The sequence below is a fragment of the Lolium rigidum genome, chromosome 2 (genome assembly GCF_022539505.1).
Source record: "Lolium rigidum isolate FL_2022 chromosome 2, APGP_CSIRO_Lrig_0.1, whole genome shotgun sequence".
NCBI classification, from domain to species: domain Eukaryota; kingdom Viridiplantae; phylum Streptophyta; class Magnoliopsida; order Poales; family Poaceae; genus Lolium; species Lolium rigidum.
The window spans coordinates 281,749,211-281,821,299 of NC_061509.1; the positions used below are offsets into that span (position 1 = coordinate 281,749,211).

General features: G+C 43.4%; 2 protein-coding genes across 2 annotated transcripts; both read left to right on the top strand.

The window, feature by feature from the left end:
• The first annotated feature begins 11,377 nt into the window (after positions 1-11,377).
• LOC124693550 (translation initiation factor eIF-2B subunit epsilon-like) lies at positions 11,378-17,585 on the top strand. Its single transcript, XM_047227027.1, has 15 exons — positions 11,378-11,515; positions 11,596-11,835; positions 12,497-12,811; positions 12,941-13,048; positions 13,177-13,369; positions 13,673-13,935; positions 14,066-14,195; positions 14,311-14,384; positions 14,523-14,768; positions 14,844-14,917; positions 15,544-15,635; positions 15,958-16,040; positions 16,516-16,587; positions 16,738-16,863; positions 17,279-17,585. The coding sequence occupies exons 1-15, from the start codon at positions 11,378-11,380 to the stop codon at positions 17,324-17,326; spliced, it is 2,202 nt and encodes a 733-aa protein (XP_047082983.1). The 3' UTR covers positions 17,327-17,585.
• Positions 17,586-21,089: 3,504 nt separating this feature from the next.
• Positions 21,090-22,939, top strand: LOC124691045 (putative F-box protein PP2-B12). Its single transcript, XM_047224333.1, has 3 exons — positions 21,090-21,371; positions 21,496-21,617; positions 22,420-22,939. The coding sequence occupies exons 1-3, from the start codon at positions 21,090-21,092 to the stop codon at positions 22,937-22,939; spliced, it is 924 nt and encodes a 307-aa protein (XP_047080289.1).
• The last annotated feature ends 49,150 nt before the right edge of the window (positions 22,940-72,089 follow it).

Consider the following 72,089-nt stretch of genomic DNA (forward strand, 5'->3'; position numbering starts at 1 on the left):
ATCATGTATGTGCATTGTCATGCCCTCTCTATTTGTCAATTGCCCAACTATAATTTGTTCACCCAACATGCTATTTATCTTATGGGAGAGACACCTCTAGTGAACTGTGGACCCCGGTCCTATTCTTTTACATCGAATACAATCTCATTGCAATACTTGTTCTCTCTGTTTTCTGCAAACAATCATCATCCACACTATACATCTAATCCTTTGTTACAGCAAGCCGGTGAGATTGACAACCTCATCTGTTTCGTTGGGGCAAAGTACTTTGGTTGTGTTGTGCGGGTTCCACGTTGGCGCCGGAATCCCTGGTGTTGCGCCGCACTACATCTCGCCGCCATCAACCTTCAACATGCTTCTTGGCTCCTACTTGGTTCGATAAACCTTGGTTTCTTACTGAGGAAAAACTTGCTCGCTGTACGCATCACACCTTCCTCTTGGGGTTCCCAACGGTCGCGTGTTGTACGCGTATCAAGCACATTTTCTGGCGCCGTTGCTTAGGGAGATCAAGACACGCTGCAAGGGGAGTCTCCACATCCCAATCTCTTTACTTTGTTTTTGTCTTGCTTTATTTTATTTACTACTTTGTTTGCTGCACTAAATCAAAATACAAAAAAATTAGTTGCTAGCTTTACTTTATTTACTGTCTTGTTTGCAATCTCCATATTAAAAACGCAAAAAAATTAGTTACTTGCATTTACTTTATCTAGTTTGCTTTATTTACTATTGCTAAAATGGGTACTCCTGAAAATACTAAGTTGTGTGACTTCACAACCACAAATAATAATGATTTCTTATGCACACCTATTGCTCCACCTGCTACTACAGCAGAATTCTTTGAAATTAAACACTGCTTTACTAAATCTTGTTATGCGAGAGCAATTTTCTCAGTGTTAGTTCGATGATGCTGCTGCCCATCTTAATAATTTTGTTGAATTATGTGGAATGCAAAAGTATAATGATGTAGATGGTGAAATTATAAAATTAAAATTGTTTCCTTTCTCACTAAGAGGAAGAGCTAAAGATTGGTTGCTATCTCTGCCTAAGAATAGTATTGATTCATGGACTAAATGCAAGGATGCTTTTATTGGTAGATATTATCCCCCTGCTAAAATTATATCTTTGAGGAGTAGCATAATGAATTTTAAACAATTGGATAATGAGCATGTTGCACAAGCTTGGGAAAGAATGAAATCTTTGGTTAAAAATTGCCCAACCCATTGACTCGACTACTTGGATGATCATCCAAACCTTTTATGCAGGACTGAATTTTTCTTCGCGAAACCTATTGGATTCAGCTGCTGGAGGTACCTTTATGTCCATCACTCTTGGCGAAGCAACAAAGCTTCTTGATAATATAATGATTAATTACTCCGAATGGCACACGGAAAGAGCTCCACAAGGTAAGAAGGTAAATTGCGTCGAAGAAACCTCTTCCTTGAGTGATAAGATTGATGCTATTATGTCTATGCTTGTGAATGATAGGACTAATGTTGATCCTAATAATGTTCCGTTAGCTTCATTGGTTGCTCAAGAAGAACATGTTGATGTAAACTACATTAAAAATAATAATTTCAACAACAATGCTTACCGGAACAATTCTAGTAACAACTATAGGCCATATCCTTATAATAATGGCAACGGCTATGGTAATTCTTATGGGAATTCTTACAACAATAATAGGAACACACCCCCTGGACTTGAAGCCATACTTAAAGAATTTATTAGTACACAAACTGCTTTTAACAAATCTGTTGAAGAAAAGCTTGGGAAAATTGATATACTTGCTTCTAAAGTCGATAGTCTTGTCTGCGATGTTGATCTTTTGAAATCGAAAGTTATGCCTAATGAAAATCATAATAATAAAATTGTTACTACAGCAAATGCCATCCAAGTTAGAATTAATGAGAATATAAGATTGATGGCCGAATTGCGTGCTAGGTGGGAGAAAGAAGAAAATGAAAAAGAAGATAATATAGCTAAAGTTTGGACTATAACCACCACCAGTAATGCTAATGCTTCACATGTTGCTGCACCTCCTACTAATAATGGTAAAAGAATTGGTGTTGGCAATGTTTCCACTTCTAATGCAAAGCGCGAAAAACTGCACGAAGCTGCTAAAGTCGCTGAAGCCACTTTGTGATAAAGCTGCTTGAAATTTTTTCCAACATTGGGGATAATGATCCCATTGCTTTAGATCATAATGGTTTGGATTTTGATGATTGCCACATCTCTGAAGTTATAAAGTTCTTACAAAAACTTGCTAAGAGTCCTAATGCTAGTGCTATAAATTTGGCTTTCACGAAACATATTACAAATGCTCTCATAAAAGCTAGAGAAGAGAAACTAAATCGCGAAACTTCTATTCCTAGGAAACTAGAGGATGGTTGGGAGCCCATCATTAAGATGAAGGTCAATGACTTTGATTGTAATGCTTTATGTGATCTTGGTGCAAGTATTTCCGTTATGCCTAGAAAGATCTATAATATGCTTGACTTGCCACCATTGAAAAATTGTTATTTGGATGTTAATCTTGCTGATAAATCTACAAAGAAACCTTTGGGGGGAGTTGATAATGTTCGCATTACCGTTAACAATAACCTTGTCCCCGTTGATTTTGTTGTCTTGGATATTGAATGCAATGCATCTTGCCCCATTATATTGGGAAGACCTTTTCTTCGAACTGTTGGTGCTATCATTGATATGAAGGAAGGTAATATTAAATATCAATTTCCTCTCAAGAAAGGTATGGAACACTTCCCTAGAAAGAGAATGAAGTTACCTTTTGATTCTATCATTAGAACAAATTATGATGTTGATGCTTCGTCTCTTGATAATACTTGATATACACTTTCTGCGCCTAGCTGAAAGGCGTTAAAGAAAAGCGCTTATGGGAGACAACCCATGTTTTTACTACAGTATTTTTATTTTATATTTGAGTCTTGGAAGTTGTTATTACTGTAGCAACCTCTCCTTATCTTAGTTTTGTGCATTGTTGTGCCAAGTAAAGTCGTTGATAGTAAGGTTCATACTAGATTTGGATTACTGCGCAGAAACAGATTTCTTTGCTTGTCACGAATCTGGGCCTAATTCTCTGTAGGTAACTCAGAAAATTATGCCAATTTACGTGAGTGATCCTCGGATATGTACGCAACTTTCATTAAATTTGAGCATTTTCATTTGAGCAAGTCTGGTTCCTCTTATAAATTCGTCTTTACGAACTGTTCTGTTTTGACTGATTCTGCCTTTTATTTCGCATTGCCTCGTTTTGCTATGCTTGATGGATTTTTCGATTCCATTAACTTTCAGTAGCTTTGTGCAATGTCCAGAAGTGTTAAGAATGATTATGTCACCTCTGAACATGTAAATTTTGATTGTGCACTAACCCTCTAATGAGTTGTTTTGAGTTTGGTGTGGAGGAAGTTTTCAAGGATCAAGAGAGGAGGATGATACAATATGATCAAGGAGAGTGAAAGCTCTAAGCTTGGGGATGCCCCGGTGGTTCACCCCTGCATATATCAAGAAGACTCAAGCGTCTAAGCTTGGGGATTCCCAAGGCATCCCCTTCTTCATCGGCAACATTATCAGGTTCCTCTAGTGAAACTATATTTTTATTCCATCACATCTTATGTACTTTGCTTGGAGCGTCGGTTTGTTTTTATTTTTGTTTTGTTTGAATAAAATGGATCATAGCATTCATTGTGTGGGAGAGAGACACGCTCCGTTGTTGCATATGGACAAATATGTCCTTAGGCTTTACTCATAATATTCATGGCGAAGGTTGAATCTTCTTCGTTAAATTGTTATATGGTTGGAAACGGGAAATGATACATGTAGTAATTGCTAAAATGTCTTGGATAATGTGATACTTGGCAATTGTTGTGCTCATGATTAAGCTCTTGCATCATATACTTTACACCTATTAATGAATAAATACATAGAGCTTGCTAAAATTTGGTTTGCATAATTGGTCTCTCTAAGGTCTAGATAATTTCTAGTATAGAGTTTGAACAACAAGGAAGATGGTGTAGAGTCTTATAATGTTTATAATATGTCTTTTATGTGAGTTTTTCTGCACCGGATCATCCTTGTGTTTGTTTCAAATAGCCTTGCTAGCCTAAGCCTTGTATCGAGAGGGAATACTTCTCATGCATCCAAAATCCTTGAGCCAACCACTATGCCATTTGTGTCCACCATACCTACCTACTACATGTTATTTCTCCGCCATTCCAAAGCAAATTGCTTGAGTGCTACATTTAAATTTCTATCCTTCACCTTTGCAATATATAGCTCATGGGACAAATAGCCTAAAAACTATTGTGGTATTGAATATGTACTTATGCACTTTATCTCTTATTAAGTTGCTTGTTGTGTGATAACCATGTTCCTGGGGACGCCATCAACTACTATTTGTTGAATATCATGTGAGTTGCTATGCATGTCCGTCTTGTCTCGAAGTAAGGGAGATTTACCGCTAGAATGGTTAGAGCATGCATAATGTTAGAGAAGAACATTGGGCCACTAACTAAAGCCATGATCCATGGTGGAAGTTTCAGTTTTGGACAAATATCCTCAATCTCATATGAGAAAATTAATAATTGTTGAATGCTTATGCATAAAAGAGGAGTCCATTATCCGTTGTCTATGTTGTCCCGGTATGGATGTCTAAGTTGAGAATAATCAATAGCGAGAAATCCGATGCGAGCTTTCTCCTTAGACCTTTGTACAGGCGGCATAGAGGTACCCCTTTGTGACACTTGGTTAAAACATATGTATTGCAAAGATAATCCAGTAATCCGAGCTAATTAGGACAAGGTGCGGGCACTATTAGTATACTATGCATGAGGCTTGCAACTTGTAGGATATAATTTACATAACACATATGCTTTATTACTACCGTTGACAAAATTGTTTCTTGTTTTCAAAACCAAAGCTCTAGCACAAATATAGCAATCAATGCTTCCCTCTGCGAAGGGCCTTTCTTTTACTTTTATTGTTGAGTCAGTTCACCTATCTCTCTCCACCTCAAGAAGCAAACACTTGTGTGAACTGTGCATTGATTCCTACATACTTGCATATTGCACTTGTTATATTACTTTGCATTGACAATTATCCATGAGATATACATGTTACAAGTTGAAAGCAACCGCTGAAACTTAATCTTCCTTTGTGTTGCTTCAATACCTTTACTTTGAATTATTGCTTTATGAGTTAACTCTTATGCAAAACTTATTGATGCTTGTCTTGAAGTACTATTCTTGAAAAGTCTTTGCTATATGATTCATTTGTTTACTCATGTCATTTACATTGTTTGGATCGCTGCATTCATTACATATGCTTACAATAGTATGATCAAGGTTATGATGGCATGTCACTCCAGAAATTATCTTTGTTATCGTTTACCTGCTCGGGACGAGCAGGAACTAAGCTTGGGGATGCTGATACGTCTCCGACGTATCGATAATTTCTTATGTTCCATGCCACATTATTGATGATATCTACATGTTTTATGCATACTTTATGTCATATTTATGCATTTTCCGGCACTAACCTATTAACGAGATGCCGAAGAGCTAGTTGCTTGTTTTCTCGCTGTTTTTGGTTTCAGAAATCCTAGTAAGGAAATATTCTCGGAATTGGACGAAATCAACGCCCGGGGGCCTATTTTGCCACGAAGCTTCCCGGAAGACCGAAGGGAAGACGAAGTGGGGCCACGGGGAGCCGCCACACTAGGGCGGCACGGCCCAAGGGGGGCCCGCGCGGCCCTAGCGTGTGGGGCCCCCGTGATGCCTCCTGACCTGCCCTTCCGCCTACAAATAGTCTTCGTCGCGAAACCCCCAGTACCGAGAGCCACGATACGGAAAACCTTCCAGAGACGCCGCCGCCAATCCCATCTCGGGGGATTCAGGAGATCGCCTCCGGCACCCTGCCGGAGAGGGGAATCATCTCCCGGAGGACTCTTCACCGCCATGGTCACCTCCGGAGTGATGAGTGAGTAGTTCACTCCTGGACTATGGGTCCATAGCAGTAGCTAGATGGTTGTCTTCTCCTAATTATGCTTCATTGTCGGGTCTTGTGAGCTGCCTAACATGATCAAGATCATCTATCTGTAATGCTATATGTTGTGTTTGTTGGGATCCGATGGATAGAGAATACTATGCTATGTTGATTATCAATCTATTACCTATGTGTTGTTTATGATCTTGCATGCTCTCCGTTATTAGTAGAGGCTCCGGCCAAGTTTTACTCTTAACTCCAAGAGGGAGTATTTATGCTCGATAGTGGGTTCATGCCTCCATAAATGCGGGAACGAGTGACGAAAGTTCTAAGGTTGTGGATGTCTGTTGCCACTAGGGATAAAACATTGATGCTATGTCCGAGGATGTAGTTATTGATTACATTACGCACCATACTTAATGCAATTGTCTGTTGTTTGCAACTTAATACCGGAAGGGGTTCGGATGATAACCTCGAAGGTGGACTTTTTAGGCATAGATGCATGCTGGATAGCGGTCTATGTACTTTGTCGTAATGCCCAATTAAATCTCACAATATTCATCATATCATGTATGTGCATTGTCATGCCCTCTCTATTTGTCAATTGCCCAACTATAATTTGTTCACCCAACATGTTATTTATCTTATGGGAGAGACACCTCTAGTGAACTGTGGACCCCGGTCCTATTCTTTTACATCGATACAATCTACTGCAATACTTGTTCTACTGTTCTCTGCAAACAATCATCATCCACACTATACATCTAATCCTTTGTTACAGCAAGCCGGTGAGATTGACAACCTCACTGTTTCGTTGAGGCAAAGTACTTTGGTTGTGTTGTGCACGTTCCACGTTGGCGCCGGAATCCCTGGTGTTGCGCCGCACTACATCTCGCCGCCATCAACCTTCAACGTGCTTCTTGGCTCCTACTGGTTCGATAAACCTTGGTTTCTTACTGAGGGAAAACTTGCCGCTGTACGTATCACACCTTCCTCTTGGGGTTCCCAACGGTCGCGTGCTGTACGCGTATCAGAAATCCACTCAACACAGTAAAAGAGGCAATGTGAAATAAAAGGCAGAATCTGTCAAAACAGAACAGTCCGTAAAGACGAATTTTTTCGAGGCACTTAACATGCTCAGATGGAAAAGCTCCAGTTGAACGAAAGTTGCGTACATATCTGAGGATCAAGCATGAATTGTTTCAGCATTTTACGAGTTTCCTACAGAGAGATCAACTCAAATTCGTGACAGCTAAAAATCTGTTTCTGCGCATAAATCCAAATCTAGTATCAACTTTACTATCAAAGACTTTACTTGGCACAACAATGCAATAAAATAAAGATACAAAGGTATTGCTACAGTAGTAACAAGCACCTTGACTCAAATATAAAACAAAAATTGCAGAAGTAAAACAATGGGTTGTCTCCCATAAGCGCTTTTCTTTAATGCCTTTCAGCTAGGCGCAGAAAGTGTAAATCAAGTATTATCAAGAGAAGAAGCATCAACAGAGGAGTTTTGAGTTTTCTCAACTATGCATTGTATCTTATCTATGTAAGAAACTCCTCTTTCATTACTCTTAGGCTTACTATCCTCCTCAAACAAATTTTTAGGAACAATCCAATCAAAATTCTTTTCTAGTGCCTCATGCATTCCTATGAGTTTATAAGGTATTGGTATTTTAATCTCCCCCTCACAATTGGCTTCATTAGTGTATTTTAGCATATCTTTTTCCATCTTTTCAAGGGTATTTTAAAAATTGGTATAAAGGCTAAGTATCTTATGTTGAATAAAGACTTTCCTAGCTTCTCTAGCTACATCACCAAATTCTTTAAGAAGGGTTTCTAAAACAAAATCTTTCTTTTCTCCTTCTTCCATATCACAGAGTGTAAGAAACATATGTTGCATTATAGGATTAAGATTGACAAATCTAGCTTCCAACATGTGCACTAAAGAGGCAGTAGCAATTTCATAATTAGGAGCAAGTTCCACCAAGGATCTATCTTCAAAATCTTTAACCGTACTAACATGAGTGAAAAATTCTTCTATATTATCTCTTCCAATGATAGACCCATGCCCTACCGATATATCTTTCAAAGTAAACTTAGGGAGAAGCATGATGAAATAAACAAAGGTAAACTGATAAATAAAGTAAATGCAAGTAAATGAAATAAACAAAGGTAAACTGATATAAAGAAAGCAAACAAGACAGAAAATAAAATAAAGCAAGACAATAAACAAAGTAAAGAGATTGGGTGTGAGAGACTCCCCTTGCAGCGTGTCTTGATCTCCCCGGCAACGGCGCCGTAAAAATGCTTGATGGCGCGTGAAGCACACGTCCGTTGAGAACCCCAAGAGGAAGGTGTGATGCGTACGGCAGCAAGTTTTCCCTCGACAAGAAACCAACGTTATCGAACCAGTAGGAGATGAAGGCCACGTGAAGGTTGTTGGTGAAGGAGTGTAATGCGGCGCAACACCAGTGATTCCGGCGCCAACGTGGAACCTGCACAACACAATCAAAATACTTTGCCCCAACTTAACAGTGAGGTTGTCAATCTCACCGGCTTGCTGTAAACAAAGGATTAAACGTATGGTGTGGAGAATGATGTTTGCTTGCAAAGAACAACAGAGAACAATGATTGCAGTATGTTGTATTTCAGATGTAAAAGAATGGACCGGGGTCCACAGTTCACTAGCGATGTCTCTCCAATAAGATAAATAACATGTTGGGTGAACAAATTACAGTTGGGCAATTGACAAATAGAGATGGCATAACAATGCACATACATATCATGATTACTACTATGAGATTTACTTAGGGCATTACGATAAAGTACATAGACCGCTATCCAGCATGCATCTATGCCTAAAAAATCCACCTTCGGGTTAACATCCGCACCCTTCCAATATTAAGTTGCAAACAACAGACAATTGCATTAAGTATTGTGCGTAATGTAAACAATACAAATATCCTTAGACAAAGCATTGATGTTTTATCCCTAGTGGCAACAACACATCCACAACCTTACAACTTTCACGTCACCGTACTGCATTCAATGGAGGCATGAACCCACTATCGAGCATAAATACTCCCTCTTGGAGTCACAAGTATCAACTTGGCCGTAGCCTCTACTAGCAACGGAGAGCATGCAAGAACATAAATAACATATATGATAGATCAATAATCAACTTGACATAGTATTCCATATTCATCGGATCCCAACAAACACAACATGTAGCGCATTACAAATAGATGATCTTGATCATGATAGGCAGCTTACAAGATCTAAACATGATAGCACAAGAGGAGAAGACAACCATCTAGCTACTGCTATGGACCCATAGTCCAAGGATGAACTACTCACGCATCGGTCCGGAGGCGGGCATGGTGATGTAGAGCCCTCCGGTGATGATTCCCCTCCCCGGCAGGGTGCCGGAGGCGATCTTCGAACCCCGAGATGGGGTTGACGGCGGCGGCGTCTCGGTAACTTTTCTCGTATCGTGGCTCTTGGTACTAGGGTTTTCACGACGGAAGGATTATATAGGCGAAGGGGCGAGTCGGGGGACGCCCGAGGGCCCACCCCATATGGCGGCGCGGCCAGGCGGTGGGCCGCGCCCCCTATGGTGTGGCCGCCTCGTTGCCCCTCTTCGTCTCCTCTTTGGTGTTACGGAAGACTCCGTGGAAAATAAGACCGTGGGCTTTTGTTTCGTCCAATTCCGAGAATATTTCCTGTGTAGGATTTCGAAACCAAAAACAGCAGAAAACAGGAACTGACGCTTCGGCATCTTGTTAATAGGTTAGTACCGGAAAATGCATCAAAATAATGTAAAGTGTATATAAAACATGTGAGTATTGTCATAAAACTAGCATGGAACATAAGAAATTATAGATACGTTTGAGACGTATCAGTCTCCAGTGAGCAACGTCACAAAGGCCTAGCCCACTTACACTAAGGGATTTTCTCAAGGCGGAAATCGTACCTTTACAAGGTTCTTGGGGCACACATCCACAACTGAATCGGAGACTCCCAATAGTTGTAACAACAACAACAAACAAAAATAAATCAAGCACAAACAACTAGGGTTTCCAAATGGAACAGTAGCAAAGGGGCCCTCAAGAAAATGAGTGGAAAATGCAAATAGCTTTGGTGAAGATGTAGATCCGGGTCTTCTCCTTTAATTCTCCAAAGATCAAGGGCTTTGGATGGTTGGAGGAGGAGATCTAGTAATTATTGTGGGTCAACAATGGTGAGATCTTCTTTTTGGAACGTGCAACCTCTTCCATTGGGGAAGAGGGCTATTTATATGAGTATGTGCTTCAGATATGACCGTTGTGGACGTTTTTGTGTAATACTGTAAGTACGTGCCACAAGGGCCGGAAGTTCCGATTAGGTTGCTCCTTCCTGCTGACCTAATGCTGCTACCGTCGCAGGTGGAACAAGGACGGTAGTACTGGCGAGCGGTACTACCGACCAAGTTCCGGCCTTTCCGGAAGTAGGACTTGAAGTAGGGCGACAGTACCGGTCGTCGGTGCTACCAGCCAACTTCCTTCCGAGTCCTTTTCTGCGTGCTGTGCTGTTGCCGCTGACAGAGGAATCTGGGCGGTAGTTCCGCCAAAGACCGGCCGGAGCAAAAAACACAACAGCCTTCTTTTTTTTTGAGTGATCTATTCCAGCACGTAAATGTGTAGCATCTTTCTATATAACTGTATGCAACAACACACATAAACTTGTACCTGTATTGACTTCAAACACACAAAACTCATAAGAACGGAAAATGTTCTTTTAGTCAGAGACAAACCCGTGGTTCTAATTTTATGAATAAAGCTTATTATGGTCACATTTCGGTTATAAATGAGCTATTCTTATTTTATCTTGATGAGTCATTTATTAAATATTAAAAATACCGAAAGATAACCAAACTTAATAATGATATCATTTTGAATGACACTACTGTTTTAAATCATGTTGATATTATGTGTTTCATTCCGATGAATCACAAGGTCTTTAGATATTTGATTTTTTGGCGCATATATGTTATACCTCATGAGTAATAACTTTACGTTCCGATAAAATAGAATGTGCGTTAAATTATATAGAGTACCATACATTATGATGTAGTATTGGATTTTAGCAAGTAGTGGATATAACTATTTCGTAAAACTTTAGGCGGGCTGGACGGATGGCTTAATCTGGTATGAACTTTGCTAGACTAGGTCTAGGAGTAGAAAAGGGCCCAAACTCCAAAGCCCAGGTACGATCCACTGCGCCTCCCTCCTCACCTGCGGAACCACGGCGGCGACGACGGCGCCAGCGACCCAAACCTAAACCTTCCCCAGCCCCTCCCCAACCCGCCGCCGCCACCGCCACCGCCGCCGCAGCCATGTCCCAGAAGAAGTCGCGCGGCGGGGCCTCCGCCGGAGACGACGCCGACGAGCTCTCGCGCTCGCCCCTCCAGGCCGTGCTCCTCGCCGACAGCTTCACGCTCAAGTTCCGCCCCATCACCCTCGAGCGCCCCAAGGTACTGCATCCCGCCCCCCAAACCCCACCGCCCCCAATCCGCGCCCACGGGACCTGAATCGAACCGAGCTGCCTCCGCAGGTGCTGCTGCCGCTGGTGAACGTGCCGATGATCGACTACACGCTGTCGTGGCTGGAGACCTCGGGCGTGGAGGAGGTCTTCGTCTTCTGCTGCGCGCACGCGCAGCAGGTCAAGGAGCACCTGCAGGACGCCGGCTGGACCGGGAAGCCCGCGGCCCGCGAGATGGCCGTCAGAACCGTTGAGTCGCACGACGCCATCAGCGCAGGCGACGCGCTCCGCGTCATGTACGGCCGCGGCGTTGTGAGTCTCCGATCTCCACACTTTCCGTGACTTATGAAGCACTGCGGTATCAGTATTAGTTCTTGGTGTCCTTCTTACTGATTAACAATTTATCTTAGGGTAGACAATTGATTTAGACCTGGTGGTTAACATATGTGAAATTGGACAAAACTTTGGGTGTCATTCCAGTTTATTCAAGGAAAATAGATAATAACTGTACTACCTTGTGTCATAACAGTTAATTTCAGTGGCTTCCCATTGAGTACTGGTTGTCTCGATAGTCTGGATCTGGGAAAGAGTTACAATCAGCAAGAGACCGATGAAAAAAATGACCATATTATTTTCTAGTCAGAGGTAAACCTAGTGTTGGTTTTTGTGCCAAATGGCTATAACCAAAAAGTTGGTTTTAGGTTTTAACTATTAAATCATACTGAACGTATTAGGTTAGCGGAATCTTGATATTTTTCAAGCGTTTAGCTCTGTGATTGTGTTGCCTGCTTAGAATAGTATTGCGTGTCTGATTCTTTTTGCCCAAGTAGCTGTAGCTTGTGTCTCAATTATTACTACACATGTATAGTGCAGTCTTACTTTCTCGCTTCTTGTCCCATTCTCAAAGTTTCATGCACTACTGCCATTTCGTTTACGCTTTCAGTTGTTTGATGCTTCCATCCCTTTTATGTAGATAAATGGGGATTTTATCCTCATCAGTGGTGATACAATCAGCAACATGAGCTTGAAAGATGCTCTCCAGGAGCACAAGGACAGAAGGAAAAAGGACCCGCTTGCTGTTATGACTATGATTATAAAGCAGTCAAAACCTTCAGTACTGACGCAGCAGACACGTCTGGGGAATGATGAAATTGTTATGGCTATAGCTCCTGAGACCAAGGAGCTACTTTATTACGAGGATAGAGCTGATGCCTCACACCTGTGCGTGACAATTGATAAAGATATACTGGCCAGTAATCCTACTCTCCAGTTGCATAATAACATGGAGGTTTGCTTTCAAACTTGTTAATTCAACAATGGATACATGGTTTTCTCTAAGCTCAGGTTTTGCTATTTCATTGCAAGATCAGGAATAGATATTCTTCAATACTTCACATATTTTTCCTTTTTGGGACAGGATTGCTATATTGATATCTGCTCGCCGGAAGTCCTTAGTCTTTTTACCGACAACTTTGACTATCAACATCTCCGGCGTCATTTTGTGAAGGGTTTACTAGTTGACGATGTAAGTCCATTCACCACCTGTTGACCTATGTAAGACAAGAAACCATGATGCTTGTTCTTAGTGCAGTATCATCATTCTGCTATAATGTATCATTTCTTACAATCAAAATGGCTTGCCAATCTTTCCAGATTATGGGGTACAAAATTTATACTCATGAAATACACTCCAGCTATGCCGCAAGAGTAGATAATTTCAGGAGCTATGATACAGTGAGTAAAGATATAATACAAAGATGGACATACCCTATGGTGCCTGATGTGTTATCCTTTGGTAACTGCCATGAAATGAAACTACATCGGCAAGGAATTTACAAGGCAGCAGGTATGCTCATTGAAAGGATAATTCCACAAAGATTTATTTTTGCCCCCCTGATTCATTGTTCACTAGATGAAGTTATTGAATCATTATGTTTGATTTGGGATGAAGAGAGGTTGCAGATATTAGTTGCCAGTAATATTAAAATGCTTTCTAATGTTACATGGGCTGTTTTAAACTGTGATTTTTGTTTCTTGGGCATGATTTTTTACCTACCACTTAGTTGTGCAGGTATATTTCAATCCAGTAAATTGTATAACATCACCTTTCTACATATGAAAATTTTCACATAATTCACATCTTTTCCAGATGTAACATTGTCGCATTCTGCACATATTGGTGCGAATTCTGTTATTGGCAATGGTACAAATATCGGGGAGCAGTGCAAGGTATCAAATTCAGTCATTGGGGAAGGTTGCAGTATTGGGAAAAACGTTCTTATTCACGGGTCCTATATATGGGATAATGTCATAATTGAAGATGGATGCAAAGTGAGTAACTCCTTAGTCTGCGATGACGTTCATTTAAGGGCAGGTGCTGTTGTTGAGCCTGGCTGCATATTGTCATTTAAGGTATTTTGCTATATATAATATTTTGTTTCTATGCTATTTATTTTTCATTTAGGAACAGACTAAACCAGTTGTAACTTTCTACTGTGCAGTCTTGCTCATATGAATTACATTCTTATTTGTATTATTTCAGATTAAAGTTGGAAAGAATGTTGTTGTTCCCGCCTATTCAAAAGTTTCACTACTTGAAAAGCCTTCAAATGAAGATAGTGATGAGGAACTTGAGTATGCTGATACCAATTCTGCAGTTACAGATAGTCCACGTAAGTTTGTAGATCCTAAAGTTTCCATTACTTGTTTATGCAAGTCTTTTTTGTTTTCTTCGCATGGCGATGCAAATCTGTAACACTCATGTTTTACTTCGAACTTGGTTTGCAGCCTTTTCCAGCATGAGGAATAATGCCGACCACCCTACTGTCGAATCTGAAGATGAAGACTTGGGGGCATCTGAGGTATCACTCTAGTCTTAGCTGGTGCAGAGATTTCCTTTAATGTGTGCTTTGCCATTACTGTGTGGTTGTCAGGATTTCCAGGAACCCTGGTGATATATTTATCATGTCTTGATCTGTGCTGTTTATGATATTGCTTAGACTGGTACCTCTGGTGTCCTTGGTTACATATGGGCAAGTGGTGATACTGGAACTCAGGAGGAGTGGAGACAATCAATTGCTCCAATTCCTAAAGAAAAACTTCAAGAGTTGCAGCATGCTATTGCTGTTGATGACGCCGATGGATCAGAAGAAGACTTGAACAACCGTCTACGTGAAGCAGACCATGACAATGATTCCGAGATTAGTGTGGTTGAGGATGATGATTATACTAAGTTTGAGAAAGAGGTTAGTATAGCATAAAATTGGGATTTTCATACTGTTTTTATTTCCCCCCTTTGCTGATTGGTTTACCCTACTTAGGTCGAAGAGACATTCCAACGAGCACTTGATGGGGTTCATCAAGACAACTTGATACTAGAAATTAATGCGCTCAGGTGTAAACTCTTTTCTGTTCCACTGGAATATGTATGGATTTCGAGATATATACAATTAGAACACATATAAGTCAGTTTGTCCAGGACAACATTTACTTTGGTTCTCTCACTGTTCTCTTTTTCTTTTTCTTTTTCGGGCAGCAATGGAAACACAAGCAGATGAAAGGGCAGTTTAATGAAAAAAAGAATTGAAATATACATATCACTTTTTCCCCATATGTAACATATAACTAGCTGGAAAGTCATATTCTACTTACAATTTATTCTTCAGGAACATCACACCATCTCAAATGGCAAACAATATTTACTTTCAATGTTAATTAAGCATGTGAATTTGGATTAACATTCTGTTTCCTAACCACTAGTTTTGCTCATGTAGAGTATGAAAGATGTTTGCAGTGTCTTGTTCTAATTTATGGCTTGACCGTGATGAATTAGTTGTTCTCTTTGATTTTTCGTCATATGATTTTCTAGTTGTTTGGTCAAAGTTACATATGCAGGTGCCTGTCGTTTTTGATAAAAGCCATCTATTCAACATTCAAATCACCAACAGATTATGCCAGTTCTTTAGTTTTGTCTATCTTGTTATATTCAGCATGGCTGATTATGTTGTTTGCGATTTTCAGGTTGTCTTATAGCCTTCAGCATGCAGATTGTGCTGGAGCAGTTTTTTATTCGATCATGAGGAGTGCACTAGTGGCTGCACAATCTACTACTGGTATGATTTATAGGTCATAATTTATAGTTTTATGAACTTGAAACTGGGATTATGATTTGGTCATTAGCTATTTGCCTGTTTTAACTGTAATTGAAAAGACCCAGTTTAGTGAGGAGATTAGCTTGGATATTTGGTTTTGGTAGAGACTTTATCGGATTTGCACAAAATATTACATTTCGTCTATCGCAAACATGACCGAATCATTCTTACTGGAGAACTTATGTGTTGTAGAGTTTTTAATATAGGATGCTTCTCCCTATAGCTGTTAGATCCTGAACACTGGTAACATAAGCTTGTTTATCTTGCTTCCCTCTTTATACAGAGAGTCTTCTAAAGGCAACTGCAGATGCGCTTACCAAGTGGAGGGACCTTTTACGCAATTACACCAAGACGGTTGATGAGGAGGTATGGCTCAACGATATACTGGATGAATACCTTGAAGTCTGCATAAGTATCATATGCTGAAAATTTTGAACTTAGGTCTGCACAAATAGTTTCAGGTTTAATGATTTTAAAGTAGTGTTCTGTCCAATGTATCTGTTGTCAGGTTTAATCATGTCTACAGTTTTCTTCAATATTTTAGTCAGCGTGGGTTGCTTTCTTATCTATTTCGAGCATATGACAAATCCTAACTGAAATGACCCTGTATGTAATTGGTAGTATGGTAGTTGTGGTGATCCGAATACCAGATTTCTGTGTTGGAGCATGAGCACTCTGTCAGGGCCTCTGTTGCGAGTTTTAGGGCCAGTCTGAAAATTGGGTGCCCCACGGATTTTTACAAAAGAAACATGCATGAGTTATTCCTTATTATTGTGTGACTTAGTGTCTTTGTCATTTGATATTTGAAATGGCCTAAATGAATCATTTTGTGATGATGCAGATGGAAATACTTTTGAAGTTTGAGGAAATGTGTCAAGATATCACAAAAGAATTCTCTGCACTTTTTTCAAAGGTAAAGTACTATTTAATTGCAGACAGGTCATTTATATTTTTATTGACCATATATATCTGTTGTTTTCTTTGCATCGCTGGGTGGTGTGCACTATTTGGAAATTTATGATGCTGTTTTTGTTGGTTTCGATAATTTTGCTATTGATCGCAGATATTGCCTTATCTCTATGATAAGGAGCTAGTTAGCGAAGATGCAATTTTGAGATGGGCGGAAGAAAAAGCGAATGCCGATGAGTCTGATAAAGTTTTCGTTAAACAGTCTGATGCTTTTATTCAGGTATATCTGCTCCACTAAAGCTGAGTTTTCCCTTTTCATTTTGCATGACATTTACAGAACCAATATAAGTTATTGCATGATCACTGTACCAGTTTTCAGTCCACATATATTCATGGCGTATTAATGTCTTTCTATCTCTTTAGTTATTTTCTCTGATCTGAAATCTTCCGTCATAACCTAACCATTCTTCTTGAACTATTACACTTTACTCTTGTTGTTTATTGCTTTTAAATTTAGCTGATTGTCTTAAATCACTCTGTGACGACAGTAGTATTTTATCCACCAACCGTGTACCATCTATGGAGTTGACATGACAAAAACTCAACAATATGATATGATTATCAAAATCAACTTCCGATGAGATCTTCACTTGTCTTAAGTATACTAACTTCTCACCAATTCCTTTTCTTGGCAGTGGCTTAAGGAAGCTGAAGAAGAGGAGGATGAAGATGAAGAAGAGTAGATTTGTAGCCCATACTTGCACCCTTTTCCAACCTCAGAGGGGTGCCGCGTTCGTTGTCCAATTTGAGTGGTTTCCTGGCGAGTTTGCAGCCGGAAAGTTTTGGAAGCTCGATGTACATTACATAATCCCAGTTTTGTCCCTAACCAATCGGAGGAGGAAAAAACATTTGCCCATGAGGCATGGGCCACCGCTGAACAACTGCAGAGTGTAGATATATGTATTTCTTCGCCGATGCTTCCATGAAAGCTTGTTTTGCTGATTGTCCGCCCCATGTGTGTTCCTTTGCGCCCAGCACTAGCGCAATCTTTAGCGAAGGCTTTAGTAAGATATGGCCTCCTTTTTTTCCTGGTCTTCTTTCTGCTGTGGGGGATGTAGTGGGGGAGGAAAGCAGGGAGCGGAGTGAGTCTCCCTTGCGCGAAAGGCGGCAATGGATCATGTGGGTTGCGTAGATCCGGCACTAATCTTACCTCAAAAGGGTCCTCGGCTTGTGTTAAAGCACGCTGTTTTCTTAGCTCAGATCCCTAAAGGCCCTATCCTGCTTGGGTGCAGCAAAATCAAAGGTCTTTTATTTTTCTAGGAGCAATATCAAAGGTCGATAGGAAAGAGTTAAAAACGTCCATGGGGTCTGAAGGAAAAAAGCGCCTCGAGGGATTAGTGAGCGGAGGCTGCGCTAAGCAACCTGTTTCGTCGTTCTTCTGCATGTGACGTTTTAATTTTAATCTTTTAATAATACTATCTTCCCCTTTGCTGTATATGTATATTTGTTTGTTGTTCAATGGCTGAGATGGCGTTACTCTGACCTTATGAAAGTCGCTGCAATGCCCTCTTTGTTAGGTTCGTTTACTCACCTAACATAACTTCTCAAGATTACCGCTGAATGAGCCTGTAAGGCTCGCCCACCTTTCGTCTCCGCTCTTACCTGAAGCAAGAAAGTTTATAGAGCAATAATAAGAAGGATGGCAATGAACCCCGTTTGTCCCACCAACGAAATTATCCATGCAACAAAGTTTCTGCGCATGCAAGCTCGTTAATTTGAAGTCCATCTAACTCAAAAACTTGAAACTACCAAACCCCAAACGCTCGGCCCAACTATCAAGGCTCCCAGCCGAGCGCTGCCCACTAAATGTTTTTTTTTGACAATCAATACCACATATATTCATAGTAACAAATAGTACATGGTAGAGATACATGAACTGACTCCAACGATTACAAAATAAAGTCTAAAAGATAGTAACAAATCTTCGAGGTCTTCAATTTCTTTCTTCTTCCGAACACAATCTTGTACTCTTGTGAAGGCAGCCAAAGATACATAACGAACCATAGACCTGTAGATACCGACGAAAGTTCTCCCATAATTTTTTGAGCCGCAATGCCAAGACTGCGTGCACGCACGCAACCATTAAAGCAGTCATACAACATCGGCAAGAGTATCAACACCAGTATATCAGGGAATAATAACCAACTAGCTTTGTCGTCGTCGATGGAGAGCCGAGAGTACGAATCACCATTGTCGAGGACGTAGCAGCCGGGACAAAAACTGCGAGGATAATCCTCCTCGCGGCAACAACGACAAAAGATCCAAAATTGATCTGGCGAAGCAAGATCCAAAGACCCATACCTAGAAAATTGTGATTGTTCAACACCACCATTGACGCCGGGAAGAAGATCTCGTCGCCGAACGAAAGGCCGAAGATCACTTATTGCATACGATGCCATCTCCATTGAGGGGAAACCAACAAGAAGGCGGCTACCAAAATCCTAACATAATCTAATGAAAACAATACTTTTAATCAAAACTCCACGCATAGATCGGGTTCTCCACTCCTCCTGACGCCGACGAAGCCGACTGGAGGAGGGGGAACCAATCTATGGAGGAGGATAAACTGGAGGCGGCTAGGGTTAGGGAGGCGGCTAGGGTTTTCCGCTGCCCACTAAATGTTAAATCCCCTTTGACACATCATCAATCCTCTCTTTGATTTCTCTGCTCGTCTCGTCTCGACTTCAGTGGCGGCGTGTCGGTAGCCATTTCTTTAAAATATTGACAAGCAACTCGTGAGCGCTTATGAGCGTATAACGAACAAATCCAAAAACGTGTTGTTATTCTTAACGAGTTTAACGATCTGAGCCGTAATGATCATGAGCTTAATGAGTCGAGCAACTCATCAGTTCAACCCTATTTGCAGGTAACCGTTGGTGAAAATACGTGGAATTATATCTGAAGGACGCGTTATCCATGGGTACCCAAGTCCATGCATAAAATTTCCATCCCTAAATACAATGGATGTAGTATATGCTTTAACATTTGGATTTGCCGGGTACCATCTAAAATAGTGGCAACAACTGCTTAAAAAACAGAAATAACATAAGAGGGGTTGCTATTTCTAACCCTGTATGCCAAAATTTTCTGCATATGAATCTTTTCAAAAGTTAAACAACATAAATTATGACCAGGTATGTAGAAAAATATAACATCTACGATTAAACCACTGTCCCAAAAGGATGTTTTAACTTTGTCTAAATTCGAATATATCTAGACAATAAATAGTGACTAGATACATCTAAATTTGATAAATCTTATACATCCTTTGCAGGGACGGAAAATATAAAAGCATATTTTATGATAGTTCTACAAATATTGATTAGATGTGGTAGATGTAAAATGGTTTTTTTTGTATATTTGATCAAAACTTTAAAACTACTTATATACACTAAATTTTGGTAGAGATGGATTATAACCGAATCTAATCTAAGGCATCCAACTTACAAAATACTGAGTTCCATCATGGATTAATGTTCTCTAAGTTAGAACCATTTCTCGATGGATCGACTAATACTGAATTTTTGGGTGAGACTATTTCTCATTGGGATGGTGTTATTCAATCTTAGTTGGAGCCTGAGGTAAAACTTGTGACTAGAACGAATCACGAAGCAATCACATTTTTCTCAGTTGTATCTTATATATAACTAACACGATTAACGAGGCAATCAAACGGTTCTTGCGGTTTTTCTCGATTACCACCCTATGCAAGTAGACAAATACCAATAGCAACCTAAGTTGCAACTCATGATAGCACGAATCACGGTGCAATTCTATAGGCCAAAGAGTCCACTTAGTCTATTGAGAATTGTTTTTGCGCGAGGAGTCTATTGAGAATATTATCGAAATCATTAATTTCTCATTACCCAAAAAGTATCAAACAGAAAAAAAGAAATCCATCGTCTCTTTGCCGACTTCCAAGCTCTTCCAAATCGAATCGCTCCAAGTCCGAGTATGTGTTGGATGGAGCTAGAAGGCGGCCGGGGATGACGTTCCCTCGTTCAACACCAAGCAGGAAGCAGAACAAGATACTCCCAAAGCCACCGCGTGTCCACCAGGCTGTCGACGAGAAAGCCCCGATCGAAGCATGGGGTGTGCGGGGCACACCAGAATCTCCTCCGGCTCCGGCTCCGGCTGGAATACCTCACCACTATATACCCTTTTCGTTTTAACAAACCCAGATCCGAGTCAGCAAAGCTACCTAGCTAGCTAAGCTCCGACCCAACCCAAAGCTCGCTCGAGCCACTCACTGTGCCCGTGAGCCTTAGCCCTTAAGCTTCTCTCTCCACCCTCCCTTCTCCCGGTCGGGCGGCGCCATTATAAGTAGCCCGGCCGCGCGCCGCCATTTCCCAATCCATCCATCCATCCATCAATGCGATCACGTACGTCATATCAAGGCACAACGTACTCCGAGTCAGCATAGCAGAGCACGGGGCAGAGCAATACATGGAGAGCGTGGCGGCAGCGGCGGCGATCTACCGGCTGCCGGAGGAGTGCGTTGCTCACGCGATCGCCATGACGACGCCCGGGGACGCGTGCAGCTCCTCGGCCGTGTCGCCGGCGTTCAGGGCCGCGGCCGACTCCGACGCCGTCTGGGACCGCTTCCTGCCGCGCGACCACGCCGCCGTGCTCGCCCGCGCCGACGACGGCGGCCACCGCGAGTGCTCCAAGAAGGAGCTCTTCACGCGGCTCTGCAACCAGCCCGTCCTCCTCGACGGCGCCACCATGGTGCGTGCTTAATTAACTAGTTCTCATTGCTACTAATTCACTTGCATTGTTCGCTAATCATCATGATTAGACGTACAAGCTAGGAGAAGTGACTGATCAATGGCTTTGCACGTGTTTAATTTAGAGCTTCGGACTGGACAGACGCAGCGGCGCGAAATGCTGGATGCTGTCGGCACGGGCGCTGAGCATCGTGTGCGGAGACGACCCATCGTGCTGGACATGGACTGCCGACCTCCCCGGATCAAGGTACCTAGTACATTGCTTCTTCCTGCATACGATGTACATGTGGGTGTGTGGCAGCTCTAGGTTGGCTGATAATATGAACTCACCATGCACCGCCAAGTTATTTTGGATTAAATTTAAGCTAAATTTTCGACACTTATTATAGATTAGAGGAAGGTACAGTACTTCGAACATTAGTATGTGGTGGAGCAAAGGTTGTTACTTTCAACATGTTTGAGATATACAGATAGATTAGAATATTCCACAAGATCAGCACACACATTGGTTTGTATGTTCCATTGTTCCTTACTTGCCTCCTAAGTACTTAGTAGGTAGTAGTTGATCGCCGTGCCACTACCACCACAGCTCAACTATATATATATATTTTCTCAACTCACCAAACGTACGTGTGCTTTTGTTGACCGAATAAATTCCGAAAAACTGAACAAATCTTCGCATGTGTTGCTCTGCTCTGACCCGTGAGTCCGTGACCGTGTTCTTGCTGTTTTATAAAGGCATTTTCTGTCGAAGAGGCCAGGATACCCCTTTTCGAGAAAGAAAACAAAATGGCATTTCCTACACTAAACTGTTCATACACACGTCGGCCTCCATGGATGCATATGCATGTACGTGGACGCGTGGTAGCTAGCCTCCTCATCTGCATGCAGCATGCATGCTGGCAGCTAATGGGCTTGATCAAGTTAATTAATTTAATTACCATAACTAATATAAGCCGTACATTAGCAAACTACTATTTTAATTTGCTAAAATGGCTTATAATTACATTATTGAACGGTTTCTTAATTTTATATTTTTGTGATTATAGGTTTCCTGAGGTCGCTGAGCTGGTCGACGTGTGCTGGCTTGAGATCACCGGGAAGCTGCAACTCTCGTCGCTCTCTCCCCGGATCACTTATGTTGCCTACCTCGTATTCTCCATCAATGATGACTCATACGGTCTCGAGTGCCACATTGGCATGCTGCCTCCCAAGGCCACGGTCACCGTCGTCGTCTCTAGTAACACCAAGCCGACATCGACATCGACGGAGCATACCCTTTGCCTACAACATATGCAGGGGGAGGAGGAGATGACGATGCACCGGCGGAGGCAGGAGTACGTGCGGCCATGGAAGAATTACGGGCGAAAGGTGACGAGAGAGGCCGACATGGACATCAGGTGCCCCCGCCGGAGAGGAGACGGGTGGAAGGAGGTTGAGCTAGGCGAGTTCACCGTGGCCGGTGATGAGGGCGTGGTCGAGGTGAGCTTCAAGGAGGTGGAGTGCCGGCGGTGGAAGAGAGGGCTCATCGTGCAGGGCATCGAGATAAGGCCCAAGCATGCTAACTAGTGTGTTGATGCCTTGATGGATTGATTTGCTTCCTCTTTTTTTTTTTCCTTCGGAGATGTGCTGATTTTAGAGCAAACAAAATTGACGCATGCAACTAGGAACGAAGTAATGCTAAAATTATCGTCAGCACGACGTGACGTGCAAGACGTACGTGGGTTGCACGTACGTTTGGGCAGAGTACAAATGCAGCTTTATGTGTATGCACATGTCCCGACTGGATTAAGGCTTTGATGTGGACAGACCGATTGCGATCAACGCATGGGGCCAGCAGAGGGTTGTCGTACCTGCATCTGCATTAAGCATGTACAATATGTTAAATATGTATTCTAAAGGTTAAGACATATATTATTTTTTGAAAGTTAAACTATGTTAAGTTCGATAATTTTTTTACCAAAAATCATTAACATGTAAAATATAAATTAGTATAATAGATAGATAATGGAATATATTTTCATACGATATCTACCAAATATCATATTTATTGGTAGATTTTTCTTAAAACCTGGTCAAACTTTACTCAGTTTGACTTATATTCAAATATAAGTCTTACGCTTTGAAACGGAGGTAGTATTGTAACTACATGGTACATCTAAATACATGGTTCATCGCACCCTTAATCTGCATGCATTTAAAAAAAAGAATCTGCATGCATATTAGCCACCAGACATGTGAAAGCCTGGTTGGACATATGCAGGCCTGAAGCCACTTTCTGCACAAGTTGTTAGATTATCCGGCCCATGACCTTGTCTTTCATGTGAATAGAAAGCTAAGCCTGCCATTAATTGGGTTGTATGTGTGTGCTTCTGTTATGCAAAAATTCTCAGTGCTTGGTTGCAATGGCTGAGCAAACTCTTAAGTAGATCCTTGGCAAAGCTCACACACATCACACCAACTAGTATTTGGCCACCTAAACCGGTGACTAAAGTAATACCGTACTACAACCCCGACGAAGAGTCCACAACGAAGCCTAGGCGGCTGCCCGGCGGGGTCACCGAGAGATGAATTTACTACTGTTAGGTTATATGAATCGTGATAGCTGGTCCATCGATGGTCCCACGTCTTTTTAACATAGTGAACTTAACTATTATTTGTGCTAGGTTTGTCAATGCACATTGTACATTAAGCTGATATTACAATATAAGGGTAGACATCTTATGCATTGACATCATAATAGATCTTTTTCCACCGAATGTTGTAAATATATAATTGGAATACTTTCTCTTAACCCACATAGCCAAGATATCCTCTATCTTCACTTTCCTAGAGTATGTTTTGTTTACATGCCTCAAAATATGAGAAATATATTTCAAGTCCTAGGATATTAGGAAAATTAACTTTTCTATCAAAAGTCCATGCATAATTTCATGCTAATGGTCTTGCACTGCACCAGTTTTGTAGGGTGAAACATCTTAGAATAACATATTAATATATTACCAATCCGAACTTCAAGACACACTTATCAGTGATTCATTTTATACTATATAAACTTCCACCATTATACTTACAACCTATTACACTAGAACCACTAGTAAGATATTTGTTTGAGCGTGCCGTTGAAAGATCTATATCATGATATATAATGGCATTCAAAATGCAAACACACATACATGCATACACACATATATATAATGAAAAATTAGTTCACACAAAACTTTCATTACAACATGCAATTTAATTTTCAGACAAGCCAACTTATTACAACTGGATAATAAAACTCCACAACTAATGATCAACATTGTTGTGTACTCCTTAAGACTATGATATGTTAAAAGATAAATTTAAAAGAGGTATAAAAGTTTAGTATTAAATTTTGACATGGTTTATTTATTTAAGTTGTCCATGGGTCCATTTTTTATTTGGAGTGACCCTGGTCTTATCTCATCAGATAACTTCGAAAGAAAAACTTTGACAGAAGAGATATTACAACTTAAAATTTTACAAGGTGATTACAGAGTGAGAGGCTGGTAAGTACATATATGGAGAACAACTGGAGCACATTGCGAACTAGTAATGTAAACTGAAACTGATTTGCAGCTCAATCCTCTTGACCGACTCGCAATCTGTTTAAACTGTTGGCTCTGTATTGACGAGGGCTTCAAAACCAGACACCACATCGTTATATTTTGGAAAAAAGTGGGTCTCCTTTGTTATGAGGAAAAAACACAAATTGCTAACCTATTTTGTGAGAAGTTACACATGATAACTTTAGTAACAACATGATGGCAAGAAATGGTGAGTTTGCTACTTTGAAGGTGAAAAAACATTATTGGATAAGTTTGAATATCACGCGGAGACAAAGTCGACTACAAAGCCAATTGGATTCTAAGTATGTGAAATATAACCTTTTAATTTTTGATTTTACCAGAAATATTCATCACAATATCATGCGTGCTAGCTCCACCGGTTCAGCGTCACGCAGAAAAGAAAATGCCGGCATGTCCATGCATACCATGGCCATAGCCAATGACCAAGATAATTACAAAAAACCACCACATTTCAGTCACGTGTAATAAAAAACCACCACTCTACGATTAACACTAAGTACGTAACAAATACCACTGATTCCTCTCTAAAGCTTGTTTAATCACATAACTGATAGGTGGGTCTTGTTGTTAGGGTGACGTGGCATTTGCATTTTGCAAAGAAGACCTTCATACATTACAAATTCTAATGTTGGGGGTATCATGTCGTCTTCCCTGCATTACATGCATCCCCACCGCTGGTCAGCTAACTGTTGCTCCCCTCAATGTGGCCGCACCGCCTTGGCCTCCGTCACCTCCCTGTTGTCCGGGGACATGGCGCCACCCATGCACAGAAGAGACGACACTCTAGTTCACAGAAAGGAACCAAAATGGTCCTCTGGTAATGGTGGTCATAGCTGCGGGTTTAGGAGTGGCTACTCGCCGGTGAGGATGCGCGGGAGGACGGGGCGGAGGCAGAAGATGTGGAGGACGAGCGGATGCATGGGATGTGCAGCAGGAGCAGGATGCGTGGGAGGACGGGATTGTCAAGCTCAGTCTTGGTCCCTTCGGCGCATGAATGGGAGGGTCTCTACCGCAAGAAGCGATGACAGTGAGCATCTCGCGGCCGGCGGCAGTGAGAACGTGAGGAGGGATGCGGAGGGACCGCGACCGACGGCTATAGCAGCAACAACGGGGAGGCGAGGAGGGACCGCGCGGGGGGGGGGAGGAGGAGTTTCTCGCGACACGTGGGGGGGGGGGGGATCGAGCTGCTCGTGGCCAACGGGCGCAGCGGTGGCGGCAACGCTCGTGCCTCTCCGTAACCTTGTCGTTCTAGTGTACGTCTGGGTCATGACCTCTTTCCATTTTTTTTAGAGGAGAGAAGAGATTGATATGATGTGGGGTCACTCTAATTTTACAGAAAAACCCAGAACATGAGTTAGTCTCTCGTGTGTATCTCTTAAACGGTTTTGGCGTGCCACATCAGCCTTACAACTAGACCCACCTGTCGGTTATGTGATTAGTCGATCGATAGAGAGGAACCAATGCTATTTGTTACGTGTTAACCGTAGAGTGGTGGGTTTTTAAAATAGAATGTAAATTGTTTTTTTGTTACACATGACTGAAATGTGGTGGTTTTTTGTAATTTTCTCTAAGTGTAGGAACCCATGTCCGAGAAGCCAGACACACCTGGGGGTAGGCTTGCATATAAAACTATCTTAAATCAATTTTGTGCATGCCATGTGGACACACACAAGTTTTGGAGCCATTCACACCCTTCGAGGCTCGATTTCTGACGAAACCCTACTTCTATTGACCGCGCGGTCTACCCCTTTGACTACATCCCAGTGGGGGTCTCCCGGTGGGCATATGTCTCCATTTGAACTTGGTTAGGTCATAGGTACATGTTTGAACAAGGATCAACCCATATGATCTAAAGGCCCCCTCCGGTTCACCCCCCAGTGAGTTCCCCCTATCGTCCAGAATCTGCCTAAGTGTCGGAACCCCATGTCCGAGAAGCCAGACACACATGGGGGTAGCCTTGCATATAAAACCATATCAGATACATTTTGTGCATGCCATGTGGACACACACAAGTTTTGGGCAGTCACACCCTCCGAGGCTCGATTTACGGGAAACCCTAGACCGGGGTCCCGGGGGATCTATACCGCCCTTATACATAGGTTTCCGCAAATGGGTTCACCAAAATAGTACCGAGGAAGAAATAAACAAATAAAAATGATCGGGATTAACAATTATATGGGTAAAAATTATCTTTCTACTAAAACAAAGTGTAAAAATAAAAAAAGGTACATAAGTTGTGCCGACGGCCAGGTTCTATGCCGTGGGTAGCCGTCGGCACAACATGAGAGGGGCCCAACAGTCAGCTGCTGTGCCGACGACCGTATTTGTGCCGTGGGCTACCGTCGGCACAGCCTGAACGGCGCCGTGACATCGTAACGGCTGGGCCCGCCTGTCAGTCGGTGTGCCGACGGTGGCCTTCCGGCACCACCTTGCTGTGCCGACGGCCAGGGTTGCGCCGAGGGTGACCGTCGGTGTACCCTGCGGTGTGCCGACGGCCGGCCTGTGCCGACGGTCAGCTACGTCGCCGGTCGACGAGGGCCTCTGTGCCGACAGGCCCGACATTTGGCCGTCGGCACATCGCCTGGCCGTCGGCACACATGAACACATGAACCCTCCCGTAGTGACGGGTCTCGTGTCTTCCTATCGTTGCCAAATCTCCATTTTGCTTTGCGAAAAGCCAATCTCCAGATTAATAATTCTGTTTACGTAGCATGCACGTAGGCATCTTCCAATACACACACACCCTTCGTGGCTTCAGTTAACGTAGCACGCACGGTTCCTTGCCTCCTACATATACATTTTGCTATTCGATAGGGTCCACTCAACAAACTCCACATCATATCACATCACAACGCCGAGTCGTCCACCCAACCGCATACCAGGCCGCGCTCGATCGAGAAGCGAGCGTAGGAAGCAGAGAGTGCAACCATGGAGACGCCGGATGCCTGCGAGATCGAGCGCCTGCCGAAGGATCTCCTGGTGCACGTGATCTCCCTCACGTCGCCGGGGGACGCCTTCCGCGCCACCGCCGTCTCCCGGGCCTTCCACGCCGCCGCTGACTCCGACACTGTCTGGTCGCGCTTTCTGCCGAGCGACCTGCCGCGGTTCGCCAAGAAGGAGCTCCCCCGCACGCCGCCATCGACCAAGAAAGGGCTGTTCCGGCGGCTATCCGACGAGCCCGTGCTTTTGCCGCACAAATTCATGGTACGCGAAGGTCTAAGGTCTAACTGTTGAATATAAATATATTACTACCTAACCCCTTTCCATCAATTTAGATTTTAGGTATAATGCATCAATCCTATATAGTATCAAAACCTTCTTATACAGTATAAAAAATAGAGAAAAATATTTTGCGCTCCACACCGAACCCACGCTAAAAACTAAAATAGCCTAAACGTGAGAGTGAGTATTGAATATAAATATATTACCTAGCCTCTTTTCATTAGCTCGAACTTTTAGAAAACTTGGCTAATGTGCATTAATCCTATACTTGCTACCTCCGGCCGCTGCTTCATTTGATGCGAATGTATCTCTTTCTAATGCTAATGATGATACGTGGATGCAGCGGATGCAGCTAGACAAGGCTACTGGCGCCAAGTGCTTCACGCTTTCAGCGAGCGCGCTGCAGATTCCGCCCTATGCCAGGCGAGGAAATTGGATACGTGTGGGTTCAGATTTTGACTACAACAAAAGGGGCAAAAGGTTTGATCGAGCAGTTTCAACATTTTTTCGACAATGAATTTATTTAATTACACATGCTATAGTTTTCTTCCGCCTTCCTCCGTGACACCCTTCGTCACTATATATTTGCAAACAGGTTCTTACAAGCCGTTGTACTCGACTATATACAAGGGCTAGATATCCGTGCAAAGGTACAACGCAAGATGCTCTCCCAAAACACAACGTACGTGGCATACATGGTGTTCAAGCTACCCGATAGATTCTACGGGCTCGATTTCCCGTTCCAGGATGCATTGTTTGGTGTTACTGGGAGCGAATCTGTACGTCAGGTTTGCCTGCAAGGCTACATCGAGGATGGGGACAGGGCTGACGAGCCGCCTCGAAAACACATCTTGCCAAGTTGTTATCCTAATAGGTGTGACACGATCCCTCCTATAGATGATGTTCATTTCCCTCGTAAAAAGACTGGCGGTTGGATGGAGGTGGAGCTGGGTGAGTTCCACAACGAGAAAGGGGAAGATGAGATCTCCATCAGCTTAATCCAGACCTCAAGCCGCAAGTCTAGCCTCATTGTGTGGGGCATTGAGTTGAGAACTAAGCAACAAAGGCCAACATGACAATATTATTAGGTAGCAGTTGTGAATTACCTGTTGGGGATAGGTTGGTTCTCATTAATTTGGTGTTAACAAGTCTACCAATGTTTATGTTATCTTTCATGGAAATACCTGTTGGGGTTAGGAAAAGACTAGATTTCTACAGATCTAATTTCTTCTGGCAATTTGATGAAAAAAAAGAGATATAGACTCTCTAAATGGAACATTGTTTGTAGACCAAAAGATCAGGGGGAGTTTGGGTATTGAAGTTCTGGATTTAAAGAATAAATGCCTACTGAGTAAATGGTTATACAAACTCCTTACTGAAGAGGGTATGTGGCAACAAATTTTGCGCAATAAATATTTGCACTCTAAAACTTTAGCGCAAGTTGAGGCAAAGCCTATGATACGTCCAAAACGTATCTACTTTCCCGAACACTTTTGCTATTGTTTTGCCTCTAATTTGTGTATTTTGGATACAACTAACACGGACTAACGCTGTTTTCAGTAGAATTGCCCTGGTGTCTTATTTTTGTGTAGAAAATCAACTTTCAGGAAAATCCCCGGAAATAATTGCAATGGGCCTATTTTTACAGAAGACCCACGGAGCCAGAAGACGTGACGGAGGGGGGCCACGAGGCGCGCACACCACATGGCGGCGCGGTGGGCCCCTGGGCCGCGCCGCCACATGGGGACGCCGCCTCGGCCAGCCCCAGGCGCTCCCCTCTGGACTACTTAAAGCCCTTGACCTAAAAACGCACGTGGGTTCGACCAATTTTCCACAAGATATCCAGAACTCCGCCGCCATCGAAAAACCCAATCTCGGGATCAGAAACTCCGTTCTGGCACCCTGCAGGGACGGGGAATAGGAGGAGATCATCACCATCATCGCCACCGACGCCTCTCCATCGACCATCCATGTTTCCCCTATCCATGTGTGAGTAAATCCCCGCTATAGGCTGAAGGGGATGGTAGGGATTGGATGAGATTGTTCATGTAATAGCCATAAGATTGTTAGGGCATGGTGTGTAGTATCCGTTGTTGGTACTTTTATGATATTGTTGCAACTTGTTATGCTTAATGCTTGTCACTTAGGGCCCGAGTGCCATGATTTCAGATCTGAACATGTTATTGATTCATGATGATATTCATTGTTTTATGATCTTACCTGCAAGTTGTATACACATATTGCTGTCCGGAACCCAAGGCCCCAAAGTGACAGAAATTGGGACAACCGGAGGGGAAGGCTGTGATATGAGGATCACATGTGTTCACGGAGTGTTAATGCTTTACTCCGGTACTGTATTAAAAGGAGTACCTTAATTACCAGTAGTTTCCCTAGAGGCCCGGCTGCCACCGGCTGGTAGGACAAAAGATGTTGTGCAAGTTTCTCATTGTGAGCACGTACGACTATATACGGAACACATGCCTATGGTTGTTTAGTACTTGGATACTGTTTTATTATTATCTGCAAATGCCTAGTCTTGATTATTACATGATTTAACTTATCCATGCAGCACCCGTTCATCCATCCCTATGCCTACAATATTTTAATCCTGCTGTTTACTAAAATCACTACTGCTGTCTTTATTACACTGCTGCTTATATTTCACTACTGCTACTGCTATAAAACTGTTACTACTGATAAACTATTGCGAGCAAGTCTGTTTTCAGGTACAGCTGAATTGACAACTCCGCTGTTAAGGCTTACAAATATTTTTTGGCTCCCCTTGTGTCGAATCAATAAATTGGGTTTTACTTCCCTCGAAGACTGTTGCGATCCCCTATACTTGTGGGTCATCAAGACTATTTTCACGGCGCCGTTGCCGGGAGCATAGCTTTATTTGCAAGTTCACCCGAATTGATATTGTTCGTTGCAAATCCTCCATCATGGGTAAAACTCGCGATGCTAAAGTCGCCATATTACCATCCACTACAAGAAAAAGTACAACTCGAGTACCTCTCGCTGCTCTTGATTCACCATCTGTGATAAGTCAACTTGTTTCACCACCACAAGCTTCACGTGTTGGTACTTCGGCTGAATCTGAAAATTCCTCTGATAATTTTGATGATGCTTCTACTGTGCTTGTTGATAATGGTTCATTAGGTCCTTTTCTAGATGCTACAATTGCTAGGTCTAGACAAATTGAAATTACTGAAATTCCTAATGAAAATACTGTTACACTCGTTAATTCACCTGAGTCTGTTGAACACTCTAGTGATGATCCCGATGAAGATTATGTGGAACTTGATGATAATTTTATTGATAAATGTAATGCTACTACTGGTGCAAGTAACATTAAAAGCTTCTTGCACAACATGCTGTTAGATATAAACTATCTCCTGATCCTAAACTTGCCACATCTCCTATAAACATTAAGGATAAGGATTATGATTTTTCTCTTGATTTATCTCATATATCTATTGTTGAGAAAACACCTTTTTGTGGTACTAAAAAAGGGAGTGCTGTAGAGCACATGAATGAGCTTTCTACTTTGAGTAGCTTGTTTTCTGATGATATCAAGAAGCGTACTTATTTTGTTGCCAAAAATTTTCCTTTCTCATTAAAGAATGATGCTAAAACTTGGTATAATAGTTTGCCTCCTGATTCTATTGATAGTCCAAGTAGTTTGCTTGATGTTTTGTTTCGAAAAGATTTTCCTGCTAGTGCTCAACATATTGCTTTGCAAAAATTTTATAGTTTTGACCAGGAAGATGGAGAGGAATTGCCTAAAGCTTGGGCAAGGTTTTGCTCTCTTCTTAGAGCTCGGCCTGGACATGATTTGGAAAAGCATGACTTGCTTGATATATTTTATAGTGGACTAACCATTGAGTCTAGGGCATACCTGGATAGTTGTGCTGGTTGTGTTTTCGGAAAAGAACTGCAGACGAAGCTGAAGAATTATTGGCTAGAATAAGCCAAAATCATGATGATTGGACTGCACCTGAACCAACCCCAACACCAATATTGAAGAAGAGGGGTATGATTGAATTAAATGATGAAGATATGAGGGAAGCCAAGAAATCTCTTAAAGAGAAAGGTTTTAAATCTGAAGATGTGAAGAATTTACCTCCCATAGAAGATTTATGTAAGATAACTCCCCATTCATCCACAATTGAGGTACATTCTCTTCAACGCTTTGATAAAGGAGACATTCCTTACTCAAAACCTCCTGATCAATGTTTAGATGAATTTGATAATTATGTTGTTAAGCAAGATAACTTTAATATGAGAGTAGAGAATCATTTAATAGAAAATTCTCAAGCTATTAGTAAATTGCATGATATTGTGGAGAGAACCTCCAATGATGTTAAGATGCTTGTTAAACATTTTCATATGGTTCAAACTCAAATTGATCAACTCACTAAAGTGCAAAATGACTTGTTAAAAAATACTTCTAAAGAAAAACATGCTTAAGATGTAACACCTAGAGGTGGTGTTTCTACTCAGGATCCTCTATATCCTGAGGGGCATCCCAAAAGAGTTGAACAAGATTCTCAACGAACTAAAGAAACTAGTGCTCCTTCTAAGAAAAAGAAGAAGAAACATAAAACTGTTGTAGAATCTTCGAACTTCGTTAATGATCCTAATAGTATTTCTATTTCTGATGCTGAAACTGAAAGTGGTAATGAACATGATAAATATAAAGATAAGAATGATGTTTCTGATAAAGAAGAGATTGAAGATAAACCTGAAAAGCATGCTAAAAATAAAAAGTACACTAAAGAAGATTTCATTTCTAAGAAACATGGTAATGAAAGAGAACCTTGGGTTCAAAAGCAAATGCCTTTTCCTGTTAAGAAACTAAAATCAAAGGAGGAAGAACACTATATAAATTTTGTGATTGGATGAAACCTTTGTTCTTGCAAATCCCTTTGACTGATGCTATTAAATTGCCTCCTTATTCAAAATATATGAAAGATATTGTCTCTAACAAAAGGAAAATTCCTAATGAGGAGATTTCCACTATGCTCTAATTACTCTTTCAATGGCAAGGTTCCAAAGAAGCTGGGAGACCTAGGTATACCGACTATCCCTTGTTCCATCAAGAATAATTATGTTAGAACTGCTCTATGTGATTTGGGAGCATGAGTTAGTGTTATGCCTTTTTTCTCTTTACAAGAGACTTGATTTAGATAAGATGATACCAACCGATATATCTTTGCAAATGGCTGATAAATCTACTGCTGTTCCTGTTGGTATATGTGAGGATGTTCCTGTTCAAGTTACTAATAATTGTCTAATATTAACTGATTTTGTTGTCTTGGAAATGCCTGAAGATGATAATATGTCTATTATTCTTGGAAGACCTTTTCTTAACACTGCAGGGGCTGTTATTGATTGCAATAAAGGAAAAGTCACTTTCAATGTTGATGACAAGGAACATACTGTTTATTTTCCCAAGAGGATTGATAAAGTATATGGAGTTAATACAATTTCTAATTTGAGAACTATCAAAGTGGGAATTATTGATTGTCCTATATATGAGCCTAAAGAAGGATATCAAAATATTATGATTGGATCCATATCAATACAATATAAGGTAACATGATTGATTTGAGGGTTATTTTTTCTTATGTCATGTAAAATTTATTTGGTAGCAAGACTTGATCAACCTTGTTAACAAGTACATTTTAAATGCATGGAAGAGCTAAACGACATTTCTTTCTTTCTCCACTTTTTTTACTTTCTGTAGTACTACTTATTTTGCAAGATGCTTTAGTTGTTTACAATTTTAAAAATCTTTTTTCTGCCCTGAAACAGTTATTTTAACACCCAGAAATGTGCGTTTTTCGAAGTTTTCAAAAATTTATAAAAATTATACCACTGGTCCTATTTTTTAAAATACAACCTGGGAGTGCCTGGGGCTGACCAGTGGGGCACCCCAGGGCTGCACCCCATGTGCTGGCGCGGCCAACATGGGGGGCGCGCCGCCCTGTGGTGTGGGCCCATCCTGCCCCCCACTCACTCATCCACCTACCACTCCACTCTCTTCCACGGGAAAACACGACACCATTGTTCAAACCCGAGTTTCTTGATGTTCTTGCTCGAAATTTTCGATCTCCTTGCTCAGCCCATCTTTGCTGCTGAGATTTGGAGCATTTGTTCTCCGGTATGTGACTCCTCCGATTATCCAAATATAATTTTGTTTAGTTGAGTATATCTTGAGTATTTTGCTGCTGTAGTTGACATGTTAAGTGAGTTTGCATGCTTGTTCTAAGTTGTAAAAATTAGTTTTGATGCATGTTTAGTACTATATCAAGTTCCTATAGTAGTCTCCCTCATTTATATGTCTCAAAATCAACTTTTGTAATGATTGTTGAAAAATTCCAGAAAATGGAGTGGAATAGACACCAACTCAACCAACATGAATTGGAGGTGTGATGCGCGTAGATGTACACGTCCGTTGGGAACCCCAAGTGGAAGGTATGATGCGCACAGCAGCAAGTTTCCCTCAGTATGAAACCAAGGTTATCGAACCAGTAGGAGCCAAGAAGCACGTGAAGGTTGTTGGTGGAGGAATGTAGTGCGGCGCAACACCGGTGAAACCGGCGCCAACGTGGAACCTGCACAACACAATCAAAGTACTTTGCCCCAACGTAACGGTTGAGGTTGCCAATCTCACCGGCTTGCTGAAAACAAAGGATTAAGCGTATCGAGTGGAAGATGGTGTTTGTTTGCAAAGAACAAGTAAAAGCGAGTAGAATGTATTCAGATGTAAAGAATGGACCGGGGTCCACAGTTCACTAGTGGTGTCTCTCCAATAAGATAACTAACATGCTGGGTGAACAAATTACGGGCGAGCAATTGACAAATAAAGATTCAATACATATCAACGATGATTACTATGTGATTTAATCAGGGCATTACGACAAAGTACATAGACCGCTATCCAGCATGCATCTATGCCTAAATAATCCACCTTCAGGTTATCATCCGAACCCCTTCCAGAATTAAGTTGCGAACAACAGATAATTGCATTAAGTATGGTGCATAATGTAATCAACACAAATATCCTTAGACAAAGCATCAATGTTTTATCCCTAGTAGCAACAGCACATCCACAACCTTAGAATTTTACGTCACTCGTCCCAGATTTAATGGAGGCATGAACCCACTATCGAGCATAAATACTCCCTCTTGGAGTTACAAGTATCAACTTGGCCAGAGCCTCTACTAGCAACGGAGAGCATGCAAGAACATAAACAACACATATATGATAGATTGATAATCAACTTAACATAGTATTCTCTATTCATCGGATCTCACCAAACACAACATGTAGCATTACAAATAGATGATCTTGATCATGTTAGGCAGCTCACAAGATCTATAACAATGAAAGCACAAGCGGAGAAGACAACCATCTAGCTACTGCTATGGACCCATAGTCCAAGGATGAACTACTCACGCATCAATCCGGAGGCGGGCATGATGATGTAGAGCCCCTCCAGTGATGATTCCCCTCTCCGGCAGGGGTGCCGGAGGCGATCTCCTGAATCCCCCGAGATGGGATTGGCGGCGGTGGCCTCTCAGTAATGTTTTCCGTATCGTGGCTCTCGGTACAGGGGGTTTCGCGACGGAGGCTTTAAGTAGGCGAAAGGGTAGGTCAAAGGGCGTCACGAGGGGCCCACACTACAGGGCCGCGCCGCCCTGGTGTGTCGCCACCTCGTGGCCCCACTTCGTCTCCTCTTCGGACTTCTGGAAGCTTCGTGCAAAAATAGGACCCTGGGCGTTGATTTCGTCCAATTCCGAGAATATTTCCTTACTAGGATTTCCGAAACCAAAAACAGCAGAAAAACAGACAGCGGCACTTCGGCATCTTGTTAATAGGTTAGTGCCGGAAAATGTAAAATAACGTACTGTAAAGTATGTGTAAAACACTCAAGTATTGTAATAAAACTAGCATGGAACATAAGAAATTATAGATACATTTGCGACGTATCAAGCATCCCTAAGCTTAGTTCCTACTCGTCCTCGAGTAGGTAAACGATAACACAAATAATTTACTGAAGTGACATGCTACCAACATAATCTTGATCAACATTATTGTAAAGCATATGAGATGAATGGAGTGATCTGAACAAAAGATTGCTAACAAAGATAATGACTAAACAAATAAATCATATAGCAAAACTTTTCATGAATAATACTTTCAAACAAGTATCAATAAGACTTGCATAAGAGTTAACTCATAAGCAATAAATTCATAGTAGAATGCATTGAAGCAACACAAAGGATGATTAAGTTTCAGCGGATGCTTTCAACTTGTAACATGTATATCTCATGGATATTTGTCAACATAGAGTAATATAACAGGTGCAATAAGTAAACATGTAAGAGTCAATGCACACAGTTAACACAAGTGTTTGCTTCTAAGATAGAAGGGAATGGATAAACTGACTCAACATAAAGTAAAAGATTGGCCCTTCGCAGAGGGAAGCATTGATTACTATTTTTGTGCTAGAGCTTTTTGTTTTCAAAAAATAGAAACAATTTTGTCAACGGTAGTAATAATTCATATGTGCTATGCATAATACTTCCTACAAGTTGCATGCCTCATGCATAGAGTACCAATAGTGCTCGCACCTTGTCCTACTATCTCGGAAAACACGGATTCTCATCGCATACATATGCTTCAACCAAGTGTCACAAAGGGGTACCTCTATGCCGCCTGTACAAGTGTCTAAGGAGAAAGCACGCATTGGATTTCTCGCTTTTGATTATTCTCAACTTAGACATCCATACCGGGACAACATAGACAACGAGATAATGGACTCCTCTTTTTAATGCTTAAGCATTCAACAATAGTTAATATTCTCATAAGAGATTGAGGTTGTATGTCCAAACTGAAACTTCCACCATGATACATGGCTTTAGTTAGCAGCCCAATGTTCTTCTCTAATCATATGCATACTCAAACCATTTGATCGTGAAATCCACTACTTCAGACAAGACGAACATGCATAGCATCTCACATGATATCCAACAAAGATAAAGTTGATGGCGTCCCCAGAAAACATGGTTACCGCTCAAAAAGCAACTTATAAGAATTAAGACACATAACTACATATTCATCACCACAATAGTTTTTAAGCTATTTGTCCCATGAGCTATATATTGTAAAGGTAGAGGAATGAAATTTAAAGGTAGCACTCAAGTAATTTACTTTGGAATGGCGGAAAAATACCACATAATAGGTAGATATGGTGGACACAAATGGCATGGAGTTTGGCTCAAGGTGTTTGGATGCACGAGAAGCATTTCCTCTCGGTACAAGGTTTGGGCTAGCAAGGTTGTTTGAAGCAAACACAAGTATGAACAGGTACAGCAAAACTCACAGAAGAACATATTGCAAGCATTATAAGGCTCTACACTGTCTTCCTTGTTGTTCAAACACTTTACCCGAAAATATCTAGACTTAGAGAGATCAATCATGCAAACCAAATTAAACAAGCTCTACAGTAGTTCTTCATTAATAGATTAAACTACATGATGCAAGAGCTTAAACATGATCTAAGAGAGCTCAAACAATTGCCAAATTGTCAAACCATATGCATCATTTTCCAATTCCAACCAAATAGCAATTTAACAAAGCAATAAGCTTTCGCCAGGAACATTAAAGCACAATTAAGAACACAAGTGTTCCATATGAAAAAGCGGAGCGTAATATCTCCAATATAAGGATGGTGAGATCCAACTTTATTCAAAACAAAACAAAAATAAAAACAAACCGACGCTCCAAGTAAAGAACATAAGAATGTGACGGAATAAAAATATAGTTTCACTAGAAGTGACCTGATAATGTTGTCGATGAAGAAGGGGATGCCTTGGGCATCCCCAAGCTTAGATGCTTGAGTCTTCTTAAAATATGCAGGGATGAACCACCGGGGCATCCCCAAGCTTAGACCTTTCACTCTTCTTGATCATAGTATATCATCCTCTTCTCTTGACCCTTGAAAACTTCCTTCACACAAACTTCAAGCAAACTCATGAGAGGGTTAGTGCATAACCACAAATTCACATATTCAGAGGTGACACAATCATTCTTAACACTTCTGGACATTGCACAAAGCTTCTGAAAGTTAATGGAACAAAGAAACTCATTCAACATAGCAAAAGCGGCAATGCGAAATAAAAGACAGAATCTGTCAAAAACAGAACAGTCCGTAAAGATGCTTCTGGACTGGGCACTTAACTTGCTCAAATGGAAAAACTCAAAACTAATGAAAGTTGCGTACATATCTGAGGATCACGCTCGTAAATTTGCAGATTTTTTTTGATTTTTTTACAGAGACTTGTGCCAGAATTCGTGACAGACAGCAATGCTGTTTCTGCGCAGCGATCCCAAATATAACATCAACTTTAGCATAGAAACTTTACTTGGCACAAAAACATGATAAGGAGAGGTTGCTACAGTAGTAAACAACTTCCAAGACTCAACAAAACAAAAATTGCTGTAGTAAAATAAACACATGGGTTATCTCCCAAGAAGTGCTTTTCTTTAACGCCTTTCAGCTAGGCGCAGAAAGTGCAAATCAAGTAACATCAAGAGATGGAGCATTAACATTACCTCGGGCCTTACGCTTACCCTTCTTGTTCTTTTTCTTACTCTTTGGTTTAGGGAATACATGTCGGCCTCCAGGTATGAATTTTAGGGTGCCTTCTCCCGTATTTATGATTGCTCCCAATAGTTTCAGCAGGGATCTTCCAAGTGTGATTTGTCCAGTTCCTACACATTCAATAACAAGATAATCAGTGGATACCTTTCTTCCAAGAATGGTTGTATGCACACTCTCGGCTATTCCCTTAGGCATTATAACGGAGTTATCAATAAGAGTTATTCCTTCTCCCCCTTCAACGAGTCCCCAAAGTGTTAAAGATTCATAAATACTCTTAGGCATAAGACAAAATTCAGACATAATATCACAACGGGCATGAAAAGTTTCACCACCAATAGTAACTTTAATAGTAGGATTCCACATTGAGGGTTCAGAGTTCACTAAAACTTCATCAAGACGGTTTCGAACATAACCACAGCTTTCCTTCAAGTAAGATGCATTTGTCTCAAGAGTGTTTAGTCTATTATAAATGCTAATAAGAGCTGAATCAAAGTTATTAGCCGAACTATGTGATGCAACCAATTTTTTTATGGCATTAAAAGCTTGATCACCATTGCAATGAAGGAAATCTCCTCCCACTATAGCATCTAAGGCATATCTATAGCGAATCATAAGCCCAAAATAAAAATTACTAAGGAGCAAACTTAGAGTCATTTGAGGTTCAGTTTCACGATAAGCATCAAAAATTCTAGACCAAGCGTCTTTAAAACTCTCCTCATCCCCTTGTTTAAAAGTAAAGACTAATTCCTCAGGTGAAGAAGTAACAGGTACAGAGCTAGACATGATAACAAAAGTAAACCAAATGCAAGTAACTAATTTTTTTGTGTTTTGATATAAAGCTAGTAAATAAGACAGGAAGTAAAGTAACTATTTTTTTTGTGTTTTTGATATAGAGAGCAAGACAGTAAATAAAGTAAAGCTAGCAACTAATTTTTTTGTGTTTTGTTTAAGTGCAGCAAACAAAGTAGTAAATAAAATAAAGCAGGACAAAAACAAAGTAAAGAGATTGGAAGTGGAGACTCCCCTTGCAGCGTGTCTTGATCTCCCCGGCAACGGCGCCAGAAATTTAGCTTGATGCGCGTAGATGTACACGTCCGTTGGGAACCCCAAGTGGAAGGTATGATGCGCACAGCGAGCAAGTTTCCCTCGTATGAAATCAAGGTTATCGAACCAGGTAGGAGCCAAGAAGCACGTGAAGGTTGTTGGTGGAGGAATGTAGTGCGGCGCAACACCGGTGAAACCGGCGCCAACGTGGAACCTGCACAACACAATCAAAGTACTTTGCCCCAACGTAATGCAGTGAGGTTGTCAATCTCACCGGCTTGCTGAAAACAAAGGATTAAGCGTATCGAGTGGAAGATGGTGTTTGTTTGCAAAGAACAGGTAAAAGCGAGTAGAATGTATTCAGATGTAAAGAATGGACCGGGGTCCACAGTTCACTAGTGGTGTCTCTCCAATAAGATAACTAACATGCTGGGTGAACAAATTACAGGCGAGCAATTGACAAATAAAGATTCAATACATATCAACGATGATTACTATGTGATTTAATCGGGGCATTACGACAAAGTACATAGACCGCTATCCAGCATGCATCTATGCCTAAATAATCCACCTTCAGGTTATCATCCGAACCCCTTCCAGTATTAAGTTGCGAACAAGATATAATTGCATTAAGTATGGTGCGTAATGTAATCAACACAAATATCCTTAGACAAAGCATCAATGTTTTATCCCTAGTAGCAACAGCACATCCACAACCTTAGAATTTTCTGTCACTGTCCCAGATTTAATGGAGGCATGAACCCACTATCGAGCATAAATACTCTCTCTTGGAGTTACAAGTATCAACTTGGCCAGAGCCTCTACTAGCAACGGAGAGCATGCAAGAACATAAACAACACATATATGATAGATTGATAATCAACTTAACATAGTATTCTCTATTCATCGGATCTCACCAAACACAACATGTAGCATTACAAATAGATGATCTTGATCATGTTAGGCAGCTCACAAGATCTATAACAATGAAAGCACAAGCGGAGAAGACAACCATCTAGCTACTGCTATGGACCCATAGTCCAAGGATGAACTACTCATGCATCAATCCGGAGGCGGGCATGATGATGTAGAGCCCCTCCGGTGATGATTCCCCTCTCCGGCAGGGTGCCGGAGGCGATCTCCTGAATCCCCCGAGATGGGATTGGTGATACGCGTAGATGCACGCGTCCGTTGGGAACCCCAAGTGGAAGGTATGATGCGTATAGAAGCAAGTTTCCCTCAGTATGAAACCAAGGTTTATCGAACCAGTAGGAGCCAAGAAGCACGTTGAAGGTTGATGGTGGCGAAATGTAGTGCGGCGCAACACCGGGGATTCCGGCGCCAACGTGGAACCTGCACAACACAACCAAAGTACTTTGCCCCAACGAAACAGTGAGGTTGTCAATCTCACCGGCTTGCTGTAACAAAGGATTAACCGTATTGTGTGGAAGATGATTGTTTGCAAGAAAACAATAAAACAAGTATTGCAGTAGATTGTATGCGATGTAAAGAATAGGACCGGGGTCCACGGTTCACTAGAGGTGTCTCTCCCATAAGATAAAAGCATGTTGGGTGAACAAATTACAGTCGGGCAATTGACAAAATAGAGAAGGGCATAACAATGCATATACATGATATGATAAATATAGTGAGATTTAATTGGGCATTACGACAAAGTACATAGACCGCCATCCAACCGCATCTATGCCTAAAAAGTCCACCTTCAGAGTTATCATCCGAACCCCTTTCGTATTAAGTTGCAAAGCAACGAGACAATTGCATTAAGTATGGTGCGTAATGTAATCGACAACTACATCCTTAGACATAGAATCAATGTTTTATCCCTAGTGGCAACAACGACATCACAACCTTAGAACTTTTCGTCACTCGTCCCAGGTGTCAATGAAGGCATGAACCCACTATCGAGCATAAATACTCCCTCTTGGAGTTAAGAGCAAAAACTTGGCCAGAGCCTCTACTAATAACGGAGAGCATGCAAGATCATAAACAACACATAATGTTGTGGGTATACTTCATGGGTGTACCATCGACAGTGCCTAGATCCGGCAAGCCCGGGTGGCCCACAGACGGTGATGAGGCATGTGGCCCATCGGGCGGCCCGATTGTCGTTGATCCCGACGGAAGATGTCCGGCCCAGGAACAGGAAGCCGGATCCGACCGACCTTGGGAGTAATCCGGATCCATGGAGGTCCAGTAGGAACCCGGATCCAGTACGACATGTAAGGAAGGCGGATCCGTGACGTGCACGGCAAGATATTGTACCGTAGTTAGGCTATCTGTAATCCAGCTAGGACTCTCCATGTAAACCCTAGATCCGTGCGCCTTTATAAGCCGGATCCCGGGAGCCCTAGAGGCACAACCACAACCATTGTAACAACGCGCAAGCGCCCAGATAATTCCAGACAAGCAGCAGTAGGCCCTGTCATCGTGCGGGTGTTCCGAAGCTGGGTAACTCGCGTACCACCGTCCCGTGTGCACTCCGCCCTATGGCCCCTACTACTTCTCCCCTCGTGAGGATCCCTCCTCCGAGGTATTGTCGATTAGGCAACGACGGCTGGCGCCCACCGTGGGGCCCGAGGCGTCCGGAGGCCGGAACCGGGAGGGCTCCGCCATGGGAAGCTACGACGACTCGATCGCCGTGGGGCGCGTTCTCTACGCCGGGAATTTTCCGATCGTCCGTCCGGACGACTCCTGGATTCCGGCTAGGTCAAACCCCCGTCAAGCTCTCCATCGTCCCAATCGGCGGCATCCACATCTTCATCGGCGAGACCGTCGATTCCGACGGAAACGCACCGGTAGGTAACGCCGACGCGTCCGCCGCCGAGCTGGACGCCGTCGCGAAGATCCGATCCGAGTCGCGAGAGCTTCTTAAGGAAGATTCCGCCTTAGATCGAGAAAAATCAAAGCCCACCCAATCCGCCCCGAGCAGGAGAAAACGGTGGAAGACCAATGCAGATCCGCCCGGGTCTCCCGGTGTTAGAGAAGCAAAGGTGTCACTTCGTGCACTTCTTGGCCCATACCGCAGGAGACGCCCTCCACCGGGACGAGGCCGATCCTTTGCGAGGTTGAGGCACCCGGAAACAACGTAGCTCCGGATCTGCCAGAAGCAGTCGGAGACAGCGACGCTCCGGGACAAGAGGAAGCCGGAAACCCTGAGGAATCTATCCTCGGAAACTTGAGCCCAAATTCCGATGATGCCTCCTCAATAGGCACAGAAGAATACAATCGCTTGACGAAGGAGCTCGCAATCGGGGAAGAAGATGACGGCGCTTCATCCATGAACACAGAAGAATTCAACCGCAAGCTCGAAGAACTCGGAGGTAGTGAGCAAGCTGAAGTGGAATCCGCCCAGCCGATGCAGGTTCTTGCAACCGTGGCACCACTGGATCAGCCGGACACGGAAGACGAAGCCTCCAACTCCGGCCCAGGACCATCCAACGTGCGGCCTCCCTTGGGACCACAACCGCACAGGGATGTCCTGTCACCAGAAGAGATAGTCGAGCAAGCACGCATGGATCTAGTCGCGCAGTCTGATATTCTCAACAAGCCAATAACTCCAGAAGAGGCTGCAGACCCGGAGGCCTTAGAAGCCAAACGGCAGGAGATGCCGGCAACAGCTCGAAGTTCGCCGAGATCGCAGCCGCAATGGCGGAAGAAAGAACCTTGGCTGCAAATTTTGTGGACTACTCCCTAAAAAAGGATCGTGAAGTCGATGAAATGATGGCAACAGCCAAGGGACTCCGATTGGAGTGGCAGAAAAGGTTAGACTCTCTGCAGGCGGAGGCTGATAGAATTGCTCGAGAAGCCATCCCTCCCCGCAGGATTACCTTCGCAACACCCACAGAGCAGCAGCCGCTCGCAACTCCAAAGGATAACATGAAGAAGGCTGCGGAGCTCCTAAAGAAGAAGGACGAGGAGATTGACATCAACTATGTCCGGAAGCTCGTCGCTTCAGCAATGCAGCAACAGAGCAAGGCAGACACTTCGCGCAGGTTAGCATCCAATCCGGAGCAATGCATATCTACCGCGCAGAAGGACGCCATACCAAGTCAACATCGTGATGACGAGTCGCGCACCGGATCTACGGAGCGCAGGAGGAGAGTCAGAGATCATCCAAATCCAATCCCAATACCATCGGATTCAGCTCCGAAAGATCAGGAAAAGGGAAAGGGTGCGATGTACACTGGCAGAGACAAATACCGTGTTCCATCACCACCACCCCGAACTTCGCGTCCTCCGCTACCCCCTCGACGTCGCAGTCCTGCCGGAAACCCCAGGCCCCATGGGCCAGGTGGAATCAACATCCGCGACGCGATGCCGGCTCCTAGAGACAGGAACAGGGAGCGCACGCTGGAGCAACGCAGAAGCAGGAATCAAGACCGCGAACCTGAGCCTCGTCGGAGTCAAGAACGCGACCCTGAGCCTCGCAGAAGCCAAGGACGCGATCCGGAACCCAGGAGGAGCCGGAACGAGGAGTATGCACCTGAGCCACGCAGGAGCCGGAACGACGGAGGCGACCACCACCAAGAGGAAAGGAGCCACCGAAGCCGGAGCCAGCCGTGGGAGCCACGCCGAGAATCTGAAGGCGGAAGAATGCCTTACAGGCCCCCTCGCAGATCTCCCTCACCACCACCCAGTGGAGGCGGAGGTGGAGGCGGAGGCAGAGGCCGGAGATCCCGTTCCCGCTCGAAGTCACCCGGGGCCGCCCCTCGCGACGCCCGGGATCGCCTCAACGAGTACAGATCCGACTACATTGGTCCAAGGTGTTTTGGCCAGATGATCCGAGAGGAACCAAAGCCAAGAAGCTTGAACCTTAAGCTACCAGGAAATCTGAAGCATTATGATGGCAGCGAAAGGCCGGATACCTGGATCGAGGATTACTACAATGCGGTAACCTTCGCCGGAGGAACCCCGAATATAGCCTGCCGCATGCTCCAGTTGTACCTTATTGGTCCAGCTCGTGTTTGGCTCAGTGACCTTGAGGAGAACACTATCTTTTGCTGGTTGGACCTGAAGAAGGCGTTCGAGAACCACTTCAGGGGTACCTACAAGAGGCCGGCCACCACCAGCGATCTTCAAGCTTGCATCCAGAAGAAGGGTGAGACATCTAGGAGTTTCCTCACCCGATGGTTGGCAACCAGGAACGAGTGCGAGAACGTAGATAACCGCACAGCGATGCACGCCTTCATTGGTGGTTTGCAGCGCGGGGGGCTGCTGCGCCATAAGCTTACCCGCTCGGTGAACGCAAACAAACTCACTCTTGATGAGATGATAAACATCGCCGGCGATCATACTGCCGCCGATGACGACGCAGGCGGAGATCTTGCAGCTACAGACCATACCCCCGCACCAACGAAGAAAAACCGTGATAACGGCGTCAGGCAACAAAGCAACAAGCGGAAGAACCCCCCGAAGACCAGAAGGGCGGAGGATCCGACATGGTAGCCATGACGTTCCAACGCGGAGGTCCGGGAGGCGGAAGAGGCCGCGGACGTGGAGGCGGAGCGAGCAGGGGCCGCAGCCGCGCGCGACGAAGTCACCGCAGCCGGATCCCGCGCCCCCAAACATACGAAGAATACAGGGATATGCCGTGCCCGGCCCATCCGGATCCGGCTACGGGCAAATCCACCCATACCAATCGCAACTGCAAATGGGTCAACGATCTGAAGAACGACCCGGAGGCAGGATACAAGCGAGCCCGGAAGCACCGCCCGCGCGGCAAAGGAGGCAAGGGCAAGAACAAGGACAAAGAGGAGGACAGTTCCGAGGCCATGGACGAGGATGACGCTTCGCCGGAACCCAAAGAGGGTACCGCAGCCAACAAGTCCAACCCCTTTGGCAGGAAAAGTGTCGGAAATTACCACACCTTCCTCGGAACCCCAACTGTCCGCGCGAAAAATCAGCGCTCCGGATCTTGAACGCCACAGTTCCGGCTGTGCCGCAGTATGTCAAGTGGTCGGAGAAAGCCTGTACGTTTGACAGGTCGGATCACCCGGCCGTCATCCCAAAAGAGTGCTACGCTCTGGTTGTGAGTCCCCGCATCGACGGGTATGATTTCTCCAAATGTCTTATGGACGGAGGAGCTAGCCTGAACATCATGTACCTGGAGACCCTGGAGAAGATGAACCTCACCAAGGAACAGCTCAAGCACAGCACCACTGAATTTCATGGTGTGGTTCCGGGTAAGAAGGCAAATTCTCTGGGCAGCATCAAACTTCCCGTGGCCTTCGGCAATGTAAACAACTACCGCGAAGAGATGATCACGTTTGAAGTGGTGCCCTTCAAAAGCTCCTACCACGTGATCTTCGGCAGGCCCACCTACCACAAGTTCCACGCCAGGGCATGCTACATCTACAACAAGCTCAAGATTCCGGGTCCTAACGGTTGGATCACCGTATCCGGAGACTACAAGAAAGCTAGGGACTGCGAGGAGGGCGAAGCCGCCTTTGCAGAATCCGTCATATCTGGAGAGGAGCTGCAAGGCTACAGAGCCGCGGTGGATCCGACTGAGATGCAGACCACCAAGAAGCAGATCTCCGAACAGAAGACCTCGTTCAAGGCCGCGATAGAAACCAAGAAGCATGACCTCGTTGAAGGGGACAACTCCAAGCAGGTTTCAGTCGGAGCCAACATGGACCCTAAATAGGAAAGCGCGCTCGTCGAGTTCCTCAGAGCTAACATGGATATCTTCGCATGGCAACCTTCTGACATGTCCGGAGTACCAAGGGAACTCGCCGAGCACTACCTCAACATAAATCCGGGTGCAAAACCGGTGAAGCAAGCTATGCGACGCTTTGGAGATAAGAAGCGCCGCGCCATAGGAATGGAATTAGCAAAGTTACTAGAGGCAGGTTTTGTAGTAGAAGTTATCCATACTGATTGGGTCGCAAACCCCGTCCTTGTACCTAAAAAGAATTCTGAAATACTAAGAATGTGCATCGATTACTCCGGCGTGAATAAGCACTGTCCGAAAGATCCGTTCCCTTTGCCGCGCATTGACCAAGTCATTGATTCGACGGCAGGGGCGGAGCTTCGTGTTTTCTTGACGCATATTCCGGGTATCATCGGATATTGATGAAGGAGTCCGACCAAAAGGCGACCTCTTTCATCACACCCTTTGGCACATACTCGCTATGTTACCATGCCTTTTGGTTTGAAAAACGCAGGTGCCACATACCAACGGACGATGCAGGCGGTGCTCGAAGGACCAAATTGGCCGGAACGTGCACGCCTACGCCGACGACATCGCGGTCATGACCCGGAAGGGATCCGACCTGCTGAGCGACCTCAAGGAAACCTTTGATAATCTCCGACGGTACAAGATGATGTTGAATCCGCCGAAGTGCGTCTTCGGCGTACCAGCGAGAAAACTCCTTGGCTTCATCGTTTCTCACGGGGGCATTGAAGTTAACCCGGAAAAATCAAGGCTATCCTGAACATCAAAAGGCCAACTTGTCTCAAAGATGTGCAACGATTAACTGGTTGCGTTGCGGCAATCCGTAGATTTGTTAGTCGTCTTGGCGAGAAAGCCTTACCTCTATACAAGCTGCTGAAGAAAACCGACAAGTTTGTCTGGGACGAGGCAGCAGATAAAGCACTTCAGGAGTTGAAGAACATACTCTCCTCCCCACCTATATTGGCAGCTCCAGCTGAGTCCGAGCCTATGCTCCTCTACATAGCGGCTACCAACAAAGTCATCAGCCTCGTAATCGTGGTGGTGCGAAAGGAAGAAGGATTTGAGCACGGAGTCCAAAGGCCTGTCTATTACATTAGCGAAGTCTTGACGGAATCCAAGCAGAGATACCCTCACTTTCAGAAGCTGGCATACGGAGTTTTCCTAGGAAGCCGGAAACTGAGACACTACTTCCAAGAACACCCAATGACAGTGGTGAGCAAGGCTCCCCTGGCAACAATCATCAACAACTCCGACGCAACAGGACGCGTAGCAAAATGGGGCATCGAGTTATCTGCCTTTGACATCAACTACGAAGCCCGAACTGCAATCAAGTCTCAAGTTCTAGCGGATTTCATCGCAGATTGGACTGAAGCACCGGAGGGCACACCCGTGCTGGAACCTGAAGCTTGGGTCATGCACTTTGACGGATCCAAGCAACATCAAGGCTCGGGGGCTGGAGTTACCCTGAAGTCACCGACCGGAGAAGAACTGCAGTACGTTCTGCAGATTCACTTCGAAGCAACCAACAACATGGCGGAATATGAGGCTCTATTACACGGTCTGCGCATCGCTAAGGAAATAGGGATCAAGCACATCATATGCTGCGGAGATTCCGACCTGGTGGCACAACAAGTAGCCGGAACCTGGAACGCCGTAAACTCCGTCATGGCGGCTTACAGAGACGAAGTGGACGAGATCGCCAAGTGCTTCCTCGGATACGAAGTCAAGTACGTCAGGAGAGACGATAACACAGCCAGCAGATATGCTCGTCCAAGCTCGGATCCGGCAGAAAACCAATTCCGCCTGGAGTCTTCCTTGAGCATCTGCGAGTGCCCTCAGTGAAGGGTGCAAACCCGGAAAATCCCGACCTGGCAGTTTCTCCGGCTAAGGAAGTGATGGCAATCATTCCGGCCTGGACTCAGCCGTTTCTGGACTATCTCATCGATCAAAAGTTGCCGGAGGACGAGGTCCACGCACGTCAGATCATTAGACGAGCAAGATCCTACACAATTGTTGATGGACAGCTCTACAAACGAAGTGCAAACGGGGTTTTTCTCAAATGCGTCTCTAGTCAAGATGGCATTGAAATCCTCAGAGAGATCCACGCAGGGGATTGCGGGCATCATGCCGCCCCCGGATCCCTCGTTGCAAAAGCTTTTCGGTTAGGATTTTACTGGCTAACAGCTAAAGAAGACGCTGACAAGCTGGTGAAAACTTGCCGCGGTTGTCAGTACTATGCTACTCAACCAAACGCTCCAGCCCAAGAGCTGAAGACCATACCTATCACCTGGCCGTTTGCGGTCTGGGGGCTCGATATGGTTGGTAAGTTAAAGAAATCATCTCCTGGTGGTCATGAATACCTCCTGGTCGCTATTGATAAGTTCAGTAAGTGGATCGAGGCAAAGCCAGTGAGAAAAGCCGATGGTGCTACGGCACTAAAATTTGTTTGCAGCCTCGTGACGAGATTCGGCATCCCACACAGCATAATCACAGACAATGGCACAAACTTTGCGCAGGGAGAACTCAAGGATTACTGCGATGAGGTTGGGATCCGGCTTGACCTTGCATCTGTGGCTCACCCACAATCCAACGGTCAGGTCGAACGAGCTAATGGCCTTATACTAGCAGGAATCAAACCCCGCCTTGAAGAACCGCTGCGCCGCGCAGCTGGAGCTTGGGCTGATGAGCTGGACTCTGTTCTGTGGAGTTTACGAACTACCCCTAACAGGTCAACTGGATTTACTCCTTTCTTCCTGGTATACGGATCCGAAGCTGTGCTCCCTACGGACATCATCCATGATTCACCGCGAGTTTCCGCCTACAATGAAGAAACCGCCGACGAGGCTCGACAGACTATCTCGTGGACCCGATCGAAGAAGCTCGGAATCTAGCCGACCAACGCTCCACCATTTACCAGCAGAAGCTCCGACGCTATCATAGCCGTCGAGTTCGGAACCGCTCGTTCATGGTCGGAGACTTAGTCCTCCGCCTTCGCCAGGTGAAAGATCACAAGTTGCAAACTCCATGGGAAGGACCTTTCGTCATCAGCAAAGTACTACACAACGGATCCTATTATCTCGTTGATTTCCGGGAACTAAAGGACAGACCTGCCAACTGGCATCGGAAACGAAAACGAGAAGATCCGGGTGACATATATGATGAAACAGATCGTCCCTGGAACATAGCACAGCTACGTCCTTTCCACACTTAGCGCTTTACGCATTACATACCTTGTAATATCTATGATACATGATCAATGAAATAAAGCTTTTGGTTCACTCTTAGAGTCTTTTACCTCCTTTAATTTTTCATTTCTGGATCGTGTATGTTTTTTCCGACTAAAACCGCAGAGCTGGATCTTTCCGCCTAGGCGTGTATGAAAGTTGTGATTTTCAAAATCGTCCCTTAGGACGTAAGCTTAAGTTTTCTGGCGGAAATTTTTTCTGTTGCAAACCCATGGATTCCTGGTAACGATTTCCGGCACTTGGGCTGGGGGCTTGTTTCCGCGGTTATTGACGGATTGCCATTGGGCTTCGTCGCCGCTGGCGAGCGTTTCCGGCTCGTGGAAGGTCAAGTGGGCAAGCCGGAAATTATCAACCCAGCACTTGCTTTCCAGAAACAACACATGCAAATAATATATAAACGGATAGCAGGATAAGTTGTTTCCGCCCACGCATAATTGTTTCGTACCTAGCTACTTAAGAATTTAAGTATTATTACAAACCCACTTTGGGGCCAAAATGATGCAACTTGTTTCATTGTTCTAAACAGAGCTCTACTCGGAGTCCTCCTCTTCACTTTGCCGGTAATTGGAGCCGTCATCACCGTCACTCGCATCCGGCTCTGGAGCCGTCACCAGAGCTTTCTCCGGAATGCTCGCCGCTTGACCCGGATCCTTCCCCGTAATACTCCGGCTCACCTGCTTCTTCCTCAGCATCGGAAAATCCTTCGGGTAGATCGTGCTTGTTATACCAGAACGAGTGATCCACTCGCCTGACAAACAGCTGTTCATATCCTTCGGTTTCCGCGAGGAGGGCGCCCATGCTCGGAACCCTTGGGGGCTCCGTGTGCGACAGCCGCCGGGTCGAGAGAGGGGAAGTGAGCCTTGCAGGTGGCCAAGACTAGGGAGGCGACTCCGCGTGCTGAAGACTTCTGCCAGTCCTTGATGAAATCCGGCACTAATCCCATAAGTTTGGTCATCGTATCGATGACTGTGGTTTTGGCCTTCTTCAGAGACAGAGCCGTGGCGATTCCGCGACAGGCTTCAATTAACTTGTCAATTGATATACGCGCTTCATCATATGCCTCCGTCCTCGTAAGGTTTGACTCTTTTGTCCATTCGAAGCCAAGGCTCGCTGTGGAAGAAGCAACAGTTCCGTTAGAGATAAAGCTTGCGAGATAGTCGGAGCAACAACACGGAAAACGCTTACGGAAGATAAGTTTGTCAATGGCTTCCGCCTCCTCTTCCAGAACTTTGTTCTTGGATATCACGGAAATCACGCGGCCCTGGCTTGTCTCCAGTTTTTCATTCAGCTCCGCCAGGTCGCGGGCATGCTTTTCGGACAGCTCCTTCCTCGCTTGATTTTCCTGGGAGGCGGATGTCTTCACAAAGTTCTTGAGGGATTCATTCTCCGCCTCAAGCACCTGGATCTTGGCGGACAGCTCGTCAAACTTGGAGTGCCTGGCAGTCTCTTCTGTATGTAGACAGAATTGCACATATTACGCATCCTGAACAGCTATATCAAAACAAGAGTAAAGACCCGGATCTTGTACCTTGAAGGCGGGTCTCAAGCAGCCGGATAGCGTTCTGGCTATTTTCCGCGTTCTGGCGCAGCCCCTCGATCTCCGCGATCTGCTCCAGCACATGCACGCGCAGGTCTTCGTGCAGTTTCCGCGTGGTCTGTGCAGAGGAGTTAGTCGGATATTTAAAATCTTGGGGGCTAGCGAGGAATTCAGTCTTGGTACAAAATTTTAAATTTCCGCCTCAGGTACATTTTTCGGAAAGCATCGGCTAATACATGTTACACGGAAATATATCACCCAATGCTTGGGGGCTAGTATTACCTGCCGCACTTCCCTGTGCTTGGCGAAAAAATCCTTCAGGCTAACCTCCAGATCGGCGAGTTCACGCACCTCCTCGTCCGGTTTACCCCACACTTTGTTCAGCATGGCGGAAACTTCCGCGTGACGCTGTGCAAGGGTGAGCTTTTGAAAGGACGGAGTTGGTTGGAGGTGGACTCGAGTCGCGTTGGTTACTTGAAGGAGCTTAGCCTTTTGCTCCTCGTTCCTCTTCGATGGGCCCCGCGAACGCGGAGCCTGGTTGATCTGGCGGAGGAATTGGTGAGGAGGTCCCCTTGGCGGAGTCGCCATGATGAGCGGAGTCTTCGGGAAGGTCATCAATGTTGATAATATCCTTTGGATCCGGCTTGGAGGTGGATGAAGCTTTAGGTGGAACTTCAACCTCAGGAGTAATGGGAAAAGAAGCCGGAGATGGCTTGGTTCTCCTCTTAAAGGTCTTTGGGGCCTTGGGGGGCTGGCTTCCGGAGCTTCAGTAAAAAACATACAAGTATAAGAGCGAGCGTTGAATCAGGACTTGGGTCTCGGAAGTGGACGTTTACCCGGAAGGCTTGAAGAAGTGCTGGAAAGCAGGTTGCCCACTGTTGCTAGTATTAATTAGCGAGAGCCGCTTCTTTTCCGCCTCCAACTTCCGGGTAGCTGCAGTGCTGAGCACTTCGCGGGCGCGTTTCGTACGGGGGCTGGAAGGTGCTGGCTTCTTCCTCTTAGCAGGGCGGGAAGCCTCGGGAGCTTCCGCCTCCGATGCGGCTTCCGGGTCCGCGTTGCTGGTGGATGGGACTCGGAGGAGAGTTCCGAGTTCATTTTCCTCAAGCGCCTCGAGCTAGTACAAAGTTAAACACTTAGATGAAAAAAGTGAAGAAAAACAATAGACCAAAGTCAAGGCGACGTACCGCGGTTCCGGATCCATTTGTGTGGATATCTTTGTTGCATACGTGAACATGGAGTTCACGTGAAATCTTGATGAGGACCCGGATCCTTTTGTCGAGGGCGTCGGCAGAAAGATTATCTTTGGTGGCGCGCATTGGATCGTCGCGCCCTGTGTATTCAAACATCAGGCGGTCCCTGTGTTGCAGCGGTTGGATCCGCTTGGTGAACCAGGAAAGGGTTAAATCCTTCCCCGTTAGCCCCTCCTCCGTGAGCTTGCAGATCCGCCTGACAGCGCGGGTCAGCTGAGGCGAGTCGGAGAAGTGGGGGCAGTACGTCCATGACGGAAGCTCGTTGGCGGGGCAGTTTTTAAAAGCCGGAAGTTTCTTTTCGCTCGCGGGGTCGGAGACGTCCTTCAGATAGAAGAAACCCGCAGACCACACCTCGCGGATTCGTGGCGGTCGGTTGGAGGGTAGACGCGGCCCGGGCGGAGCATAAAAGTGATGGATCCGCACGTGGCGAGTTCGCCGGATTGCCGGATCTTCTTGACGTAAAAAAATATTGGAACGGAGAGATCTCGTGGGATACCCGGAGATGGCCTTCGCAGAGGCGACGTGGTTGCTGATGGCAAGCACGCTGTTTGGAGATATGTTGTGGGGTTGGAGCCCATACGTCTTCAGAATCTCCAAGAAAAAGTCTGAAGGCGGAAATGAAAATCCGCGCTCCACCAGTGCCTTGGTCAGCACCATCTCATCGTCCCTCGGAGCCGGAGCAAGTTCATCCGGAACTGACCTCCAGCCTTCCGGGTTGCGTAAAGCCCTCCGACTCGAGGTTCTTTAGTTCCATCTCGGTGGTAGTACAGGGCCACCATTTTCCTTTAGCTTCAGAATCTCGCTTCCGAGCTTTCGACTTTTTTGTGACCTCTTCCACTTGGTGCTCCGTTTGACCCGCTCCGGAGGTTTTCTCCGGGAGAACAGAGGTCCCCTCTGCTTCCTTGCCGGAATCCTTTGAAGGATCCAGCCTGATTGGAATAAAGGGAGGAGGGGCGGAGGCGATTGGGGTCGCCATGATTGGTTCCGAGGTCGGAGGCGGAGTCGCTGAAGACATCTGAAGAAAAAGGGTTTGGCGGAAACTTTCTTTAGTCGGATCCCACGTCGTCTCCCCAAAATTCATCCCTACCAACTGCGGCGTAAGAGTGAAGCTCGAAGACTTACCGTAATGGCGAATGCGGTGGCCTGAGTTGCCGGCGGCGAGTTTTCCGCGCAGTGGCTCGCCGGAGTTAAGAACACGAAGAACACTACGGTGGTGGATTCGCTCCGGTGAAGCTCCGGCGACTTTTCCGGCAGGATCCGGCGCGGCGGAGGAAGAGCTCACGGGCGGCGCTCGGCAGAGAGGTGAGAAGGGGGTGAATGAGGGTAAGGGGGCTCGACGGTGGATATTTATAGGTTGAAGGGATAAGATTCGTGCTCCACATCCTATGGTCGGAACGCAAGCGTCGCGCCGTTGGATGCGTGACACGTGTCCCAAAACCCTAACGGTAAAAATGGCTAGAGATAAGTTACCGCGGAAATCGCGCGAAAATGGCGCCAGAATTGGCGGGACCGTTTGAGTCTTTTAAGATTCCGGGTGATTGCGTGAGAATAAGTTAGCTTCCATTCGTGAGCAGGGAGTAACCCGGAAATGTTCTTTGAAATGTCGATGGATGAAGTCCCGCAGGATGAGAGCATTTTCCGACTGAAAGTTGGGAAAAGAAGAAAATGCAAAGTTGGAGCTCTTCAAGTTTCTCCGCGTTATCAACGATGCCGGAAATTTACGGCGTAAGCATGGCGGGAACCGCAGGCGAAACTCGAAGAACTCGGGGGCTACTCGTTGTGGGTATACTTCATGGGTGTACCATCGACAGGTGCCTAGATCCGGCAAGCCCGGGTGGCCCACGGACGGTGATGAGGCATGTGGCCCCGATGTCTACGGGTGCTTCTATTCTTGTAGACAGGTGTTGGGCCTCCAAGTGCGGAGGTTTGTAGAACAGCAGCAAGTTTCCCTTAAGTGGATTACCCAAGGTTTATCGAACTCGGGGAGGAAGAGGTCAAAGATATCCCTCTCAAGCAACCCTGCGATCACAAAGCAAGAAGTCTCTTGTGTCCCCAACACACCAAATACACTTGTCAGATGTATAGGTGCACTAGTTCGGCGAAGAGATAGTGAAATACAAGTAATATGGATGTATGTGAGTGGTAATAGCAATCTGAATAAAATATGGCAGCGAGTAAACATGCAACAAAACAGTAAGTAAACGGTGTTTTCAGTATTGGAAACAAGGCCTAGGGATCATACTTTCACTAGTGGACACTCTCAACATTGATCGCATAACAGTAATAGATAAATGCATACTCTACACTTTTGTCGGATGATGAACACATTGCGTAGGATTACACGAACCCTCAATGCCGGAGTTAACAAGCTCCACAATAATGCTCATATTTTAGTAACCTTTAGTGTAAGATAGATCAAAAGACTAAACCAAGTACTAGCATAGCATGCACACTGTCACCTTCATGCATATGTAGGAGGAATAGATCACATCAATATTATCATAGCAATAGTTAACTTCGCAATCTACAAGAGATCATGATCATAGCATAAACCAAGTACTAACACGGTGCACACACTCGTCACCTTTACACACGTGCAGGGAGGAATAGAACTACTTTAATAACTTTGCTAGAGTAGCACATAGATAGTAGTGATACAAAACTCATATGAATCTCAATCATGTAAAGCAGCTCATGAGATCATTGTATTGAAGTACATAGGAGAGAGATTAACCACATAGCTACCGGTACAGCCCCGAGCCTCGATGGAGAACTACTCCCTCCTCATGGGAGCAGCAGCGGTGATGAAGATGGCGGTGGAGATGGCAGCGGTGTCGATGGAGGAGCCTTCCGGGGCACTTCCCCGTCCGGCAGGGTGCCGGAACAGAGACTCCTGTCCCCGGATCTTGGCTTCGCGATGGTGGCGGCTCTGGAACTTTTCTCGTATCGTGGCTTCCTCCGTAAGGGTTTTCGATGCAGGGGCTTTATATAGGCGAAGAGGCGGCGCAGGGGGGTCAAAGGGGCGACCACACCATAGGGTGGCGCGGGCCCAGCCCTGGCCGCGCCACCATGTCATCTCGGGCCCACCGTGGCCCCCTCCGGCGGCTCTCGGGTGTTCCGGATGCTTCCGGGCAAAATAGGAACCCGGGCGTTGATTTCGTCCAATTCCGAGAATATTTCGTTACTAGGATTTCGAAACCAAAAACAGCGAGAAAACGAGAACCGGCACTTCGGCATCTTGTTAATAGGTTAGTTCCGTAAAACGCACAAATATGACATAAAGTGTGCATAAAACATGTAGATATCATCAATAAAGTAGCATGGAACATAAGAAATTATCGATACGTCGGAGACGTATCAGCATCCCCAAGCTTAGTTCGCTCGTCCCGAGCGAGTAAAACGATAACAAAGATAATTTCTGAAGTGACATGCCATCATAATCTTGATCATACTATTTGTAAACATATGTAATGAATGCAGCGATCAAAACAATGGTAATGACATGAGTAAACAAGTGAATCATATAGCAAAGACTTTTCATGAATAGTACTTCAAGACAAGCATCAATAAGTCTTGCATAAAAGTTAACTCATAAAGCAATAATTCAAAGTAGAGGTATTGAAGCAACACAAAGGAAGATTAAGTTTCAGCGGTTGCTTTCAACTTGTAACACATATATCTCATGGATATTGTCAACATAAAGTAATATAACAAGTGCAATATGCAAGTATGTAGGAATCAATGCACAGTTCACACAAGTGTTTGCTTATTAGGTGGAGGGAGATAGGTAAACTGACTCAACATAAAAGTAAAAGAATGGCCCTTCGCAGAGGGAAGCATTGATTGCTATATTTGTGCTAGAGCTTTTATTTTGAAAACATGAAACAATTTTGTCAACGGTAGTAATAAAGCATATGAGTTATGTAAATTATATCTTACAAGTTGCAAGCCTCATGCATAGTATACTAGTAGTGCCCGCACCTTGTCCTACTTAGCTTGGACTACCGGATCTTTGCATGCCATGTTTCAACCAAGTGTCACAAAGGGGTACCTCCATGCCGCTCGTACAAAGGTCTAAGGAGAATGCTCGCATTTTGGATTTCTCGCTTTTGATTATTCTCAACTTAGACATCCATACCGGGACAACATGGACAACAGATAATGGACTCCTCTTAAATGCATAAGCATGTAGCAACAATTATTATTCTCATATGAGATTGAGGATATATGTCCAAAACTGAAACTTCCACCATGATTCATGGCTTTAGTTAGCGGCCCAATGTTCTTCTCTAACAATTTTGCATGCTCCAACCACTAAGGTGATAGATCCTTCAGACAAGACGGACATGCATAGCAACTCACATGATATTCAACAATAGTTGATGGCGTTCCCTAGAAGCATGGTTATCGCACAACAAGCAACTTAATAAAAGATAAAGTGCATAAGTACATATTCGATACTACGATAGTTTTTAAGGCTATTTTGTCCCATGAGCTATATATTGCAAAGGTGAATGATGGAATTTTAAAGGTAGCACTCAAGCAATTTACTTTGGAATGGCTTAGAAATACCATGTAGTAGGTATGTATGGTGGACACAAATGGCATAGTGGTTGGCTCAAGGATTTTGGATGCATGAGAAGTATTCCCTCTCGATACAAGGTTTAGGCTAGCAAGGTTATTTGAAGCAAACTCAAGGATGAACCGGTGCAGCAAAACTCACATAAAAGACATATTGTAAACATTATAAGACTCTACACCGTCTTCCTTGTTGTTCAAAACTCAATACTAGAAATTATCTAGACCTTAGAGAGACCAATTATGCAAACCAAATTTTAGCATGCTCTATGTATTTCTTCACTATAGGTGCAAAGTATATGATGCAAGAGCTTAAACATGAGCACAACAATTGCCAAGTATCACATTATCCAAGACATTTTAGAATTACTACATGTAGCATTTTCCAATTCCAACCATATAACAATTTAACGAAGAAGAAACTTCGCCTTGAACATTATGAGTAAAGCCTAAGGACATACTTGTCCATATGCAACAGCGGAGCGTGTCTCTCTCCCACACAAGGATGAACTTATTCAGAGAACTAAGATAACAAAACAAAAACAAAAATAAAAGCACACAGACGCTCCAAGTAAAGTACATAGGATGTGACCGAATAAAAATATAGTTTCACTAGAAGAAACCTGATAAGTTGTCGATGAAGAAGAGGATGCCTTGGGCATCCCCAAGCTTAGATGCTTGAGTCTTCTTGAAATATGCAGGGGTGAACCACCGGGGCATCCCCAAGCTTAGACCTTTCACTCTTCTCGATCACATTATATCACCCTCTTCTATTGACCCTTGAAAACTTCCTTCACACCAAACTTCAAGCAAAACTCATTAGAGGGTTAGTGCATAATCAAAATTCACATGTTCAGAGGTGACACAATCATTATTTTCACTTCTGGACATTGCATAATGCTACTGGACATTAGTGGATCAAAGAAATGAATCCAACATAGCAAAAGAGGCAATGCGAAATAAAAGGCAGAATCTGTCAAAAACAGAACAGTCCTTAAAGACGAATTTTGGGATGGCACCAGACTTGCTCAAATGGAAAAACTCAAAACTAATGAAAGTTGCGTACATATCTGAGGATCACGCTCGTAAATTGGCAGATTTTTTAGAATTTTCTACAGAGAACTGTGCCCAGATTCGTGACAGACAGCAATGCTGTTTCTGCGCAGCGATCCCAAATATAACATCAACTTTAACATAGAAACTTTACTTGGCACAAAAACATGATAAGGAGAGGTTGCTACAGTAGTAAACAACTTCCAAGACACAAATATAAAACAAAGTACTGTAGCAAAATAACACATGGGTTATCTCCCAAGAAGTTCTTTCTTTATAGCCATTAAGATGGGCTCAGCAATTTTGGTGATGCACCCGCAAGAAATAGTATTTGAAGCAAAAGAGAGCTTCAAGAGGCAAATTCAAAACACGTTTAAGCCTAACATGCTTCCTATGCAGAAGAATCTTATACACAAATGAATTCATGAAGAGCAAAGTGACAAGCATAAGAGGATAAAACACGAGTAACTTCAAGATTCTCAACATAAAGAGGGGAAACTTAATATTATTAAGATGCATATAAACATATTTCCCTCTCTCATAATAACTTTCAGTAGCATCATTGATGAAATCCACAATATACCCATCACTTAAAACATTCTTATCATGGTTCATATGCATAGAAGTATCATTAATTTTGGCATAAGAAGAGTTATTCTCATTAATAGTAATTGGAGCAAGATTATTATCAAGAATTTGAACATGGTAAACAAGTTGCATATTAAAAGAATTGTTTTTGGCAAGCCCATCATAACTATGACAAGTTTCATAAGGATAATTGTAACATGTGTCATATACATCTCTATAGCAATTTTCTAAACCAGAATATGTAATATCATCATTTTCACTAAAAGTAGAGGTCTCAAATACAAGGATCTTCAAGCACAACATCCCCAAGCTTAGAGCTTTCAATATCATTGTTTAAGGGGACATGAATAATGCTATCATTATTACTTTCATAATCAGTACCAAAGAGATTTCCAATATCAAAGGTAGTGTGCTCATTCAAATCATGATCGCTAATGTATGTAAAGGGCATAGGAAGATCATCGTATTCAGATTCATTATCACAATAATCATTAGGAGCAACATACTTACTGTTACCTAGCGTTATCTCATTCACGCGGGGATACGCCGTTACCTCTTTCTTTTTATTCTCCTTCTTCTTCTTCTTCTTCTTCTTCTTCTTCTTCTTCGTTCCTTCTTCTTCTTCTTCTTCCTCTCCTCGCTTCCTTCTTTAGGAGGAAGAGGCTTGAAGGGTGGCTTGTCCGCATAACCTGATTTACTTTTAGAAACAATAGAAGAAACTTGGGAGGATCCCTCCTTTTCATTAATTAATTGAAAACACACAGCGGTCCTATCATATTTTGGCAAGGTGTCATCTTCTAAAATATTCTGTATGTAAGTATTTGCATGGCAATTATTAATGCAGTAAGAAAGACAACCATGCAGGACATCATTAATATCAAGATCGTTAATATTTAACAAAGAAATTTTTCTTGATAACTCTTCACACTTCAAAAATAAGGTAAGTTCATCATGCTGATTAGGAATAATTTCATCATCACAATACAAATTTGCAGAACTCATGGGGTTTGAATTATCATTGGAGGAACATTGAAAATTAAAATGACCAACTCTATGGCAAAGTTCACAAATAAAAGGATAGAGGGCACACACTTTTTCTCCAAGATCATCTAGAGCTCTAGACCACTTTCTAGTTTTTTCATTTCTGTGATGGATACAATATTCATCTTCTATTTGATTAATTCCACAAGGTCTATGTATTCCACAAAAATTAACATGCTTATAGGAAATAGCATTCTTAGGAGTTTGAGCATGCTTATTGCAATCATTAACAACAATGTCATTCTTCATGCAAGCCTCTTTAAAAGGTTCATGATACTTATCAAAATTCTTTTTAGGCAATTCTAAATGAGAAGCAAAGGCTTTATAAAGATTTGCAGCAACTTGAGAGTCAAGACCATAAGTAGCACTCATATTTCGAAATTTATCAGTATTCATAAAAGTTTCAATGCATTCATAATCATAGTTTATACCGACTCTTTACCTTTGTCGTTCTCCCAATCTTCAGCCGTTCTCCTTAATCCGATCAAGAAGGTCCCTTTTAAACTCTTCTTTATTGCTCGTGAATGATCCAGTAACAAGTAGTATCCAAGCAAGGTCTTATCTTGAAAAGAAAGTCTTGCATAGAAATTATCAATGATGATATTACTCGGAAGCTCATGATTGGGGCATTTGAGCATTAAAGTCTTCAATCTCTCCCATGCTTGGGCAATACTCTCTCCATCATGAGGCCAAAAATTATATATATGGTTTCGATCTTTGTGAATTTCACTTGGAGGATAGAACTTGGAATAAAATAGAGGTACAATATCCTTCCAATCAAGAGAGCGCCCGTCCTTCAATAGTTTATACCAATGCGCCGCTTCACCAGATAGCGATATAACAAATAATTTCTTTCTAACTTCATCCATTGAAATACCTGCACACTTGAATAACCCGCATAATTCATGCAAAAACAGTAAATGATTCCTAGGATGGACAGTTCCATCCCCTTCATAGCGGTTATCCATAACACGTTCAATAATTTCCATAGGTATTTTATACGGAATACTTTCAACAGGTGAATTTAAAATATCAGAAGCATCATTAAAGTTATCGCATATGGGAGATAAAGCATTATCAGAACAAAATATTTCTTCCAAAGCGGAGGAGCTAAAAAGATTATTTTTATGTAAACCAGCTTCCCCAAGCTTAGACTTCTTCATAGCATTAGCAGTAATTGCATTCATACTAATAACATTGCTACTATCATGTAAATAAGGTTCTATAGGTTTTTTAATTTTTGTATCAAACCATCCATGTCTTAAATCAGGAAATAGAATAAGAAGCTCTTTGTTGTCCATTATGCCTAACTAGTGTAAACAAGAAACCAAATGTCGCAATTGCAGAGTCTAAAGGAAATAGCTTCGAGCACACACACAATGGCGTCGTAAAAGTATCGTTACTCGGAACCGAAGTATGAGTGCCTTTTACCTTTCCTCCCCGGCAACGGCGCCTGAAAAGTGCTTGATGTCTACGGGTGCTTCTATTCTTGTAGACAGTGTTGGGCCTCCAAGTGCGAGAGGTTTGTAGAACGTCAAAGCAAGTTTCCCTTAAGTGGATTACCCAAGGTTTATCGAACTCGAGGAGGAAGAGGTCAAAGATATCCCTCTCAAGCAACCCCGCGATCACAAAGCAAGAAGTCTCTTGTGTCCCCAACACACCAAATACACTTGTCGTATGTATAGGTGCACTAGTTCGGCGAAGAGATAGTGAAATACAAGTAATATGGATGTATGTGAGTGGTAATAGCAATCTGAATAAAATATGGCAGCGAGTAAACATGCAACAAAACAGTAAGTAAACGGTGTTTTCAGTATTGGAAACAAGGCCTAGGGATCATACTTTCACTAGTGGACACTCTCAACATTGATCGCATAACAGAATAGATAAATGCATACTCTACACTTTTGTCGGATGATGAACACATTGCGTAGGATTACACGAACCCTCAATGCCGGAGTTAACAAGCTCCACAATAATGCTCATATTTTAGTAACCTTTAGTGTAAGATAGATCAAAAGACTAAACCAAGTACTAGCATAGCATGCACACTCGTCACCTTCATGCATATGTAGGAGGAATAGATCACATCAATATTATCATAGCAATAGTTAACTTCGCAATCTACAAGAGATCATGATCATAGCATAAACCAAGTACTAACACGGTGCACACACTCGTCACCTTTACACACGTGCAGGAGGAATAGAACTACTTTAATAACTTTGCTAGAGTAGCACATAGATAGTAGTGATACAAAACTCATATGAATCTCAATCATGTAAAGCAGCTCATGAGATCATTGTATTGAAGTACATAGGAGAGAGATTAACCACATAGCTACCGGTACAGCCCCGAGCCTCGATGGAGAACTACTCCCTCCTCATGGGAGCAGCAGCGGTGATGAAGATGGCGGTGGAGATGGCAGCGGTGTCGATGGAGGAGCCTTCCGGGCACTTCCCCGTCCGGCAGGGTGCCGGAACAGAGACTCCTCGTCCCCCGCATCTTGGCTTCGCGATGGTGGCGGCTCTGGAACTTTTCTCGTATCGTGGCTTCCTCCGTAAGGGTTTTCGATGCAGGGGCTTTATATAGGCGAAGAGGCGGCGCAGGGGGGTCAAAGGGGCGACCACACCATAGGGTGGCGCGGGCCCAGCCCTGGCCGCGCCACCATGTCATCTCGGGCCCACCGTGGCCCCCTCCGGCGGCTCTCCGGTGTTCCGGATGCTTCCGGGCAAAATAGGAACTCCGGGCGTTGATTTCGTCCAATTCCGAGAATATTTCGTTACTAGGATTTCTGAAACCAAAAACAGCGAGAAAACAGAACCGGCACTTCGGCATCTTGTTAATAGGTTAGTTCCAGAAAACGCACAAATATGACATAAAGTGTGCATAAAACATGTAGATATCATCAATAAAGTAGCATGGAACATAAGAAATTATCGATACGTCGGAGACGTATCAGGCCCATCGGGCGGCCCAGTTGCTGTTGATCCTGACGGAAGATGTCCGGCCCAGGAACAGGAAGCCGGATCCGACCGACCTTGGGAGTAATCCGGATCCATGGAGGTCCAGTAGGAACCCGGATCCAGTACGACATGTAAGGAAGGCGGACCCGTGACGTGCACGGCAAGATATTGTACCGTAGTTAGGCTATCTGTAATCCAGCTAGGACTCTCCATGTAAACCCTAGATCCGTGCGCCTTAATAAGCCGGATCCCGGGAGCCCTAGAGGCACAACCACAACCATTGTAACAATGCGCAAGCGCCCAGATAATTCCAGACAAGCAGCAGTGAGGCCCCGTCATCGTGCAGGTGTTCCGAAGCTGGGTAACTCGCGTACCACCGTCCCGTGTGCACTCCGCCCTATGGCCCCTACTACTTCTCCCCCTCGTGAGGATCCCTCCTCCGAGGTATTGTCGATTAGGCAACGACACATAAGTAATAGATTGATAATCACCATAACATAGTATTCTCTATCCATCGGATCCCGACAAACACAACATATAGAATTACAGATAGATGATCTTGATCATGTTAGGTAGCTCACAAGATCCAACAATGAAGCACAATTAGGAGAAGACGACCATCTAGCTACTGCTATGGACCCATAGTCCATGGGTGAACTACTCACTCATCACTCCGGAGGCGATCATGGCGATGAAGAGTCCTCCGGGAGATGAATCCCCTCTCCGGCAGGGTGCCGGAGGCGATCTCCTGAATCCCCCGAGATGGGATTCGCGGCGGCGGCGTCTCTGGAAGGTTTCCGTATCGTGGCTCTCGGTACTGGGGGTTTCGCGACGGAGGCTTTAAGTAAGCGGAAGGGCAGCCTCGGAAGGGGTCTGGTGGGGCCAGACAATAGGGCGGCGTGGCCAGGGCCTGGGCCGCGCCACCACCATGTGTGGGCCCCACGTGGCCCCTCTCTGGCGGCTCTCGGGTGTTCTGGATGCTTCCGGGCAAAATAGGAACCTGGGCGTTGATTTCGTCCAATTCCGAGAATATTTCCTTACTAGGATTTCTGAAACCAAAAACAGCAGAAAACAGCAACTGGCTCTTCGGCATCTTGTTACTAAGTTAGTTCCAGAAAATGCATGAATACGACATATAATGTGCATAAAACATGTAGATATCATCAATAATGTAGCATGGAACATAAGAAATTATCGATACGTTGGAGACGTATCAGCATCCCCAAGCTTAGTTCTGCTCGTCCCGAGCAGGTAAAACGATAACAAGGATAATTTCTGGAGTGACATGCCATCATAATCTTGATCATACTATTGTAAACATATGTAATGAATGCAGCGATCAAAAACAATGGTAATGACATGAGTAAACAACTGAATCATAAAGCAAAGACTTTTCATGAATAGTACTTCAAGACAAGCATCAATAAGTCTTGCATAAGAGTTAACTCATAAAGCAATAAATCAAAGTAAAGGTATTGAAGCAACACAAAGGAAGATTAAGTTTCAGCGGTTGCTTTCAACTTATAACATGTATATCTCATGGATAGTGTCAACATAAAGTAATATAACAAGTGCAATATGCAAGTATGTAGGAATCAATGCACAGTTCACACAAGTGTTTGCTTCTTGAGGTGGAGAGAGATAGGTAAACAGACTCAACAATAAAAGTAAAAGAAAGGTCCTTCAAAGAGGAAAGCATCGATTGCTGTATTTGTGCTAGAGCTTTTATTTTGAAAACATGAAACAATTTTGTCAACGGTAGTAATAAAGCATATGAGTTATGTAAATTATATCTTACAAGTTGCAAGCCTCATGCATAGTATACTAATAGTGCCCGCACCTTGTCCTACTTAGCTTGGACTACCGGATCTTCGCAATGCACATGTTTCAACCAAGTGTCACAAAGGGGTACCTCCATGCCGCATGTACAAAGGTCTAAGGAGAAAGCTCGCATTTTGGATTTCTCGCTTTTTATTATTCTCAACTTAGACATCCATACCGGGACAACATGGACAACAGATAATGGACTCCTCTTTAATGCATAAGCATGTGACAACAATTATTATTCTCATATGAGATTGAGGATATATGTCCAAACTGAAACTTCCACCATGATTCATGGCTTTAGTTAGCGGCCCAATGTTCTTCTCTAACAATATGCATGCTCCAACCATTAAGGTGGTAGATCTCTCTTACTTCGGACAAGACGGACATGCATAGCAACTCACATGATATTCAACAAAGAATAGTTGATGGCGTCCCCAGAAGCATGGTTATCGCACAACAAGCAACTTAATAAAAGATAAAGTGCATAAGTACATATTCAATACTACAATAGTTTTTAAGGCTATTTTGTCCCATGAGCTATATATTGCAAAGGTGAATGATGGAATTTTAAAGGTAGCACTCAAGCAATTTACTTTGGAATGGCGGAGAAATACCATGTAGTAGGTAGGTATGGTGGACACAAATGGCATAGTGGTTGGCTCAAGGATTTTTGGATGCATGAGAAGTATTCCCTCTCGATACAAGGTTTAGGCTAGCAAGGTTATTTGAAGCAAACTCAAGGATGAACCGGTGCAGCAAAACTCACATAAAAGACATATTGTAAACATTATAAGACTCTACACCGTCTTCCTTGTTGTTCAAAACTCAATACTAGAATTATCTAGACCTTAGAGAGACCAAATATGCAAATCAGATTTTAGCAAGCTCTATGTATTTCTTCATTAATGGGTGCAAAGTATATGATGCAAGAGCTTAAACATGAGCACAACAATTTCCAAGTATCACATTATCCAAGACATTTTAGAATTACTACATGTAGCATTTTCCAATTCCAACCATATAACAATTTAACGAAGAAGTTTCAACCTTCGCCTTGAACATTATGAGTAAAGCCTAAGGACATATTTGTCCATATGCAACAGCGGAGCGTGTCTCTCTCCCACAAAGTGAATGCTAGGATCCATTTTATTCAAACAAAAACAAAAACAAAAACAAAAACAAACCGACGCTCGAAGCAAAGAACACAAGATGTGACTGAATAAAAATATAGTTTCAGGGGAGGAACCTGATGATGTTGTCGATGAAGGGGTGAACCTTAGACGCTTGAGTCTTCTTAAAATATGCAGGGGTGAACCACGGGGGCATCCCCAAGCTTAGAGCTTTCACTCCTCTTGATCATAGTATATCATACTCCTCTCTTGACCCTTGAAAACTTCCTTCACACCAAACTTCAAGCAAACTCATTAGAGGGTTAGTGCACAATTAATAATTCACATATTCAGAGGTGACACAAACATTCTTTACACTTCGGACATTGCACAAAGCTACTGGACATTAATGGATCAAAGAAATTCATCCAACATAGCAAAAGAGGCAATGCGAAATAAAAGGCAGAATCTGTCAAAAACAGAACAGTCCGTAAAGACGAATTTTAAAATGGCACCAGACTTGCTCAAATGGAAAAACTCAAAACTAATGAAAGTTGCGTACATATCTGAGGATCACGCTCGTAAATTGGCAGATTTTTTCGAATTTTCTACAGAGACTTAGGCCCAGATTCGTGACAGACAGAAATGCTGTTTCTGCTCAGCGATCCCAAATATAACATCAACTTTAACATAGAAACTTTACTTGGCACAAAAACATGATAAGGAGAAGTTGCTACAGTAGTAAACAACTTCCAAGACTCAAATATAAAACAAAAATTGCTGTAGTAAAAACATGGGTTGTCTCCCATAAGCGCTTTTCTTTAACGCCTTTCAGCTAGGCGCAGAAAGTGCAAATCAAGTAACATCGAGAGTAGAAGCATCAACATCATAACTTGTTCTAATAATAGAATCAAAAGGCAACTTCATTCTCTTTCTAGGGAAGTGTTCCATACCTTTCGTGAGAGGAAATTGATATTTAATATTACCTTCCCTCATATCAATAACAGCACCAACAGTTCGAAGAAAAGGTCTTCCCAACACAATAGGACAAGATGCATTGCATTCGATATCCAAGACAACAAAATCAACGGGGACAAGGTTATTGTTAACCGTAATGCGCACATTATCAATCCTCCCCAAAGGTTTCTTTTTAACATTATCGGCAAGATTAACATCCAAATAACAATTCTTCAATGGTGGCAAGTCAAGCATATCATAAATCTTTTTAGGCATAACAGAAATACTTGCACCAAGATCACATAAAGCATTACATTCAAAGTCATTGAATTTCATTTTAATGATGGGCTCCCAACCATCTTCTAACTTTCTAGGAATAGAAGTTTCAAGTTTTAGTTTCTCTTCTCTAGCTTTTATGAGAGCATTTGTAATATGTTTTGTAAAGGCTAAATTTATAGCACTAGCATTAGGACTTTTAGCAAGTTTTTGTAAGAACTTTATAACTTCAGAGATGTGGCAATCATCAAAGTCTAAATCATTATGAGTTACAGCAATGGGATCATTGTCCCCAAGGTTGGAAAAAAATTTCAGCAGTTTTATCACAAGCAGTTTCAGCAGTTTTAGCAATTTCAGGCAGTTTTGTACGCTTTGCACTAGGAGTAGAAACATTGCCAACACCAATTATTTTACCATTGATAGTAGGAGGTGCAGCAACATGTGAAGAATTAACATTACTAGTGGTGGTAATAGTCCAAACTTTAGCTACATTATTCTCTTTAGCTAGTTTTTCATTTTCTTCTCTATCCCACCTAGCACGCAATTCAGCCATTAATCTTATATTATCATTAATTCTAACTTGGATGTCATTTGCTGTAGTAGTAATCTTATTATCAATATCCTCATTAGGCATAACTTTCAATTTTAATAGATTAACATCAGAGGCAAGTCTATCAACTCTAGAAGCAATAATATCAATTTTATCAAGCTTTTCCTCAACAGATTTGTTAAAAGCAGTTTGTGTACTAATAAATTCTTTAAGCATGGCTTCAAAACCAGGGGGTACACTCCTATTATTGTTGTAAGAATTCCCATAAGAATTACCATAACCATTACCATTAGCAGAAGGATATGGCCTATAGTTATTACCAAGTTGTTCCTATAAGCATTGTTGTTGAAATTATTATTTTTAATGAAATTCACATCAACATTTTCTTCTTGAGCAACCAATGAAGCTAAAGGAACATTATTTGGATCAACATTAGATCTACCATTCACAAGCATAGACATAATCACATCAATCTTATCACTCAAGGAAGAGGTTTCTTCAACGAATTTACCTTCTTACCTTGTGGAGCTCTTTCCGTGTGCCATTCGGAGTAATTTATCATCATATCATCAAGAAGCTTTGTAGCCGCCCCCAAAGTGATGGACATAAAGGTACCTCCAGCAGCTGAATCCAATAAATTCCGCGAAGAAAAATTTAGTCCTGCATAGTAGGTTTGGATGATCATCCAAGTAGTCAGTCCATGGGTTGGGCAATTCTTTACCAAAGATTTCATTCTCTCCCATGCTTGAGCAACATGTTCAGTATCTAATTGCTTAAAATTCATTATGCTACTTCTCAAAGATATAATTTTAGCGGGAGGATAATATCTACCAATAAAAGCATCCTTACATTTAGTCCATGAATCAATACTATTCTTAGGCAAAGATAGCAACCAATCTTTAGCTCTTCCTCTTAATGAGAAAGGAAACAATTTTAATTTAATAATATCACCATCTACATCCTTATACTTTTGCATTTCACAAAGTTCAACAAAATTATTAAGATGGGCAGCAGCATCATCAGAACTAACACCAGAAAATTGATCTCTCATAACCAGGTTCAGTAAAGCGGGTTTAATTTCAAAGAATTCTGCTGTAGTAGCAGGTGGAGCAATAGGTGTGCATAGGAAATCATTATTATTTGTAGTTGTGAAGTCACACAACTTAGTATTTTCAGGGGTATTCATCTTAGCAACAGTAAATGAAATAAACTAGATAAAGTAAATGCAAGTAACTAATTTTTTTGTGTTTTTGATATAGAGAGCAAGACAGTAAATAAAGTAAAACTAGCAACTAATTTTTTTGTGTTTTGTTTAGGTGCAGCAAACAAAGTAGTAAATAAAATAAAGCAAGACAAAAACAAAGTAAAGAGATTGAGAAGTGGAGACTCCCCTTGCAGCGTGTCTTGATCTCCCTGGCAACGGCGCCAGAAATTTAGCTTGATACGCGTAGATGCACGCGTCCGTTGGGAACCCCAAGTGGAAGGTATGATGCGTATAGAAGCAAGTTTTCCTCAGTATGAAACCAAGGTTTATCGAACCAGTAGGAGCCAAGAAGCACGTTGAAGGTTGATGGTGGCGAAATGTAGTGCGGCGCAACACCAGGGATTCCGGCGCCAACGTGGAACCTGCACAACACAACCAAAGTACTTTGCCCCAACGAAACGAGTGAGGTTGTCAATCTCACCGGCTTGCTGTAACAAAGGATTAACCGTATTGTGTGGAAGATGATTGTTTGCAAGAAAACGAGTAAAACAAGTATTGCAATGAGATTGTATGCGATGTAAAGAATAGGACCGGGGTCCACAGTTCACTAGAGGTGTCTCTCCCATAAGATAAAAGCATGTTGGGTGAACAAATTACGGTCGGGCAATTGACAAAATAGAGAAGGGCATAACAATGCATATACATGATATGATAAATATAGTGAGATTTAATTGGGCATTACGACAAAGTACATAGACCGCCATCCAACTGCATCTATGCCTAAAAAGTCCACCTTCGAGGTTATCATCCGAACCCCTTTCGGTATTAAGTTGCAAAGCAACGGACAATTGCATTAAGTATGGTGCGTAATGTAATCGACAACTACATGCTTAGACATAGAATCAATGTTTTATCCCTAGTGGCAACAACACATCACAACCTTAGAACTTTCCGTCACTTGTCCCAGGTGTCAATGAAGGCATGAACCCACTATCGAGCATAAATACTCCCTCTTGGAGTTAAGAGCAAAAACTTGGCCGAGCCTCTACTAATAACGGAGAGCATGCAAGATCATAAACAACACATAAGTAATATATTGATAATCACCATAACATAGTATTCTCTATCCATCGGATCCCGACAAACACAACATATAGAATTACAGATAGATGATCTTGATCATGTTAGGCAGCTCACAAGATCCAACAATGAAGCACAATTAGGAGAAGACGACCATCTAGCTACTGCTATGGACCCATAGTCCAGGGGTGAACTACTCACTCATCACTCCGGAGGCGATCATGGCGATGAAGAGTCCTCCGGGAGATGAATCCCCTCTCCGGCAGGGTGCCGGAGACGATCTCCTGAATCCCCCGAGATGGGATTCGCGGCGGCGGCGTCTCTGGAAGGTTTTCCGTATCATGGCTCTCGGTACTGGGGGTTTCGCGACGGAGGCTTTAAGTAAGCGGAAGGGCAGCCTCGGAAGGGGTCTGGTGGGGCCAGACAATAGGGCGGCGCGGCCAGGGCCTGGGCCGCGCCGCCACCATGTGTGGGCCCCACGTGGCCCCTCTCTGGCGGCTCTCGGGTGTTCTGGATGCTTCCGGGCAAAATAGGAACCTGGGCGTTGATTTCGTCCAAGTCCGAGAATATTTCCTTACTAGGATTTCTGAAACCAAAAACAGCAGAAAACAACAACTGGCTCTTCGGCATCTTGTTAATAGGTTAGTTCCAGAAAATGCGTGAATACGACATATAATGTGCATAAAACATGTAGATATCATCAATAATGTAGCATGGAACATAAGAAATTATCGATACGTTGGAGACGTATCAATTGGCGGCGGCGGCCTCTCAGTAATGTTTTCCGTATCGTGGCTCTCGGTACAGGGGGTTTCGCGACGGAGGCTTTAAGTAGGCGAAAGGGTAGGTCAAAGGGCGTCACGAGGGGCCCACACTACAGGGCCGCGCGGCCAGGGCCTGGGCCGCGCCGCCCTGGTGTGTCGCCACCTCGTGGCCCCACTTCGTCTCCTCTTCGGACTTCTGGAAGCTTCGTGCAAAAATAGGACCCTGGGCGTTGATTTCGTCCAATTCCGAGAATATTTCCTTACTAGGATTTCTGAAACCAAAAACAGCGAGAAAAAACAGCAAGCGGCACTTCGGCATCTTGTTAATAGGTTAGTGCCGGAAAATGTAAAATAACGCTGTAAAGTATGTGTAAAACACTCAAGTATTGTAATAAAAGTAGCATGGAACATAAGAAATTATAGATACGTTTGCGACGTATCAAGGTGCATGAAGTTATGAGAGTCCACCGTGAAGAGGGGGTATTCCCCTCCTACTACCCATGCACCGATTTCATGAAGAGTGCAGGAATTTTTCAGGATGTTCAAAATCTAAATTCTAATGCAGGGTTAGAAGATTTTGTTGTTGGTGAACCTTACCAATATGCAAAACTAACCATGTCAGTGGTGCAGGATTTTGAATACCATTGGTCCCAACCTAACCCCATGGTTCAATATAAAATCTACAATAAAACTATCAACTTGCCCTTTGAAGATTTTTGTGCAGCTATTAAAGTGCCACAGTGGGGATCACGTGAGAAGATTAGGGGGCTGCCACCACCACTCTTGAATCTATACGAGATGATCTGTCAAGGGAGAAGCTTATCGGATGAGAGTGGTAAAATTCGTAGTATTCAACTCCCATCTATTCGCTATTTTGCTTACTTTATCACCAAGTGTGTTCTTGCTAGAAAAAACGCAAATAAGTTATCCATCCATGACTTGGTTTTCTTAGCTGCTGCATTGCAACGTGATAGAACTTATAATTTGGGTGCTTTGATAGCTTTTAGGCTTGCTACTAACCGTGATAAAAGGGGAATTTGTGGAGGTATCATTGCCTCTCGTTTGCTAGCTATGCATGGTGTAGAACCTCACCCTCTTGATGTTCAGCTCTCTGTAGAGAAACTTGATATTATTTCCATGATAAAACATGACTTTGTTTCTAAATGGTCTAACTTGAATAACCTGTCCTATGAGATAACCTTTTTCAAGAAAAAGTGGAGAGTAATTAAATCTGAAAGACTAGTTGGACAGCCTGCACCTGCTTTGTTTAACCTTGATTCCAGGAAAAGTTGGTCGGTCACAGAAGATGAACTTGATGCATACATAGAGATGCGGCCATCAAGCAGGGGACGGCATGGAGGAGGCCGAGGATCCCCTTGACTTGTCATCCGATGCAGCAAGTTCTTCACATCAGTATGTTGGGCATATGGAACCTTCATCC

What these genes read in the sequence shown, in the direction of transcription:
- LOC124693550 (XM_047227027.1), top strand. Translation starts at nt 11,378, where the DNA reads ATGTCCCAGAAGAAGTCGCGCGGCGGGGCCTCCGCCGGAGACGACGCC. An exon ending in TCATGTACGGCCGCGGCGTT is followed by an intron (nt 11,836 to 12,496) that starts GTGAGTCTCCGA and finishes CCTTTTATGTAG; the next exon opens with ATAAATGGGGATTTTATCCT. An exon ending in CTAGAAATTAATGCGCTCAG is followed by an intron (nt 14,918 to 15,543) that starts GTGTAAACTCTT and finishes TGCGATTTTCAG; the next exon opens with GTTGTCTTATAGCCTTCAGC.
- LOC124691045 (XM_047224333.1), top strand. Translation starts at nt 21,090, where the DNA reads ATGGAGAGCGTGGCGGCAGCGGCGGCGATCTACCGGCTGCCGGAGGAG. An exon ending in TCCTCGACGGCGCCACCATG is followed by an intron (nt 21,372 to 21,495) that starts GTGCGTGCTTAA and finishes TGTTTAATTTAG; the next exon opens with AGCTTCGGACTGGACAGACG. An exon ending in GCCGACCTCCCCGGATCAAG is followed by an intron (nt 21,618 to 22,419) that starts GTACCTAGTACA and finishes TTGTGATTATAG; the next exon opens with GTTTCCTGAGGTCGCTGAGC.